The following is a 72,089-nucleotide window of genomic DNA, read 5'->3' as shown; positions in this document are numbered from 1 at the left end:
TGAGGTGACACAGAGAAGCGCTGACTTACAGCTGAAAATTTATTTCGGAAAACACACATATATAGGCACAGACACATAAGCAAAACTGCGCCATCTGCGAAAAAGAACAAGGCTTGCTTGCGCTGCCAGGAACTGGGCGAATTGACACAGAAAAAGACACACACAGGGTGAAGCGCGTTTCTGTTTCAATTCGTCCAGTTCCTGGCAGCGCGAACAGACCATGCATTCGCACCAACTAGCCCCCATAGCAGCTTTACGTGAAAAAGAATAAATAATCGCGAAAAAAAAGACACCACACTGAAGATATCTGTGCAGAAAACAGGCAATCAAGTTCCTTGGTTCAGAGGCTGAGAGAAGGCACGCTAACACAGGCGTCACCTGTGAAAGTCAGATCGAGTCTGTGTCCCCACGTTTGTTCTTTGTTCATTTTTCGCGCTGTCCATATCTTCTGCAATAGAGTACTAATTAGCCCAAACCTTCACTTTACTCGTTTTCATGGCGATAAATAACGTTGAACGATTTTACATGAGAGAAAATCTTTATAAAAATGCAGGGAAAACGTTTCACAGCGTAAATTGAATCCGCTGCTGTTTTTTAATATTACATGGAGGTTGACCCAGATGCAACGGATGAGCAATTCATGCATACATCCTTTGATCGCGCGCACGTGTTGGTACATTTAAGAACGCTGCCTAGACGTTGCGCAAACGTCTCTGTTCGCGTGGACAGAGAAGGGGACGGAAAGGGAATAAGAAAATCTTCGACAAGCAAAAAGAGAAATGAGTAATACGTGGGGTACGTAAAAATATGAGCGAATGGTTTCAGATTTTGTTACCGAGGGCACTTAAAATTCTTTTGAAAAAATCGGCAGGCCTACTTCGAAACCTTACACATGCACAGACTGATCTTCCAGAGAACGTAGCACATCGCAGACAAACTGTATCCGGTTTCGCCGGAGGCTTTGTCTTTTTTTTTTTACCTTACATTCGAAATGTGTTGCGAAATTTACGAAATACATTGCAAGATAGACGTGGTGGCGGGCTTTTCCAAAGCGAAACGCAATGTCCTCTGTCATACATTTCATTTCAGTAGATGTAACGACTGTCGGGTAATATGAAACACCATCTGACGCAAGCCCTCACATGCTTGAAACGACAGAAGGCCGAGCTGGTTCGTCGCGATCTAAAGCATGCCATTGCTCCAACAAGAACGGAGACACGGATACCTTAGACGATTGCGCGTGCGTCGCGTACCTTCTCTTGTGCGTTCATGGGCATGCAAACACTTTCACAACTGTCGAGGACCAAACAGCGCAAACGTCTCTATTCGTGTGGATATGGAAGGGGGCGGAAAGGGAATAAGAAAAAAGTAGGAAATAGAGGGTGGGTGAAACGCGCACGTACACCAAAGTGTCCATCGCTCATGCACACGAGAAGAATATGCTACTGTCCCACGATTTGCATCTACATCCATACGTGTCATTTTCTTTTTTAAACATCCGCGCCCCGTTTCAACATGCGCATATTATATCATTTGATTCTTATTTTACTCCTCTGTTTGCCATCGAGAAGAGGGCGTCGTTGGAAAATTCCGTAATCGATATACTGTTGAAAGAGTGAAGTTTGTGGAGCATCATTATAGAAAGGATGGCATTGATGAAAAGAAAATTAGAGTAAATGACCTACCTAGGCCGAACGAAAGAAAGTGGCGCGACTGAAGACAGGAAAAATGGCGTAATGCGCCAGAGACCTTGAGAGCTCCTAAGGATGACGTTGCTTCGCCGTAATCTTTTGCTGATGAACGACTTCCGCGAGAGAGGCCTGACCAAGTACTGTGTGAGTGGATCGATTTAGCCATTTAGTCTTCTTCGACAGTAACTAATATATAGCACTGTGAGAAGACGCAGCCTAAACAACACTCTTGTCGCCCAGCCTCAACAAAAAGCCGACTGCTATAGCTCTTTGATCGAGCCATGCACTTAAACAAACGCTTCTGATAAGCTTACCATCCTACTCTTTACTTGCATGCCATATTTTATGTACCATTATGAATCGTAAGTTTTCAACATAATGTGCGACAAAGATTTCAGGGAGACTGACGAGCACGAATGAAGAAACATAACGATGGGCAGCATCTTCATTTCGTGCCAGTAATAGAATATGTATAACAGCACACCGTCGTTTTTTTTATCTGAGAGCCGAGACAAAGAGGCGATAATTAGAGTTATAAGTCTATGTAGCATTTTCATTCTGGAGGTCTTAATCGGTTACTGATGCCTCGTTCGAACGGATTTTATTTAACGTTTCAATTTAGTGTCCTCTGTGTAGGCATATAGGCTTTTGTTACAGTGTTTCATCAAGCTTTCGACTTTGTCTGATTCACTTCGTACCTAGACCGAAAGCAAAAAATTTGCAGTGGCTTAGCTCGGCTATGCCAGGATATATGTAGCGTTAGCAAAGGTTCAGCTGATTATTCTGAGCTTTCCAGATTTCCGCAGCACGTTTAGCGTTCCTCTGTTCATTCTTCTTACGCTGAAGCGCTAATTGCCAGGCAACTACTTCGGGATCCGATGACATAAGCTTCTCGGCTCTTCTGCGCCGTTGAGCAGCATTTGCGCTCTCCTTCTCCATGGCGTTACCCACCTGCAAACGCCAGTCAGAGGCGCTATCAAGCGGCACCAGCGCACTGTCAGACGGCGACTGTACAGCGAAGGCGAATACACCATCTCCCGCTAAAGGGGACCATGAGTAGATGCGAAGCCGGATCACTTGCACGATCGCGTTCCGTTGGCGTTCGTTGGGCATGCTACCGAGCTCGCGTCGTGGAACGCGAAGAGCGACGCTACGCGCGTCGTATCTTCCATGTAGCCTGGTCGTTAATTCTCACAGGGCGAGCGGGGAACGTGGTCGACAGGCGGGCGAGAGGGGGCAGCGTAGGAGAGGAGAGAGAAGGGGAGGGGACGCGCATGCGCTCGAGTTCATCGCGGCGTTGCGCAGGAGAGAATTTCGGCATGTCTAGCCCGCGTTTCAGAGGAAGAGTGGGAATGGGGAGAGGATAGGGGAAGTGGAGAGGGTAATGGAATATGGGAAGGGAGAGGCAAAGTGGAGAGGGGATGGGGAGAGGGTGAGTGGAGACAGGAAATGGGAGAGAGTAGTTGACAGGGGGAATGGTGAGGGGGAGTGGAGAGGTGTGTGGAGAGGGTATGCGCATGCGCAGTAAGGGTGGTCATGCCGCACACCAGCACCGGATTGAGCTCCGCCTTAAGATACTTCGCATCTAATAGCTGCGCGCCGCCATGGCTACGACGTCACCCCTCTCGAATGCGCAGAGCAGCAGCGGCGAGTCTCGCGCGCATGCGCAGCACGGCTCATGATGACCACCGCGAAACCTGCTCTGGCTAGGCAAGTGTAGCTAACGCTACAAAAGTGCAGCAATAACGCGAAAGAACACCGCAGGATAAATATATTCGCTGCCGTTGTTTCTTTACTATCAGGTGAAATCCTTTGCAAACTTAAGAAGACTTCTTAGGATTTCTTAAATTTGCAGTAATATTGTCCTAATTCCATCTCCCCTCAAACTTCGTGAGTAGTCTGGCCTTCACCCGAGTCACGTTATCATAGCGATCGCTTCACCGCGAATGGTCGATGATGACGAAGGAATAGTGTCGAGTGTCGAGTGAAATGAATGTTTTTATTTTAGCTATTTCGCTTTATATAAAGTTATACCCCTGCCACATGCATATAATTTCCATCAGTGAATCTAATGCTTTCATTCTGTACTTGCTCTCACAGGGTGAAAACAAATCACAAACGGCACTTGAATGTGTTGACTATGACTATAGCCTCCTGGGCGATAATTTTGACAGGGGGGGGGGGGGGGGAGAGGTAGATGTCGGAATCTTCGTTTGACATGTGTACAATTATGTATGGTAAGCAGACGTCACACTAAAAGAATACCCTTTACCGCTTTACAGTATATGTCACAGCCACACGACATAAGCCAAGTCAAGCTAAGAGCCAGATAAAAAACAGCATCGCAGACGACAAGACGAATTATGGGGACAGTGCTATTGTTCTTCCTTTGTAATTAATCTATTTTAATTTGTAGACAAGAAAAATGTGACTCATTAACGAGTTTTTGCGTAAGTCCCTGGCGTTGAGACTAGAAGTGATCGGTTTGAAAACAAATGCGAATGAGCTCTCTAAACTCATTATACGAGGGGTAAAAAGTAATAGTAACAGTAATAGTAAAATAAAAAGTAATAGTAAAAGTAATAGTAGTTCGGGCTAGTTGGTTCATAATTAGAACAAATAAAGTAACAGCGCGAATGAAACAAGGACGACAAAGGAACGAAGACCACGGGACAAGCGCTTGTCCCGTGGTCTTCGTTTCTTTGTCGTCCTTGTTTCATTCGCGCTGTTACTTTCTTTGTTCTAAGTAAAAAGTAAGTGCCGATTCTTAATAATTTAACATTTACACGTCACAATAAAGATTTATTTGCGCCGCGCCAACTGTTAATTCTTCGCGAAGGTACTGAAGTAATTGTTCTGACTCAGTAGTCGTCTACTTTTCGGGGAATGCAAATGACAATGTTTGCGAAAATCGTTGCTCCCGCCTATATTGAAGTGCGACCTGTAATTCAATTTTTGCAGGTAAAACGATCATCAGCTTTCCGATTTGTAGGGAGTTATGCCTAGTTTATCTACCTGAATATGAGTGTAGTAAAGGTCAGAAACTTGTGTCTAGACTTCACAAAAGACCGCACAAATGTGCACGTCGAAGAGCGAAGTGGCGTGGCCCAGAATCCAGACCAATGAAACTTTTCAACAAGTGGACTGGGAATAGCGATTATATCGACGACTGCCAGTCTGTGGTCTGTCGGATAAATTTACTCTTGTCGGCCGCACTACAATTTGCACGATTGCAAATGAAGAGCTCAGATATCCCAAAGTGTGTGCAAGGTGGGTACCAGAAATGCTTACCGGCCAACTCAAACACCAAATAATTCCCAGGCGGCGAACTTCTATGCAGAGGGACAAAAGAAACTGGTGCAGTGGTACGGAAAGTGCTTAGAAATTAGCGGTGATTTTGTACAAAAGTGAAGCAGGCATGATTTGTTGTAAATTATATTACCTGCCATCTGAAGAGGCGCATATGAGACACCTTATGTGCTCACGATACAGAAAACAAAGAAAGACACCGTGACATTTATCAAGACTAAAGCCTTAGATGCTTCATCAAACACGAAAATTGGCACGCGTCCCGCGTTGGCATGTCAACACGAGTGAAGCAAAAAAAACCATCATGACGTCACATATCGTCAAAATTTGTGACGTCATTATGATGTCACCGTGGCGTAACGTAACGTCACATGATGACGTCATCACTTGTCATCGTAGCTTTGTCAAAGGTGGGCCGATCGCGGAGGCAGTGCAAGACCAGGAGACGTGCATCCGACCCTTGAGGCACTGGAAAAGCACGTTAGGTGCAGAAAGTTTTCGGAGGGGGCCGGGGCAGGATTAATACACCGACTTAGAAGAAGAAAAAGATGGATTTCGCCGTCCAGTCGTCTTAGGTGAATGCATACGGAACCCTGTGAGTTTAACTATTTTTTGAGCTGCATGAAATATGCAGCTCAACCGTGGTAGCTCTACCATTGTAGTTTAGCGGCTTATGTATTCAGCTGCTAAGCTCGAGGACTCGGGTTCAATACGCGGTCACGGCTGCAGCACCTCAATGTGGCCGTACTGCAAGAACACCCGCATACTTAGAATGAGGTGCACGTTAAAAATTCCCAGGCGGTAAAAATTAACTCGCAGTCCCACACTATGGCGAGCTTCATATTCATACCCTGCTTTTGGACCTTGGGGCCCCAGAATGGAAGTGAATTCGATTTTGTATCAAGTACAGCTTTTACCGCAGCTTGCACGCGATGGTTGGTCGGGATAGTGCTGCTAATAGAGGTAGTGTTTACGGTGGTGTCAACGAAATCACCGAAGTTTTAAGCCCCATGAATTGATTCGCTGCTATCATGAGTGGGAATAGTGTTCTCATCAAACGCATGCAACAAAAAGAATTATACAATACAAAGAGTTCGCTACAAAAAAAAAACAAGAAAACAACAAGAAAGAAAACGCTTTTTGTATTTTTTTAGTGACAGAAAAAAAAAATAAGTTCATCATGTTTAGTCAAGTTTCCCAAAGTGAAATCACAGCGATGCCTTGCCGTATGTCTCTTGTATTTAAATCAATAACATATGACACGTTTTGCAATGATCCCTAATTTACGCGCAATAAAAGGCCGATTTCTTTGTTATTACCGGCAAAACGAAAACGATCACTAGGAGATGTCATCGACTTACAACGCGACGAGCATGCTAACTTTTCATTTTAATGAATGAATTAGCATTAATAAACAATATTTCATTATCCCTCTTGAAAGGCGTGTTTTAAAATAAATTACTTACTGCGAAGCGCTACTGAACGCTCACGAAAGCAACGAGAAAACTAAAAAACTTTTGATAAGTGCGCATGAATTATTATTAAAGGAGAAACTAACTTCAAACTTTTCATTTGTTTTTTTCGGATAAGATTCTTCGTGAAAATGGAATTCATTTCACACGGGACACCCCCCCCCCCCTCGAGAATGTTTGCCCAGTGCTGAATACGGAATTATTTATGACCTGCACATACAGCGTGGGGTTTGTTTATATTGCCCAAGAAGCAATACTTCAAACCTCATAAACGCAAAAGTGGGAATGTTCATTTCTTGGATCTGCATTATAAGTAAACAACTCCGCTGCTCTAGCTCGCACAACTCGCAATTCTCACTGAAGCTTGTTGGTACGGGGAACGCACATGCGCACACATGCACTTCGTGTGATGAGGGATTTCGATTGCGGTTTTGTGTTTATTTTTTACGAGCTGAAAGTTCATGTTATTTTGCGCAATGCGTGACGAACGCAGTAGTTGCTGGTAACTTTAGTTGGATTCCAAATGAATAAAGGCTATCAAAAAGAAAATTTGCCTCACCAATATTTTCGTAAGATATCGAGTCTGATGAAAAAAGTCTAGACTCAGAAAGTCGCTTCCTTACTTCTAACTGCGCCATGTCTTCTCCAAGAAAGGAAGGTATTTTATGGCGTTTTTAAGGTTCAGATATTTTTAAAATTCATGCTTCAGCAAGCTCCTATGTATAATAAGCAGCCACGCATAGAAACATAAAGAGTAAAGAAATGCGAATCGAAGCGGTGAACTCAATAAAAATTAGTGGAATTAACTATGCACACTTAAGCGCTTGTTTACTTTCTCTTTGTTTACTTACAATTTTTCTATACGGTCTTTAACTCAACAGCTGAAATATCATATCCGCAGTCCTAAATATGTCCCGCAATTCACACTGTTTTGATAACTCATTTTATTTCAGACTCGTCAATTCTGGAGCTTTGTGCCTGAAAGTACCTTAGTCGTTCGTGTTCGAAAAAGTACTAAAAAAGTCACAGTTACGCCACGAGGTCGAAGCAATGAATGCGATAGCAAGAAAATGGAATGTCACAGGAAGAGCAGCAAGCAGCTAGAAGCTTGCTGCGCACTGCTCAAGCACAAAGGACGCAGGAAAAGAAAACACACAAGGCGAGTGCAAACTAACAATTGTCACAGCTCGACACTTGCAGCGCGCTCCTCAAATACAAGAAAGCACGCACGAAAAGAACGCACAGGTATACATTGGGCGAGCGCGAACTATCACATTTTTACTTCAACTAAGCCCAACTTTGCCTCTTCTAGCAAGCAGATCACCCCTTTAGCAAACGTGGTCGCTGCAGCGAGCGAAGTGACCTTCGTGTGGTCTAAAGCTTCAAGGGAAACTTTGCGGTGAAAACACAAGACGTTCGAAACTCCCCTCAAGAGATAATTACGCGAACACGGTCGACCACGCCATGTATGTCAAAGTACAAGTCGAAGGCGCACATTCCAACTCCGGCGAAACATTAGACAGTTTTTTAAATTAGGGACCCAAGAAATATGCGAGCCGCCAGGACGCATGCGCAGAACGCAAGCCACTCTCTGACTCTTGCGCTCGCATTGTCCCAAGACCCTGCAGCGCCTCCCTCAAGAGAAGAAAATAAAGACGGCGCTTGGCAGTGGCGCGTGAAGCCACGGCTCGTGTTCCCTGCGGGTGTCGATTCTAGTCACTAAGATAAAACTTTATTAGATGTGAAGCATCTTATGGCGAGTGCAAACCGGTGGTGGTGGTGGTGGTGGTGGTGTGTGGCGTGCCCACCCTTACTGCGCATGCTCCGCTCCTCTCTCCCCCTTTCCTTTCCCCCTCTGAAACGCGCTTTCGACATGCCGAAACGCTGCTTCGCATCGCCGCATGGTCCCCTTTAGCGGGAGATGGTGTGACGTTTGGCTCTAGTTGGTACATATTCATAAGGCTAAAATTACAGCGCAGACGGACTTCTTTGTCCTTCTTACTTCTTCTTTACTTCTTTCTCCTTGCATCCATCTGAATATATTTTCATGTCTTCGCCTATCTAATACGCTAGCATCCTTGCTACACGTTTTGGTTTAGAGCTGTTGTTGTGTGCGCATGTGCGTTAAGGTTGCCTTGGGCTTATATATGCATTGGCGTATGAAAGAATCGAGTTGTTAGTAAGCGCTTGTGTCGTGCGTTTCTTTTATTCGAGGGTGTCTTGTGCGTTTCCGCTGTAATTTTAGCCTCAGGATTCTGGTCACAATGTAACATACATACTGTGATTCTGGTTCAGCCGTCTCGTTTCTTCCCTCCTTTGGCATAAGCTTACAAGAGTGAAAGCGTTCCCACTAGCTCTCGCCACCACAAGCCATGCGACGCACTTGATTTTCCCTGGCCGACTGGCCACGAGTGGCGTGGCGCTACAACCCCAAAATGGAAAACTAGCACGAGTCGCCAGCGATACGACGAAAACGCAGCGCGGGCGACGATGCACCATTGCGCGTGTCTCGCATAATGTTCATTTCGCCACATGTGGCGTCCCCTGCGTTTCACCGGGCACCGCATGCGTTTGTATTCTGCCATTAGGATCCTGAAGAACGAATGAGGCATGGCGTAATTGACAGTGGAGGCCGGTTAACATTAGTGAGTCTAACGGCGATCCATTATCATTATCTATTGGGAGAAATCTGATACCATATAGATCTGCCGGGAATTCCTTCTTGATTGTACTCTGTAGTAGGCTACATCCCAAAAGTGCAAGCCCTCCCAGCAATGCAAGAAAACATGGGCAATAGTTTCTGGCTTATTACAGATAAGGCAGTCTGAGCCCCATGGTAAGAAAAAACCACGCTCCTTAAGAAATACCTTTACATGCAATTTGCCTGTATGAAGCTTAAAAAGAAGGACTTCGTGGAAGGAGCCACTTGCATTCTTTTAACCCTTTTTAGCACGTCCTGCCCTTGGCCTCTACTGTGCATGACCCTCTACACAGGGACAGGTAAAATTGTATCACACACTCCTTTGTACAGCTTTTTGCGTGCCACGGAGAACAGGTACTCATTAGAAAATCTAACAGACAAAAAGCGAATACTTAGAATCACCTCCTTGAGATACCCGCAGACAGCGCCATTCATGTGATCTGTACCAACTACATATCCAGGTAAAACCCTTATCGGCCTCAGTTGGCACACCGTGCGCAGGAAAGGGTCACTCACATTACGGAAAAAGAACCTGTTTATGATTTGCCGTATCAAAAGATGTGGCAGTTCCAGACCTCCTTTCTTGCCCGTATGGCGGGATTTCACCGCGATCCAGACGCAAGGCCCCCAAGAATGTTCTCTAGATAGTGCATGTCGAAATTTGTTGAATTACAGAAAACGCAGGAGTTTGTACCTGAGTGGTTATCGAGGGTGGAACCCTTGACAGTGCTCAAGGAATTGATGTCCGTCCAGTAGGACTGACTCCATTTGTTGTTATTTCCTCTATGTGCTTCATGATGTATTTCATGTCTGGAAACAGGCAATAAAGCAAAAAAAGGGCGTGACTTAATTGTCTAAGGCAGCGCGCTGCGGAGAGAGGGGTCGCAGGTTCGAAACCACGGTCGAGCGCATCGGAATGTTTTCCGATGCGCTCATTTACATACATATACATATACATACATATAAATATCCGTGGCATCGCGGTGACGGCAAAAATCCACCGAGAGTGTTCATATAATTGCTATCGCAATAAAAGAAAACCCTCATCCCTAAGATAGTAAATGACCGAGTATTACGTTCTTGAAATACCGCTGCCTCTGTTCTCATCGCGCTCCACGCTGTGAAGTGATTTCAGTGGCTCTTGCGAGATGACATATCAGCAGCGTTTTTCTCAATTGTTCTTGTAAAATCTTCAATTTCTGAAATTGAAAACCAGTTCTTCTAAATTCTTCGTAATTTCGCCACATCGCATCTGAAATTAGCACTGTCCGTTTCTTAATTTTTTTTTCTTTATAACATTTCTCGTTAATCTTTCTTTCTCTAAAAGCTTCGATACCAAAAGTCTTGCTAGAGACAAAATGAGCAAGGCTGCGAAAATAGCTTGATCGCTGTCACCGATCTGTACCGACTATCAAGGCTGCATCCACAAAAACCGCGGTTCCATCAGCTTTCTTGGTGAGGCGAGCCTGAAAGCTGCCACAAAACGAAATAGCCTCCTAGTAAATGTGAGGCTAACTTCGTTCCCACTAGAAAGCAAGAAAATGAATCGAGAGTACAGTACAGTTTTGATGTAGCAACCGAAAGACGTCATCAGGGAAAAACGTCGTCAGCTGCAGGCACAAATGACCCCGCTTCCCGACTGTCATCGCTGGGACAATGTTGACTAGAAGGGGTGCGTAGGAGGACACAGAAGCTGCATTTGTACGGAAGGTGACCTTCAAAATGGGCGTTCGTGGGTGAAGATCGAAAGGAATGACTGGACGGTGAGGAAGTGAAATGAACAAATTGGATTACAGTAATCTTACCTCTGATCGCCGTTGCCAGTTACTCCTGCCCCGATGTCTTTATTTATACAAGAACGAATGAGTCAACCGAGAGCCGCTAATGAATCATCAGACAGCTTTCAAGTCCGTCGGGGTCTGTGGACCTCTGGTCCTTTAGTCATAGCAGATATAAAAAAGGAAGTCCTCGCAAAATACTAAAGAGGACAAGGGATCGACGAGAAAAAAATAATTTAAAGCGTTTTTATGTTCATGGAAACAGCCGAGGCTACGGAAATTTTCTTTCTTTCGTATCTTTTTCAGAATCTGTTTCCAGTCAATTAAACAACCTTGCCGCTAAAAACAAATAGTCATTTTAAAGACGTATCAACTGCAATAGCGTTCATTAGAGCACGAAGCTAGAGCTTATGAACGGGGACCAAGCATATTTCATGCTGAAACGATGGTCTCGATACAGCCCGCTAAAATGTCGAGAGAAGATCGTCACACAAGCAAAACTGCAAAAATATGTGCTCATCAAAAACACAATTCTAGCTGTCTTTCCTGTGGCAGATTCGTCGATGCATAAAGCTCGTAACAAGTGAGATGTTTTGCCCGAATTGGCAGGCTGTCAAGTTTATTCGACAGCATCACCAAACTCCGCATAAAATTACGAGCTGATTTCGTAATGTGTGGCAGAACTACAGAGGACGTGTTAGCTTCTAATACATTAGCTACCAGCGCTCTTTAATGCATCGCAGCTGCATAAATTTGAAAATGGGCATTTTTGCTGACAATATGCCTGTTTAGAAAAAAAGCATCAACTGGCGGACTGCAAGATGAAAAATTGTGAGTTCTCACGAATTCGAACCTTTCTGTTTACGTTGAGAAGAATGGAATTTATTTCTCCAACACTATCAAGACTGCATTAGGAGCGAAAAAAGGTGACGCAAGGGAGAGAGCAGGAGGAATCTTAATATTTGAAATCTGGGCATTTCTTTACCCGTAATATAGAGCAGGAGTTCTAGATTCTTAGTAGTGCTCATTGGACGAGATGTTTCTATTTTTTAATTCCCCGCCAAGTTAAGCCCTGAAAATGTCAAGAACGCGTTCAACTTCCTCTCCCAATAGTGATTAATGATTTGAATGGCGAAATAATATTACAATCAATGCGTATGCATAAGACGCACGCGAGCTTCAGAAAACCATATATCTGTAGATTTCATCTGAGAAGCAGATGGAGATCGATTGTCGGTCGTTCTTTGGCTGCGCCGAAATAGTATGGGCGACGACGCGGGCTAATATTTAAATGAAGTTTTGAGCCTGAGGTGCCGCAATATTGGTTTTTGCGCCAGCACGCTCCCAGTCCGCATTATATAAAATAATTTAGTTTCCTTTAGATTGCCCATGCTGGGCCGCCGTTATGACACTCGAGAAATTAATAAAGAGCAATATTCAACAATGCGATCACTTACCATGTTTCTGATGTTTCCGTTTTCTATGAACGCTTTGTTGCAAGCTTTTCAATATCACGATGAATGTAATCCTTTGCTATAAAGACACGCCCTCGCGGCTTCAGGTGCAAAGAAATATCAATGCCAACGTCCAATACTGAATGAACCACAGTCACATAGATTTCTAAAGTCCTCGCAAAATGTCGAGTTGGACCAAATGATTAACGAAGATAGAGCCGACTAACTTGATGAACTAAACGATAACAGCAGCTGGATGAAACGGGCAAGTATGACTTAATAGGTAGAACACTGCAAAGCTCTTTGTTACATATATTACAAACAGAGCACAGAAGTGCGTCTACGCATTGTTTTCTTCAATTATCTGCTCCTTAGCGTGGTCGTCTACACCGCAAGAAAGTTATCAGGAGGAAAATTAGGGTACTTTTGTACTTCTCTCTTTTAGAGTACGCGATATTTTTTTAACTGAAATATGTTTGTGCGCAATGTGTTCAATAGGCAGCGCGGGTGGCGCTACACAGGGTGTTTTATAGTGAGTAAACGAAAATTATTTGACTTCTCTTTCATGTTGCTCAGCAAGTTAGAAGTTGAGACAATGAAAAGTATACAACACACAAGCGCCCCCACTAAAAAAGTCGGTATTGTAATTCAAAGTAGCAAGACCTTTCACATTATCATGGTGTTGCTTAAATTATCTATTTGTATGTCGAACGCATCCTTTATGCTTTTTATGTTACTGCGAGAAGTTTTTTGTGTAAGCGTGTACGTGCGTGCCAGTTTGTATGCGTGTGTGCGTGTGCGCGCGTGTGTGTGTTCCCCTTTTTCTTTTTCATGCGGTGTTTTACTGTCACTGCGCTGTTTGACAGTTTTTAATCGCCCTGCTCTGTTTGCTACTTGCGTTACTGTGAGAAATTTCTGTGTTATATATTCGACCCCTTCAATAGCCGGCGCCTCGTTTGTGTGCCAGCATCTCATCACAATAAAAGAAAAAGGCCTTTCTTGCCATTGGAGAGCCTATCCAATGACAGCCTGACACAACGGCGTTCGGCGTTCAAACGTATTCACGTTTCTTTCGTTGAACAAGCTAAGGCACTCGAGGCTTGACAGAGGCATTCTCATGCTAAATACAACCCGCATCCGTGTTTTTCTTCGGCGCCCTTACAATTCCTGTGCGCAGTCTTTGTGTGTAAAGGAATTTTAGTGTGAGCAATTTTCGACGCCTGCATGAATGCACTCGCGAAACGCATAGACTTCCATTCGAGTTCAGGACAATGGATAGCTTTAGAGCGCCTCGTGAAACAGCTTAACTTTGCTTAAGCGCAAGTGAATGCTCTATTTTGTAAATTAAGCCGAACTCGTTCGTGTTTTCTTATCCGAAGTTAATTGATTTGCTGCAACTCTGTCGCTTGTACGGAAGCGCAGGGTTGTTTCTGTACAGCTGCGTGTTTTGGAAACTCTCAAAACTCGGCAACTCTTTCACGTAGCAAAACAACAATAATTTAACTGCTTGTAGCGTTTATGAATGCTCCTTCGGTGTGAATGAAAGCATAACAAAGAGGTATCAGGCACTGTTTGCGCCTTAAGCGTAGTATGACCAATCGCTGTGAACTGTATGCGCATTGCATGTGGAATGCAAGGCCTTGGGGTTGCCTTAAGCTTTTAAATTTGTGGGTAGCTTTCTTTCTATGAAGTTATCTAGCTTTATTAGCACTGGACTGCCCATCAGACCTAGAATTGCCGTAGACGTTCTGGTCTATGACGTGCTGCTGCAGTTCAAATGAAAATACAATACGGCGCGTGTGGGGGGGGGGGGGGTGCGATGTTCAATTCGGTCAAGTAGCCTGCGGCAATGACCACTTCACGCGAAAAAAAAAAGTTAATAGGCTCCGATGACCACAGCTAACGAATTACCTGTAAGGGAATACGCGACATCGCTGTTTTTCTCTAATTTTGCGCGTGAAAGACATTGTCATCTGGTGGAGTTCGACATAAAGAATGGCTGGACATGTGTGGCTGCGGAGGCTCAACGCGTCCAGTCAGAAGCGGCGCATAGCAGGGGTGCTATCCTGGACACTGTCAAATTCCGCCATCTTGTCAAATTTCGTAATGGCGGCATTTTACGCCAATTGAAGGGGGCGTAGCAGCCTTCGGGCCAATCAGACTTGACCAATGGCAGAATTTGACAATGTCCAGAGATAGCACCCCACGTTCGATAACCAAGACAGACTGCGCTAAAACACAGCTAAATTGTCCAAAAGTAGCCACTCGCTCCAACAATATCAATTCCGAGCAACGAGTTCAGAAATGAAGAGTTTAGAGAAGTTGTGTTAAATCGAGAACATGCACCAAACTTGATTCAGCGAACAATATTACAGGGCTGTAGTAAACGTATAGGCTGTAAATCTTGGACGTGACTTTTGTTTCCTGCCACTTAACGCAAAAGATGACGTAACTTCAGTTACGGCTTCACTCTTAACCAGATCCCGCTTAAAGTGCTAGTTATAGCGAAGAAAGCGGTATTTTTTCGTCTGGTTTCCTGAATTCAGCCAGCATTTAACCAGAACCTGAATTAGAGTAGGCTATACACTTGCAGATTATGGATTTAAAATGTAATAGTGCAAGTTGGTCGTAATTTACCTCCCAAAACCACGATACGATTATGAGGGACGCCGTAGTGTATGGCAACGAAAATTTCGACTACCATGAGTTCTTTAACATGCGCCTAAATCTAGGTACAGGGGCCCCTAGCATTTCGCCTCCATCGAAATGCTTCCGCCGCGGCCGGGATTCGATCCCGCGACCATAAGGTGGTTATGGTGGAGGTAGCGGTTATGGTGGAGCACCATAACCGCTGAAACACTGTGGTGTGTAGTTCAAAATATATTAGAAATCAATTGAATGTAAAATTATTATTTATACAAGAAGCAAGCCTTCCTCTTTCGTTCCTCAGGTGGCCTTTGGTAGATAACTGTACAAAAAATCACAGATTTTTATTGCAATCTTTTCCTTTTATTTTGAGTTGCAAAAGGCTGCGTCTCAAAGTAAGAGAGAAAGAAAGAAAGACGTAGTGCCCCATTTCCGGAATCCAATTTGCTACGGCTGCTGCGCGCAATCGCTGCGAAGACGCAGCGCCGACCGGCGTTTCGATGTCGAGAGCGGCGATTAAATTTTCTCCAGGACTAAACGCGCCGACACAGAGAAAACGCGTCAGCTGTGGCAAAGCAAAGAGAACAGTACGAGATCCGCAAAATGGCAGGTCCTTTATTTCTATCGTCTGATCCAATATACTCACGGCCGCTTTTCACGACTAAACACTTTTTTACGTGCCCACGGGCGGCACCTCCAGAGTTTGGACAAATGTGTTATTGCAGTGGCTGGCGCCAGTTCTAATATCGCTTGCGTTGTGGCTATACTTTTCCTCTCTCTCTCTTTTTTTGACAATTCGTAGCAATGGGGCAGTTGTAAAATAACGGAAAACGCTTTGCAGGAAGAAAGTTTTGTAAGTTTTGCTAGCAAAGGCCGGAGGAGGGCCGCAGCAGTATCTTCTTCCGCTGTGCATTTACTTCGTGTCTTTTTATATCTTTGTGTGTGGCTTCTTTCCCAGTTCAGTCATCCCCGAAGTGCAATAAACCGTCCTCTTGATCCGGTTGGCCGAGGATGTGACGGGAAGGCGAATAAGCTCGCGCGAAAAAAACACGAGAGGCAAACTTTTGGAGAACAGCAGCTCAAGGAAGCGCTTCTTCAAACAAACGCACCCGGGAACCACGCGTACGGAATCGCATTCTCGCATAATGCGGGCCTCCTTCACTCTACACGGTTACGACCCCCCTGGGCGACGACCACTTCTGTGCAGCCAGCTATTGTTGCCAGACGGATCCCGTTGTTCCCTTAAGCGCTTCTTTTGAATGCGCCTTTGCATGGTTTATTTGTTCTTATTTCTTGCAGCTCCAGTACCACGTCTAAACCCATTTTGGAATGACGAGACGTGGGCAAGAAAACAGATAGGGAAAGAAAACAAATGTGCGAAAGAAAAGGAGATACGATTTGCTAAATTTTACTTCAAGGACCCTACGAGTGCAAATATAAAAAAAAAACATTACGGCAAAAATTAACATCGTAAAAATACCGCGGATAAAGGCGCATTGTGCGCTTTAGTGCTTTAAATATTTTAGATGATTCGTAAAGACCAATAGCATAACATTTGTTCCCAATACGTTGAGTTAAAAAATTAATAATTGCGAAAGATGAAGTAGTGAGGCATAAGCAACCTCACGCTTCGCGAACTGCTCCCCGCCGTTTCCTTTTCTGTGCATACCAGCCGCTAAAGGTGGTGTATGGCTAAAGTACCCGCTGGGCGACAAAGGCGCGAGTTTTCAATGGTAGTGAGCAGTATTCTATTGTGTTGTTGGCATACAAAGTCATGTCCACGAAGGTCAATGCAGGTAGCAATGAGGCTATATATATATATATATATATATTGTGATGAAACTCAATGGAATTGTCTAGCGTATTTCACACACAGCGACTTAACCGGACTATGTAATTGCAGAAGTTGGATGAAGGGGATCAAATAACTTACGCAGCATTGATATCCAGGCGTGGAATTTCGCAAACGGCCGAATCTCCCCGGGAGCACTACGAATCGTGATGGCAGGTAGCAAAACGTACGAAAAACATGCTTACTTAAAAATGCACACCCGCTCACACGTCCACCTCGCCAGGAGAAAGAAATAATAATAGCAGGGCACACGACGTGGCTCGAGGGTTCGCGGACCGAGTGACGACCGATAGTACGTCTGGCACATTAGTGTCTCCCACGAACGAGGTTGGAGACAAATAAGAATGGGAGGATCGTATCGCGAGATTTAATGATATCACACAACCCTACAAATTCGAAACGTGCGTTTTTCCCACCACCTCACAAAAAGCTAAGCAAAAAGCAGTATATCGACTGGCGGTGATTACAGACCAGGACTTATCCTAACCTGGTGATCTCACGCCTCATTCACCTTGACTTATGCAAGACAGATAAAAACAAGAACTGTGGTTCTAGAACCATTCTGGAGTACATACCTTGGGAATGTCGAGGGATAACGTATAATACTGGGGTTGCAGCCTCTAGCGATGGCCTCCGCGCGCGCTGCGTGACTTTGTTGAACAGCTCTGCCCTTGAAGATCAACTTTGGGCTTTTCAGCGGGCCGAGCACGCAGTCAGGACTCAAGAACTCCTGGCCGTCACCTAGGCGGGACTTTATGTCAGTCCCACAGACTAGCAGGACTTTTCATAAAGTTCTTTGTACGTATGTATAATTCAATATTCCTATAAAGGTTAGCCGATCTGTAGAAACATTCATAACCGTCGTTCATATCCTCTCCATATAGCCTAACCTCTCCAGTTATTCATAACCTCTCCTTATATACATTTAATAAAAAGGATTAATTTACATTTCAGGCACTAGCCCATACATTTATACAGTTGCTTCATTTATTTGTGCGATCGCCTGAAGATTTCAGACAGTTGAACTACCGCCACAACAGCATTGCGGCCCTTGCACGCTCTGCTACGGTACGTTGCGGGTCAAGGGCCCCAAAAGTACCTGAGACGTCTAGGTCTGTTTGCTCAGTCTTCCGAAGTAACAGGTTAAATCACGCTGTCCATGGCTACGTCCAAGAATGATGTAATTGTTCACTTGAACTCAGTAAAGTACGTAACGAGACATTTATATTACACCTTTAATATGTGTGGGTCACATGGTGATATCTAAAATTCCTCTAGCTGAGCTATGACGTAGTCACTAATCACTATAGACCAGCTCCCTCTCGGAGAAAACAATATATTTATCTTGTTTTATGGTTGGCCACTGGGCTGCAGGGTAGCGAAGGACATATTATTGAATGAGATGAAAGAATAATTCGCAGTTTCATTCGGACTACCCAGCAGCGATGGGGGAAGCATGAGTTACCTGATACCTAACAGAAGCGGAGCAGTTCAACCTTTTCCACTCCTGTTTTCTTTATGCTATGTATTTACGTCTTTCGCGCCTTACGTCGTTAAGCTGGGTCGCAGTGTGTCTTGGAACGCTGTGCTAGATGTTCCGTAGCGCATGCTGAAATTCGCTGTTTCTTAGCTTGAGCTCTCTGCAACACTTTTTCAGCACGATCCGAAAACGCTGCCGATCGGTAGTCGATGCTCCTGAGGACACGCGAGCCAAACATTACAGCGCAGCACGCGGCCTGGAATTTACAGTTAATTTTAAGGTCACCTAGGAATTATTCCCTCTTCTTTCTACAAATGATGTCATATACCCAAATGACCGTGCCATATACCCAAATTGACGGCCATTCACTGATTTGTGCGTCGTGGGCAGAATAGTCACCGAGGCCGTCGTGGGAGGCCGCCACCTGCTCCCGCGCGCGCTTGAGATCACACTTAAAGTAAGACGCGTGTTCGAAGTAAACAAAAAGATAAAGTACTCCAGGTCATGGCACGAGCGTGGCTTAGCTTCTTTCCCCCGTGCCATCCCTCCCTGCTTAGCTTCCAGCGCACTCGTCGGGACGAGAGAAGAGAGAAATCGATTACAACTTGCGACATATATCTTTAACTTGGCTCGTACTTGACGAATTTTAAACATTTTTGCGGCGGTCGATTCGCGAGGTAATAAGCTTCTTTAACACAACCGTTCGATGATTAATTGGAAAAGTGTTGCAGGGCCCCTTTAAGAATGGGCGTGTCCGTCTGCGTGGAAACCAAAGTTCGTGCTGCATTTCGCAGCAATAACGTCTTTACTTCTGCAGAACTGCTTAATGTGTGAAGCGAACAGAAGAGAAAGCGTTTTTGCTCCTCTGGCCAATCTTACTTTAAGACACGAAATAGGATTATTTTTAGGCAGCCATAAAACGCTTTACTTTAACTCTGAATTTCCTGCAGCAACAAAGAAATACGACAAAGCAAGTCACTGAATTTCGAATGTATGAGATGCGTAGGCCTTATTGAATCTTCGCAGCATCATGGTAGTACTACCTATATAAGTGCAATATATGCCCATTGACCTTCATAAATATGTGGGCAAAGATGCCTGTAAAATATTGAACTACACGCGTAGTTTCTGCAAGTACAGTCTGACTACTGCGATGTTTTGTTTCTCATCAGTATTCCCGAATTTATGAATCCATGATTTGCAATTGGCGCTCCACAGAGCACACGGACACGATTGAACATAAATATCGGCGACACAAATTTTGCTGACTCGGCTGCTGCCATGATGCGACGCGTAAACACGTGACAAGAAAAGAAAGCTTCAATTCGTTCACGTGGAGCACGCTGCCAGAACGACGGCGCGTAATTCAAAAGCAGCTGCCGGGATTGGGTGCTCTACCAACCTGCGCGATACAGGCGCCCGATGCTCACTTACTAAGCAGCAGACAACCGCAAATCGTGTTGCTTTGCCCTTTGGTGGGTGCCGAGGAAGCCACACGCATGATTTGTATTTGCTGTCGTTCGTTGATCTTTTTTATGCGGCGACAGAAGAGAGGCTTACCTTCGGTCGTGCATTGAAGCTGCAACAGATGTCGGCTACACGATAGTCTCATTGCAAATCGCTGACAACGATGTGCTCCCCCGAATTCATTTTTTTTTTCGTTGTTGTATTCATCCGTTGCATATTACTCCTTTCTTCTTTCTTCTTTACAGTGTTTCTGTGTTCGTAACGATGTTTTGTGCAACCTAAACAGGAAATACTTTCCTGTAAACAGTTTGGTTGGGTCTAGGCTCAGTCTAGGGTCTTTTCTGTCCCCTATGTTCTTGACCATGCCGAGTAGCGTCTACGCACTTATATATGTGCGGGGTAGGCTTGTCTGAATCCCATTAGAAAGCCTTCACTTTCTCTTGTTAAATACATGCCAACTTAAATTGTGACAGCAATGAATAGCAACTTGGCTGCGCGACGAAGGTGCTGTAGAATAACCAAGTCTAAGGCTCTTGTCATGTCATTCGTGTAATACGCTCTTAATAAGGCCCTGGTTAAAGGCTGTGTATATCCAAGAAACCAGACGAAAAATTTCCGGTTTCTTGGCTATACCTAGCACTTTTATGGGGTCTGATTAAGAGTGTACTCGACAAGTCGTCGTCTTCATAACCTAGCTGTTGGTGCCGAGCACTATCATTGTTTCGTTGGGCATTGTGTCAAAGATGCCAAGCACCTCCCGTAAAAATCGGTATGCCCTCGACCCACTCCAGTGAAACTCACTCTGTCAGTGCTTGCGGAAATAGGGGCAGTATGTCTGTATTTCCGTCCGCATTGCCCAGGAAGCTTAGGCGCTCTACTCGGCGAGCTCTCTAGCATGGCGGAAGCACCCGTTAGTAGAAGCGGTCGCGCCTGCGCATTTGACGCATGCTCACTGGAGCACCTGTTTGCTGACTGAGCGGTACGAAGAGCAGGAAGCGCTCTAATAGGACTGTCAATTAGGCATCTCCTCGACTTCTTGAGCTATCAGTTTGATCTAAAGCCCGGCAGAGCGAAAAGAGAGAGAAGCAAGAAAAGGCAGGGAGGTTAACCAGATGCACTTCCGATCTGCTACCCTACTCTAGGGGAAGGGATAAAGGGGCGCAAAGAGGCAGAAGAAAACAGAGATATCGGCAGAATCACGCGCGCGAACTTGTGGGAGCACAAGTATGCAGGCGGTTGCACATACCTACTGACTTCGTGTGCGTCAGTAACGCTTTCGTTGCATTCTGCACCTTCAAAACACATGTCCACGGTCCTAGAATGTTGGCTACAGAAAGTGACCTTGAGTCCAGTTGGTTCAGAAGCACCCAGAGTGGGCATCGCTGTCTGTCATAACGAGCGCGGCTGGCGGATTGGCGTCTCTGTTATTCTCGGAAAGTAATGCTATAATAAAGGTAAAAGATTTTGTTTATTTAGTGGTTGTCTTTTTCTTGTGGAAGCGCTTACCGAGGCGCTGTCAACTGTATAGCTGCCACGCGCAAGGCGCATCACACGCGCGTGATCTATTCGCACAGCCATGGCATCGCACTCGAATTCGGCTTTGTCGGCCGGCTCTCCCTCGAGCGGGTCGATGGGCTCGCCTCGCCTAGCGGGCACTTCGGGAACCGAGCGCGGGTCCTAGCCCGGCGCGGCGTCCCTCGGTCTTTCATTTCGGCAGGCGGCGGTGGTCGCGACTGCTCCTCGCGGCCCCGCGTTTCACACGCGTGCGCCCGCCGAGTATGCGGCTTTCCGGGATTGCCTGCTCCTTGCCGGGCGATTCCGGCGTCGCTCGCCTTCGTTGATTTCGCCGTACAACCGTGGTCGACAACGCTGAAGACAAAGGATAGGGCCTCGTTACTGCCCAGAAAACATTGAAACTGCACAGCTAGTTCGTCCTCTCTCTGCACACACGTCTGTGTTGTTTATAATTGGAGCCATGCGACTGGGATACTGTGGCATCGTGAAGTCAGCTTCCGCCGTTGTGGCTGTTTGGATGCTCTTGTGCATCGTCGGTGAGTGTCGTTATGGATAATATTTTGCACAGCCGATTGTAGAGGAAAAAATTCCGTCTTCTACTTAAGCTTAAAATAGAATTCATTAAAACAAGACTTACGCAGGATGCGTGTTGATTAGAAAGTACGAAGAAACACACTCAAAAGTGATGACTACTCATCGTTAGACGCTACCACGCCGGATGCTCAGTGGCTGTGGGTTTCTGTATGCTAGGCATGAGGTTCTGTGTTCGTTACCCAGTCGCGTTTGCTATGTTTCAGTAGTAGGCGCCTTGAACAGATTAAGGCTCGCATGCGCGTGCTTCTCACGCATCGTATTTCAGGCACGAGTGATCAACGAACAGGGGATGATAACGAACCTTATAACTATAAGCTAGTAGCACTATTATACTATACTATAAGCATGTAGCACGGTTCATGGCCAATGTTTCCTTTTTGAACATCACGCTGAATCAATTTGTGTATCGGTACTAAACGAATGCGATATATCTTGCTGAAGCAGTTTCAGTAGTAATATTCGCCGCGTAAAAATACACAAATATATTATTTATCGCAATTTGTGTAAGCGTAGAGCAAGATGGCCAGATTCACTCACTAGTCAGAGAACCTTTTCTGAAAAAAAAAAAACTCTCAAAATGAATCGCATGCAGTAGCACTTCTCAGAGACGTCCTAACGTAACTGTTACAATGATGTCCAAAGGAAATGGACTCTGAAGTTATTGTTATGAAATAGCGCTTGGGGGTGCTCATTCTCAGTAGAGCCGCCAAGAGTAACCCACATTCTTATTTTCATGAATGTAAGAAAAGACAAGACCAGAAGCTCTTAATATGTTGACGTGCACTACAAATTGAATATCTGGCAGGGCCAAATAGGGACCCTGCGAACTACTATCCTCAGTCAAATTAATGTGCCTCTATTAAGCTACAAGTATTGATTTACAGTGAGTATTTCGTCACTCTTTCTGGGCTGATAATGAAAGTACAAGCTGTTTTGAAGCTCCCAGTGTGACACAGAAAGTCTCATTGGGCTTGCGCAAAATGACAGCTGGGAACATTGGTTGAAAGCTAACACTCTCAATCAGCGCTATTGATTTAGCAAAATTATTTTGCTATACATATTCCAGAAGCTATGGCTATGCGCTGCTTAGTTTGAGGTTGTGGGTCCATGTTGGCTGTGGCGGCCACATTTTGATTGCGTGGAAGTGAAAAAAAAAAAAAGAAGACATCTAAGTTGATTTAGGAGCACGTAAGAAAAACATTAAGAAGTCACAATTAATCCGCAGTAACCCACTACGGCGTGCTTCATAAACGAACGGTTCTGAATAGCCATGCGCTAAACGTTTCTTCTTTTTTCTTTTATGAGGGACAGAGCCGTTTACTTCTGCGGAAGAGCAAGGAGGTCGTCATGTTTGTTCGTGTAAAATGTGCACTTAGGTCTGAATCCAAAAAATAATATTTGAAGCATGTTATTGTTAATATTGACTTACTGCTCCGTTTTTCAAAGAATGTCTGCTACGGCGCCCGCTCTCTCTGAAAACCCTATGTTCACGCTATTTCCTGCAGCTATTTGCTGAGAAAGAATGCGATGATTGAACGGAAATAGGGCAGTTCTGCACTCTGCACTCCGCCCTCCGTGAGAGAAGCCTGTAGAGAGTTGCAACAGTAACTTACTGGCACTGCAGTTGATGATATATTAGGCTAGAAGCGCATTTTTCTTGCGTGGCTCATTCTTCGCTACCCTTCTAACGCACACCATGGCAAGGCGCTACGCAACGCGGAAACTGACAAAATGTAACAAACAAAAAAGGATACAGACGTAGTTTTTCATAGGCTGGTGGTAGCGAAACATAAATTACGACGCTTTATCAAAAATACTCGAGGCTGGCACCGTGCCCCAAAGGAGCTATCAAAAGTGTTGAGCTGCCGCGAGAGGACAGTAGATTTTTTTTTGCGTATTTTTGTGTAGATGAGTATAAGCACCTGAAAAGGTTAATGCCTAAGCGAACCACTTATTGTACTCATGATTTATTTCTAGCGCCCAGTAAGTAGCCACGGAAAGCTGGCGGAAATAATTGAACAGCCCGCTTCCGAACACACACTCCTTATCCTGCCTGTGTGTTACTCGGAGTTTACTAACCGCCCTCTTGAAGTTCTTATTTAAGGTTTACGCTGAGCATCAGCTGAACACTTCCACCACTCTTTCTCGGCTATTTCTTAGATGTACATCCGATCAAGGAATTTAGACGTAGATCCCATTAAATTAGGTTGCTTTTTTAGCGTCTTCTGTTTTGCGGCTGTCATGAATTTGAGAAAGTAAAAGTTAATCTTTTCATAACAAACTCTTCATACGGCTGTTGCTTTATTTTCAGCTTTATTTTATACGGTGGTGGAGCTCGCTAGCTATGTCGCCTTAAAAGCGGCCTGTATTCCAGAAAAGCTATTGCGCTTGTGTTGTTTCTAGCAGCCGATTGCAGCCAACCCTGACGTTAGACGTAATTGATTGCGAGGTTTGACGGTCAATGGTAAAAGGTACTAACAAGCAAAACGTTTCTAGAATTCGTCCCCGCATTTTTTGGTAGTTTGCAAGTGAACATTTTTTTTAGCGGCGAAGCAGTTTAGGGTCTCGGCTTGTCGGCGTGTCATGCAGTAGTCATGGTCCATCAGAAACGGGTATGCACCACAAAAATTGGGTAAATCCCTCTACTCGCCCCAGGTCCTGAAACTTTAACTTAGCAGCGGTGTCAGAATGCCCGACGACATTTACCAAGGCGCTCAAGTTTCTTATCTAAAACCACAGACTCAAACGTGGATCTCGACGGTGAAGTCACCTATTTGAAACACCACATCTTTAAACATATCTGCAAAGTAATGGTGCTTAACTCGCCACCAGTTCACTAAAAATGACGAAGGCAACAAACATTCAGACCAGCAAATAGCCGACTATGTTAGTGAAGCTGAAACACCCTTCCCTACATGCCGTAGGGAACTGAAACCGGGCATGTAGAGAAGAAGAAGAAGAAGCACCTTGGGATTAGCTGCATTCCGGCGCAGTTCTCCGACGACGTTAGTGGAGCTGAAACACCCTTCCTACATGCCCGGTTTCAGGCTTGGCATCACCAGTTCCTCATAAAAAAAATCTCTCTCAAAGCAATGTGGCGAATTACCTCGGTCGGGCTGTTCTTCCTTTGCTTCTGTCTCTCATTGCCCGTTAGCAGCGATTTTGTTGTGGGAAACACCGGCGGACACTGCATGCTTCGCCCCTCCCCAATTTCTTGCATTTTTTTGTTCAACGTAACCAGTGATCACATAGTTTTAGCTGTCTGTGGACTCATTGCCGTTTGCATGGTTATGAGTACCGGATAAGTATACGTGATGGGCCACACCCGGTTGCGGCACATGACGACGCAGGACCTAATCACAGAAACAGAAAACTAGCGTTTCCATGAGTTACACATGTTATTCAACTGTTGGTGTAAAGGACTGCCAGTTACATATTAATCAAATAAGATACTTACATTATTTTGCTTTGACGGGAAAGCTCATGAAACAAACATAAAGCATAGAACGTTTTTGAAATCGTGAATTTAAGGGTAATTGCTCACCTGAACCCGCTCACACCGCTTGCTTTTTCTGTCAATTTTTGTACGCTTTTTGCTGTAACTTTCAGTACCGCTGAGGGCGGAGCGCCTAAAAACTTCCTATTCCGAGTGTGAGAAAAGCAGCCGTCGCCTACGGATAGTGCTAAGACAAGAAGCACGAGAAATGAATAGGTTTCTTTGCTTGTTTAAAAACATGCCGCATAGTTGAAGGCATGTGTGTCACTTAAGTTTTATACACTAAACACTCATGGATTTATATGAAGAATTTATCATCGACTGACATAGATGTGCTCATGCGTGTATCGTGACAGCTTCACGGTACTGTTTTTTGCGTCCTTAGCTTTAATGTTTTTTTTTTCTATGTGTAGAAAAGAAGTTAAAGAACAAATAACTTTCAAAATGCCCTTTATCAAAGACATCTCATAGGATGTGTTTTAATTTTGTTTCCTCCATTTTCAACTTGATTGAAATTATCAAGCAAAGCATAGATAAGTCGTTGAGAATTGGTATAACCGGCTCTGAAGAAAATCGACGATACAGAATGGTTATTGCAAGAATGAAGAAGAAAAGCGCAGCACCTCAGATTTGAGCGCGTACACACACACACACACACAAATAACACTGCGGAAACCGTAATACCTTCTCTTTGAGAATGCCGCCTCCGGCGCAGGATTCAAAAAGCCCCGAATGTCGAAAAGGGGCTCGTTAAGGTTTTTCGCTTTCCGGGATCGCATTAGCCGGAGCAGCGACCCGAAATTGAATTCTGAGCAGATCGTTTGTTTCTCGGTGAGTCGGCGCGGTGCCTCCTTCGAGGGAACCGAACGCCGACACAGTGCTTTTTTTTCTTTTCCTTTCCAACTACGAGGCTATTTCATTAGTAAAGCTTATTAAGGTATAGCTGATACGTCCTTGCTCCGTAGTTTTCCTACGAAACTTGTGTCGTCTAGCGACTATCCACTTCTTTTTCCGATGAGATCACGATCTATATTTATTCCGTTTCGGGCTTAGTATAGCAAAAATGGGAGCGAGAAGTAATAGATAGCCTGAGAGGTGCACGCGCTGGTATCGATTGAATTATTCAGAGTAGTGGTTATGAAAGCGCCGGTGTTATATTTAATGCTGTAAAGTATATTCGTGCAGCTCGATACCGAAATGAGGTACCCAGTAATGAAGCGACTGCACGAAGTGGCTTATAAGGAGTCTATCGACATCGCTCATCTTTTGGCTGGTGAAACTATTTTTAATATTTACGCCGCATAGTTAGAAGTAGGTTGTGCCGGTCGAGCACTTCGGTTAACATTAATGACGCGGGGCTCTTTCATAAGCAGTTGCTTTTGAAATGAATCCCACGTTGTTCTGGTATGGCGGCAGACTTTGTCTACATATGAAATGAGTTTAGCGAAAGCATGTCATAAGAACGTATCGATGACAAATTTTAGACTTTCTTCCTGCTATTTAGTTTAACGTCGAAGTGCAGAGTAAACATATACAAATAATGCTATCGATGTGGTTCCAATAGTAACGAATACGGAATGAAGATGGCGTGATGTCGAAGTTGAGCGACAGCGCGCTTTCACGCCTCCTGATCTTGTCATGTGTAATAACGGCCAGCACGAGGACAAGAAGCTAATCTAGAAGCCTAACACCTACTTGATAAACGCGTATGACGCCGGTTGTGTGGTGTTTGTTTAATTGCAAACTTAAATACCGCACAACTTCTCTATGCCAGTAAATGCCCAGTCGTTAAATGATCAGTAAATGCCCAGCTTTTATTATTTAATTTATTGCTTACCGTACGTAGTTACCTGCAAGCCATTTCCCCTCAATGTTGTTTCGCACAAAATTGATGTGAAGCACCTACTGCACAAATTGAACGGTGCGTTCGGGTGTTCAGTAACAGTTGTTTCATGTTCGTGGTCGTATGAACATGTCGCCAGCTCGTGTCACAAGAAAATCAACAGCAGCCTGAGCTGGACAAAAGCCTTATCAGCACAAAAAATTGAAAATTAGAGAAACAGTCGTAAATGAGACGCATGTTAGGAGCCTACAGTCAAATGAAATAATTTCTTGCAGAAATGAGATTTACAAGCCGGGTGTCTATACTGTCGCATGCTGTGCATAGTCGTATCGGTTGTTACAAGTCAGTTGGCTTGAACTCCGCAAGGTCGAGTTCAGCAAAGTGAAATTAGTTATAGACAGCCTATATTAGCGCCATCAAAATGCATATTTCTGAGCTTATAATAGCCAAAATTAAAAGGGAAGCAACTCTGCTAGTGGTGCAGTAAATGACGCGAGCTGTATGCAAAACAGAACAACCGCAGCGGGTTCTTTGAACAAAGAATCCCACAGCGAAAAGACGAAAGACGCATATAAAAACCATTGTGACAGAGATGCAGAGAGAAGTCTTCGTAATGGTCTTTGCGACAGAGAAAAACTGAGTTGAGATAAGACTGCGTAGTGGAAGTTTCTGTTACCAACACATTGAGTAGACAGAGACTGATCAATAAGACCACGAAACAAAAAACGCTTGAAAAGCAGTACATCAAAAAGCACATAAACAGGTAAACACAAAAAAATTGCAGAATATTAACCGGCCATCATTCCTTCTTAGACATCAAAGATGTCCCCGAAAACACGTTAGCGTTCTGATTATTTGTATCTTGTTGACTTTAATGAACTAAAGTCGATCGTAACACAACAGAAGATGCAAGCTCGGATATACGGCCACCCGGGCCTTTTGCGGTTCTGTTCCCTTATTCTTTTGCGACGTGGACTCCGGGACCCGTTACGCCTGGGTGATAATGCGCTGATAAATATAAATGTGCGTGTGCTGCTACGAGAGAGATTAATGACAGCAAAGAGCCTAACGACCCTGAACAAGCTGGAAAGCATTAACCGTCTCTCCTTACTTCGGGTGTTTTGACGTAAGAGTTGTTCTGTTACTTTGCTGCATTGTTGCCACGCTGTCGCTACGACGCCTGTAACATGGCAGCTTTCGCGAGCAGAAAACAGAGGCGGGAGGCGTCAAGCGAACGTGTGAGAACAACACACGCCTTGTTTTGTTTGCTTCGTTCTATATTACTAGTATATTGTACGCATGACTTCTCGCGTGCTAAAATAATGGTTATCTACCATAGTTAAACAGTGTGGCTAACATACATAACAGCTGTTATTTCTTTTGAAGCGTTGCCGTTGGTAGTGTAGACCATCGGCTGCTATTGCAACTGCTCCTTGTACATATTACGTTGTCACCACTTTTTTTTAGAAGCTCCTCGCGGAATATCGTTCTCAAGCTTCAACAGCATGCATGGTTCATTCGGCGTTTGAACTTTCTTGGTGACAATAAAGGTTGTTATATACCTAGTGTACAATGAAAGTTGCATAAACAGAGGTGTGGGGCCGCAGACAGGCTAGCCAACATTTCGAAACGTGGACCTATTTTTGTGGAAAGGCTGGTGTCATTCTTGGCGGGTTAGCTTTTTAGGTTTAGTGGTTGACGTCACGTGGTGTCGCTACCGGTACCTATCATCCACAAAAGAAGAAACTGACGCCAATGCGCCTTTTGACTAAGATAGGGCCGCCTATAGAAACTTCATCCAGCCTGTATAAGACATCTTACCTGCGTTTATGCAAGTTTTATTGTAGACATTGTGTTCCCATCTGTCAGTTGCCATCTTTACATTGGTTATATACCTGATGCCACGCGGACAAGTAATCGTCTCTGGTCATTGCTCAGATGTCTGCTAAGGTATGTTCATTACCGCGGGTTTCTTTGGCCGCGTAAAAAAAGCAAACAATTAGATTGAAAGCACAGAGCTATATACATTAGGCTAAACTATATTAAACAAAGAAACCAAAAAAGGCTAACACATGCATTACGCAACAACGTGTAGTAGACAACGGATGTGTCTGCTACACGCTGAAAATCCTACATTCACGTTCGTACTGATTCATATATCCTCAAAAGGGTGTGGCTCCAGCCAAACCTTGACAGCGTAATCTAAGCGTACAGTAAGATTGCTGAAAGAAAACCTACACACCAAACAAATGCGCTACAGAGAACACTGTTGTAATATATCTCGTGTAACTTCAGTTAACGATTGAAGAATTCCTTTGTCCTTTTGTGTTTCGAGCATAATTACTTCGACGACCGCCCACGAAGCCAGTCACCTCAATGAGGAGAAAAATAAAACGAAAAGAAAATACTGCAGCGAAATCAACCAATTAAACAGGCCACTTTGTTAACGGCCGGAGCGGTGCGGTGCGAACAAAGAGGCGCTCATCGGTCCCAGAAGCTCCAGTGGCTGAAGCAATCACCACGGTTCCTTCGCGGCAGCGCCGCAGATACTGCTGTTCCTAACGGCTCCTTCGAACTATTAAGACCCCGCTGATCCTTTGTGACCGGGCGGTCGGCGCCGAATAGCTCCACGGACTACTCTGTTGGCGGCGCCATCCGCTTCGCCACACGCCGTCGTTTTCGCCTCATCGCTCGGATCTAGGGGGAGACCGAGAAAAAAAGAAGGGGTTGCCAAAGGGGATCAGAAAGCGCGTTTCTAGGGAATCGTACGTCCTCTGGCAACCTAGATGAGAATGTCTAGCTGGCCCACTGAGCGGCGCAGTTTCCGAGCTCACGGTTACTGTCTTATCCGATTGATTCACAAGATAAAGCGAGTAATTTGGAAGGTCATTATCATCGCAAGAACTTAGTGAGCACGAACTAATTTGGACTCGCTTCAATTGTGTTCCTTAATGAGGAGTTGTGTAAATGCCCTTTCCTTCATTGCCGTTTTTTTTTCTCTGTTCTAATCCTCTTCTGAACGAAAGATGGTTGATCCCTCCGTCATAGGAATCGGAATAACACGAAAGTAAAGCGTGCCCTTACAGAAGTAACTGAATGTTTACTGTACATTGATATAAGAGAGTTTGTACAATGTATATTGATGTCTGGCAGCTATAGCACCGTTTAGATGAATCCCCTTTGATGATTGGTGGGACATCTCCATGCCGACGACTAACGTCCATGTTAAATTATTAAGCAAACCGTTGTGGTAGCTGTAGTAGTTAACGGTGAAAGCGTAATCAGAGAACAAGGTGTAATAGCCAGAAGAGCGTTGCTGATTGGACGCAGAATTTCGTCGCCATCCCGCCGCATGTTAAAATGTGTTTGAACACGACGGCCAGACTAGACGGAAACGCAAAGCGCGTCGCGCCGCCCCCGTTGCCTGGCCGCAATTTTTCTCGGAGCGAGCGCGTGAGCGGGGAACGCGCTGTTACAGCCAGGTAAGGCAGGCGCGCGTCGCAGAGCTATTTTCGGTTTGGATTAGCGTGATGCTATGAGCGACGCTGACGCCTTTACGACGCTTGGACTAATATCGCCGCCTCGCGGTGTGTTAAGGCATTGACAAAATTGAACTTGTATTGAAAACGCGCTGAATGGGACGGACGTGTAACACGTTGCAGGTGCGCGGAGTAATGCGCGTCACAGTAATGCGCGTCACAGGTGCGCGTCACAGTAATGACGAATTACTTCACCGCTCCCAGAGGGCAACACCACCCCGTCGACCGGGAGAGTGGTAGATATAAAAGGCGCGTTGGTAAAGCCTCTAGAGGCTGTGACCGTGGCGCAGTGGATAGCGTGCCCGGCATCTGTTGTTGCGGACCGAGCGGTCGTGAGTTCGATGCCCGTTGACGGAACAATTTTTCTTTGCCATCTGATCGCGTAAATTTTTCGACGTCATTTCCGTGACGGAAATACGTCACTGATGTCTTGGTGGACCCCGGCATAAAACACTTTCGTGTTAATGCTCTCATTCCTGCCGGCACTCTATGAATCGTTCTCACTCGACTCCCCCTCATCCAGCTGCAGCCAGTGTTTCTCTCCTAAGGACTTTCGTTGGGCTCGCCTTTTGACGCGACTCTACCCTCGCCAAGCTACCGTTAGCTCCCATTATCCGGTTCTCTTGCCGTTTAAGTTTTCGAATTTTTGTTTATTTGTTTTTTGCCTACTTCGGAACTCCCATGTGACGTGGCCGAAATTCCGTGGACGTGCTTCGAGGGTCGAAGTATTGCCCCACCCCTGCCATCTTCGAGTTTGCTTCGACTGCCGTGCGCGGTCCCCGTCGATTTCCAATAGTGGAGCGGGCGGACGTCGTCGTTGAACTTGCCGCCGCTGTTCACCGGTTTCCCCCTCCCACCTAACTTTTTCTTGCTTTCTCTTTTTTTTATCTGTCTCTTTCCCGTTCTTCAGATTTGCTCGTTTTGAAAAATCTAGCCACCGTTCGCGCGATCGAAGTATCAAAGTTCAACGCCCACCCTACACTCAAGGCTAATGCGGAGGATACTTGACGTCACCGTTTGGGTCCCGTCGATATCCATGAGAGCAAGCGGAAACGGGCCGTCGAAAATAAAGTGGCAAGACAGTAACAAGTTCCCTAAATATCTTCTCAGTCTTCATTTTTCTTTTCACTCTTGTAGAAGGCCTGAAAAAAGTCGATGTGCCAAAGTATACTTGGATTTAACTGAAGGATAGTATCGTGTTGAGTCCATATCCACTTATACTCATATGCGCGTATATTCCCTCAACATATTTAAAAAAAAAACAGCGCATAAACCGACACGGACACAGAAATTGGAAGGAACACACCATAGCGCTTCTTCCACTACTTGTGGCCGTATTGGCTTTTGCGTTGTTCGTTAAAATATGTTTCGAGAAATTTCCCCCACAGCCTGAACTTTCAATTCTTCGGCGTACATACCTATAACTCCATCAAAAACGAAACAGAAAATGTCGTTCTTCTGTAGCGATTGCTGTAGTTCTAAATTCTGCGCTAAATGCCGCTCCACTATACTGCAAAACTTGATGAAGTGCTTTGCACGGACAGCCTGCGCTTGCCGTTCATAAAGTTGCCACTGTTCCGTTTACCAAACCGTCGATATCGTCATTGTTTGACGCAACCAGGTAAGGTTTCCCCGGCACGAGAAGAATCTTGTTATCGAGATGCTTAAAGTCGGTATGCGACATGCGCGCTACCTTCTGCTGCGCTTTATCGACTTCCTGCTTGTTACGGCAAATTGAGATACGTGTCTTTTGCAGCGAGTTCCTCCAGGTTGTTTTCCCTGTAGAGTTGTAGCGACGAATGCGCTGGAGAACGCCGCAGGAAGGAGCAATCGGGCTTTTGGCGAGGCGGTGGCGTCACCTCTTGCGCGGCACGGAAATCAGGCACATGTTTTCGAAGCGTTTTTAGCGATTTTTTAAAAATTATTGCAATTAGATCTGGGATATTTAGGTCATTTATATTCGTTTAGCAATCGTTAGTTTCTTTTAACCCAGTTTTGAGCATTTATAGCCTTGGTTAAGGCCTGTATTGACCAGTTGATTGTGAACATGATGACGCCACATGAGATCTGTGGAGGGACGACAGGTGGGGCTCCTGAAGTACTGCGCACTTAAAAAAATGCAGAGCTTGTAACTCTTAACAGAAACTGAGATGAGCACCATTACATAATTTTGGACGTCATAACAACGCACATGAGCGCATACAGATGGCCTAGCCCTTTGTAACAATGGCAAAGCAGATATTAGAGTGCTACTTATTCGAAGTACCGAAAGTACTATACTTGCGCGTTCCATAATTCGGTATAAAGTCTAACTGAAAACGCACTTGCACATTCCACTTTTGGAAAATAAAAAGAAACTTGCAGAAGTGTCTAAGACTTGAGAGTCAATAATTCTGCACCACCAAAGAGCCAGAATCTTTCTAGGCCGCTCTCAGTGTATTAATCGAATAAATACATGTTTAACGTGATGGTGGACCTTTGTACATGTATCCGATGAGCCGTAATGCGCACGTTAACCGCGTATAAAAATCGTCTCAAGCATTACATAAAGCATTTTTAACACTAGCACGCACAAATGGAACGACGTAATGCGTTTGTACATTGTAAAACGGATAATAATCTTGCCATGGAAGAGCAGTTCGGTCAGCATAATATGGAGCACATACGCAGTGAGAATTTGAACAGAATACCCATTTACACAAAATACGAATATTCATTAAAAAACCTCACAACAAAAGAAAGCCTCTCCAATTTGGCAACAATTGGCACACGTGTAGAATGGAATTCATTATGTATTCTCACCTTTACAAGACGCTGTTGTCACGGTTTGGCGTTTAGAGCATATCATGACAAAGGCAGGTAGAATGAGCTATGAGTCTCTTAAAACCACTTCCTTTTGCTCCTGGCATGTTTATCGACATCGCGTGCCGTCAGCCCTGGATACCTACCGGAGAAGGCTGTTTACTGAGGACGACACGACTCTGCACTCTCGTGCTGTGACAACAAACTGGACGATGTGGCATGCACTTCCCGTCGCCGGTATGATGTGGCGGATCTGAATGGCTATGTTTACCTGTTTTAGAGTTCGTCAGTTGCTAGTTGTGGCGATCGCAGAGCTGTTAAGGTGTACACATTTTTATATGTGCACATGGTCTACTTCAATTCGCCTCGTCAGCGCTTTCTTGATGCAGACCTCGCGCGTGAATGAGCTCTGGGCAAAGTACACCGCATTCAATAGAACTTGACAACGTTGTGGGTACTTCCTACAAGAAAGAATGGCCGCCAAACTTTCCTATTTCGAGTGTGTATTATTGACGGAGTTTGTGTTTATACACACACACTGTATCAAACGCACACCATGCCTACACCGTTAAACGCATACTCTCAGTATAAGTAAATAAATAAATAAGTATACACGTATGTATGTATGTATGTATGTATGTATGTATGTATGTATGTATGTATGTATGTATGTATGTATGTATGTATGTATGTATGTATGTATGTATGTATGTATGTATGTATGTATGTACGTACGTACGTACGTACGTATGTATGTATGTATGTATGTATGTATGTATGTATGTATGTATGTATGTATGTATGTACTTGCAATGGTATAACGTGATTGAGTAAGCACAGCGTTAGCTCTTCTTATAGGCTATCCCAGTTTCGCGCCAACCTTTATTCAGCATCGGTTTAACAGAGGGACAGCACTTCTGATGGCGGCACACGACAACAGAGTGCCGTCGTTCCCGACCAGCGATACGTTGATGGTCCGCACGCACGGTGGTTTCACTCTAAGCATGGTTGAGAGCGCTGCAATACTGTAGCGCGTGAGCGCAGTCACGTTGTTCTATTTCATATTCCGCGAGCTTTCGCTAACGCCGGAGAGAATGACCACACAGACGTTGCCACACTAAATTGGATAGGTAGTCTTAGGATGCCGTTTTGAAAGTAATGAAACTCACCGAGCCCTGATGGTTGATATGAAAAATTTTGCATACTGGGTCTTTGAGAATTAACTAAATAAGCATAATATGAAAAAAGTCTGGCAAATTCCACGCATTGTGGGAATCGATTTAATGAGAAGCAGCCAGCGAGTGGTTGCCTATGCTGCCTTAGATTATTTATTTATTTATTTATTTATTTATTTATTTATTTATTTATTTATTTATTTATTTATTTATTTATTTATTTACTCACTTTTGCTTTGAGCATAGCGTTGCGAGTTGGATCGATGTCTTAGTGTAAATTCAGTAGAGTGCAGATTGTTGTCTTACAGGCACGTTGACTACACTGGTGCAGCCGAAATGGTAGCTTATGGTCTGACGTAACGTTACCACTCATATTAGACCAAACAAGCCAGTTACGTCGAAATTAATTGCATGTTATGTTGTCATGGTGCGCATGTCATAACTAGCGATCGTTAACATATTCCTCAGGGGTTGAGCAATTCTCGACTTCAGCTTGCTGCCTCATAGGAGTACATGTGTATTTATTACATTTCATGAAAGCTGATAGTCAACATTGGAACCACAATTGTCTTTGCCGGGACATCATGCCTGTATAAGGTCTTTTGATGCGCAGTTTCAAGCTCTTGCGCGGCTCTGCGGTAAGAAATACTTCACCGCCACACAAAACGTTTGGGTTCGATAGCGGCTCGAATCATGATTCTTGTTATATGCGTGTATCGGAATTTTTCGCTCACCGACAACGCCGCCGACGCTGGTACCGGATTTTATTTGACACGGGCTCCTTACCGATATCGCATTACGATTTGCAATGCCTATTCTCGCCGTTCCTCGGTTGACATCAACTTTGAATCAATCACCTGTGGCGCATGCGCACATTCCACGGGCTGTGGTTTGCAGGTATGCGCCCCACGTGACTCTGAGAAAGGGTTTCAGGATGTACGCGACAGGCTTGCCATTTTATTCATGTCATGACATTTTAGTAAGGTTCGTCATACACTGATACCCTCCTATGGCAATTTTGATATATACCAAGCAAAGCAGGCGACCATGATAGCACCTGGACGTAAGCGGCTAGATAGATAGATCGGTAGATTGAAACGGACAAAGTGCCTTTGTTCTCTAAGGCATGCTTCGCATTTAATACTAATACGAACGCCAGATAACGGCGGAACGTACGTCCTTGGTTTCATTCACTTGCGGTTAACCACTTCTTTTTACATCATTGGTTCTTGTTACGTTGAACACTCTGTATATACTCAAAAAGTATTTCGTAATGTTTCGTTCAGGTGTACTGTCTTTAAGAACACCAGCACAGGTTGGGTGTTGCGTATAGCGCAGGCGCTACTGTGCCACGGGCCGAGAAGGGGTCGCCGCTCCAACCTCGAGCGGCGTTGCAAATGCAGCGCTGTTCTTAAAAGCCGTCACTCTGAGTAGTAATCTCAATTTAGAAGGCGAACCACTAATGACTGTGACACAGCATCGGTTTCTCGGAGTAATACTTCATAGGCAGCTATCATGGGCACCTCACATAAAAAAACTCGAAAACGAGGTGAATATGCTAGTGAATATACTCCGCAGAATTGCTGGGACATCATGGGGCGGATCTGTATCATCCATGCTCGCTGTTCACAATGCGTTAATACGACAAAAAGTTGCATATTCTGCAGCAGTCTTACACGGCCTTTCCCGCACTTCAGAGGAGCGACTTCAAAGACTATTAGCTAGGGGACTGCGCGTCTGCCTAGGTGTTCCACGAGCGACTTCCAGCAGCCTTGTCATAGCTGAGACTCGACATGCACCCTTTCCAGTCATGAGAACAATCGAAACATGCCGCCATTTTTTTCGCTTACAGACGCAACACAAGGACCGCCCATTGGCACTGGAGATTTTACGAAGGGATAAAAGCAATGCTCATGCAGAAATACAGGCCAACATCTCCTTATATATCATATCAATAAAAAAAAGGGGGGAACAATCACACAAGACGTGTTGCACATTGGATGTTGAGCACATCGCACAGACTGTCTAAGCTAATACTGGAGGTATCTTGTAGCTTTGATATGCTGCGAGGATTAAGCAGTCAAGCTGAAGCACGCATCAGACACGACGTTGGCTCCCCGAAACGTGTGCAATACAGCCGCAAACGAAGCAGAATCAAGCTCTTTCAAAGAGGTTCTGCTTAGTTTAGTTCTTCTTTTTGCTTCGCTTTGTTTTTGTTTGAATGGTCACTCCTGTCGTTCCCACCACTGATCCTGAGTGTTTTCCTTTCCCGAAAAACCTTTGCTCTTGTTTACCCGGGCAGCGTGCCGAAAAGCTTTTCCAAACTTTGTTGACCCAATATTTTTAAGGACATTTTCATTTTTTTCACTTCATTCCATTTCTTCACCACGTTTTCCCGTTTCGCTCTTTTTAATATTTAAGCCACAGCAGTCTTGTTCAAAGGAAGGAGCTCTTTCAATTCTGTACAAACAGGACATCCACGTTCCGGTTTTCCTTTTGTCCGCCATCGGGCGGCGTTGTTTCATTGGATTTCAAATGTGCGGCCAGATTTTTCAATTTATCGAAGCCCACATTGTTCTCCGATCGGCATTCTATTTTCGTTCGTTGTATTGTCCGCAGCTCCGAAATCCTTATACAAACACGACGAGTAGCGTCTCGCAGGTTATTGTGTTTATTCTGGACACATAGGTTGTACATCTTCTTCTTTTTTCTGTCCACACACCCGATCCCCTTTCCTGATCTCTAGAAAGCATTGCGCCGCTACTCATGCTGCTTTTATGTTACTCTTGCTGTCGCTAAGCATATATGTTGCAAGAAAATGCGGTGTCTGTGTGTTTTGTAACATGGGGTACATGTTAACTTCACAGCACCGCTGTTCAGTATCAGCGTCAAGGCAGCACACTAAATGCGGCAGTTTTTGGTGGTACACCTTCCAAGGAGGATGTGAATCTAGCAGCCCTCTATCATATCCGGAGCCATAATTGCTCCCCCACCCCCCCCCCCCCCCCCCAAAAAAAAAGAAGCGTGAGGTGAAGGAGTCAGTAGAATTTCAGGGCATATCTCATGTTCAACCCCCCTAACGACAATGATGGAATACAGAGAAGAGAAGAAATAGTAGAGAAGGAAAGGCAGGGAGGTTAACCAGTATAGGACAACCGGTTTGCTACCCTACACATGGGGACAGGGTGGGGGAGATTTAAAGATGGAGGAAAGAGAGAGAGATGGAATACAGAAAATAAACTATCAGCAATGAGGCCACCACTGTCTATGTCCACAATGGCTAATGGCGAATTCCACTGGTCGAGCCGGAGCAAGTTTTTATGCTCCGCGTTCGAGAATCTGCGTTCCACTGGTCGATTCGGAGCAAGTTCGCGCTTTCCACTGGCAGATGCGAAGCAACCCACTCCGCGATGGAGCATTCCGAGTTGCTCCGTCTTGCAGAGGTGGATTTCGCCGAAACTCCGGCAACGCGGTGACGTCATTTCCGGTACAGTCGGGCAACTCGGTTGTCTTCAGCGTGTTTAAGGCGTGGTCTGATACCCTGTGCACTTCTTTACATTTCTAAATTGGCGTTGTTTGACTCTGCTGGGCGAGCTTCTGGTTTGCTTCTTGCTCAGAGCGATAGCGAGAGCACGAGTTCTGACAGTAGTAGCAGCAGCGATGACGACGAACCGTACGTGCTCTACGAAATGGTGTTTAAAGAAATGTTCCCTGACCCACTGTGCGCACGCCCGAAGATCATCGGTTACATCGAAGAAGAGATTTACATGTGCTTGTCCATATTTGTCAGCGCAAAACAAGAAAATGGCACGCCTGCTTTACGCCACTGCGGGGTCGAAATGCGCGCTTTGCAGCCGCCACCCACGGAAACACACAGAGCGGAAGCAAAAATAGTTCCCGGAGCCAATTTACGTGACGTATGCATAAACAACTTCCGGAGCGACCTCATGCGGAGCATTCACGTGTTCCTCTGGCAGCCTTGGTACAATCCGAGTGCTCGCGGCAGGATTTCGGCGGTCGCTCCGGATCTCCCAGTGGAATTCGCCATAAGTTGTTGTGCCGTGCCGAGTAACGACAAAAAGCTGTGGTCAATACCAAGCTTCGCCCCCTAACCTGTTTTTACGGTTTCATCTCATCAATATTTTTGTTTTCCCATTAACTACTCTCCATACCGAACTACTCTGCCGGATCTCGACTCTCTCATGAAGAAGCATACCTGCGAATACTTCTTTGATAGACTTAGTTCGAGTCTCCGACTTACCCTCGTGACTTGGATACGTAGTGACCGCTGCTACGTTTACTCGCTGAACCCTTATTCACAACAGTTGGTCTTCCCATTAACTGAAGAGCTTGTAAATGATAACAAACACTGATTTAAATTACCTCGAGCTGCTTAGCAATGGCATTACGAAAATGTGTTCCTAGATTAATGTACAGCGACGTGTCTGCTTAAGGACAGAAAGGTGAACTTACAGCATTGCATCTCGTATTTAAAGGGGTCATGAACCACTTTTCCAAGTAATGATCTAATGACCTCAGTATCGGAGTGTACTGCCTCCCGAATCGATTGCCGCAAAAATGTCTCGAATCTGTCAAGAATCAGCGGAGTTACGGGGGTTTGGCGCACGCTCCCAGCGCTTTCTCTCTTTTCTCGTGCCGACGAGCGCACTGGAAGCTAGACAGGGAGGGATGGCATGGGGGAAAGAAGTTACGGTAGCGCGCGTTATGAAACGCGATCGCTCTCCCGTTGTGATTCGCTTGCGCGAGTGCGGCTACCGTGTACTGAGGAGTGCGGCGCCGGCAAGTGGCGGCACCCCGCGGCAAGAAGCGCATCTGATCCGAACGCCGCTCTCGATTTACGTCGGCTATCGGCCAATAAGCATGCTATGTCTCTTGCGACGTAAACGGACAGATCCGCGACGTAAACGGACAGACGCCCCGCCCACCGACGAGAGTGAGAATCGGCCTCTGTTTGAAAAGAGGGTGCCTGGGGAAACGGCAACTTCGCGCTCCGCTTGTGGCCATTACGCTGCGCGCACGACTGTAATATTTGGCAGAGCAGTTCATAGCCGTGTCAGCTTTCCGCAGGATGTGTTTTTTCAACAAGCCCAAGGGGTGCTTCATGACCCCTTTAAGAGATAAAAATGTGGTAGAAGTTGTGTATTAGCGAAACACCACGATTTCATATGTAGGCTACACGTGTAAAATGTTTTTATTGAATGACTAGAAATTTTTACAGCGGTAAAGTAAAGTACCTCTTGCGTTTGTTAATCAATCACTGTATTTTCGCAATAAAAGCAACTATGTATCTTGCAGAAAAGTGATTCAGAACATTCGCCCTTCCTCGGGACTGGAGTAAGTCTTCTTATACCTGATATCTGACATACATAAAGTACAAATATTTGAATAGTTCGAATGGCGCATTCTCGAGCTCAAAAGAAATAAACTTGGCTGGTTGTTTGGTTTATGTGTTTTAACGCCCGAAATCTACTCAGGCTATAATACGCCGCAGTGGAGAGCTTCCGATAATTTCGACCATCTGGGGTTCTTCAAAGTGCACTGGCATCGTGCTGTACTCGGCCACAAGAATTTCGCATCCATCGAAATGCGACCTCCGCGGCCGAGACCAAACCCGCGTTTTTCGGGTCAGCAGCCGACCATGGGCTAACGCGGCGGCAGAAATCAGCTAGGGAAGGCAAGTGAATTCGTACGAGAAATTTCTTACATTCGCCTCTCCCCGTATTTGCCCCATTTAAAATGCTTTTCGTAGCCATTTCCTTCGTCGTCCGTTGCACTGTGAGTAACGCATACGTAATATAGACCAAGAAATGACATGTTCTTTTCAGCTTGCTCAATCCATTGTTTCGTTTCCAGCAAAGCTTTCAAATCAGAAAGTCTCGGCGGCGTCTCATATAAAATCACGAACCTTTGTTCACTAAGACGCGAAACATAGTCATTACAGATATTTCAAGGCAAGGCCTCAAGTTATTGACATTTCGTGTATAGCATATGATGCAAGGATATTTCTTTGTTGACCTATATAATGGCGGCAAAGCGCCGACCAGCGCTGTTTTTTTAGAACACAACGAGAGAACGAAAAAGAAAACACAAAAAGAAAAGAAACATAAAAGAAAACGCGCAGAATGCGATGAAAGGACCGTTTTCGTAAGAGCACAGCAGCGTAATAACTGCGCACAAGAGGGCGTTCAGTATTGGAGAAACGAAGCAACCAGCGGGCGGTCTGCGTGGTGAAAAGGGAGGCCCGGAAATTCGATCGAGGTTCTCTTCCACGCCGTGCAAGTAGACTTCATAGGAGGCCACCGATGCTCCATCTAGTGCTTGCTCTCTGAATTCTTCTCTTATGCGGGCTCGGAGAGCAAACAATATCCAGCAGTGCCATGCCAGTTCATCTGAGTTTGTTGTGCAATGTACACAACTAATTTTTCTTTCGTTGAGTACTTCCATTCATGGCAATTCGTTTGATGTTCAACGATCGACTCTGCAGGCTCGTTGCTCGCTTTATGACTTTGCTGCAATGCAGCAAAACAGCGGGACCCACAGAATGCCTTTCTGATTACTGTAATTTATCTCTGCACAGAACTGATTGAAGAAAAAATGGTTCTCGGACTACTTGTGGATTCAGTACGGATTTGTTGCCGAGTAGATTGAGTAAACGTGCACCATGTCACATAATAGTAAAAGTATTAGGCTATAAAAATGTTTATCTGCTTCTTTTTGAAATATAACCACCAAAGATGTCCTCAGATGGCAATATTTCTAAATCTAGCCGTGCCGCTGATATGTTTAAGGTAATTCTGCGCCAACTAAAATAAATGCATTAATGCACTTAATATAGGCGCGAACCCTGACGCGTATTACGACGCTGTGAGGCTATAAATCTAGAATAAATCGCTACTGTAGCGGCTAAGCGTTATCAAATCCTTGCGTAACTTATGGCGCGATGAAGAACAGTCATTAGCGGCGCTTGCGCAAAGTGTAGCTGATAATACAACATCATTAGGTTAGAGATAAGGCAGACGGAAAGCCAGACCGCGTCACTGTGCCCGCCACCGCAATAACGAAATAGTCGAGCTGCATTATGGAAGATTGGGCGTCTAAATACGCTACGCGTAATTGAATTTTCACTATGAGATAAAGGTCAGAATTTTTAGAAATGCGCACAGTGTGCCTCTTTAAAGTAACGCGGCAAGAACATTAGCGACAACAAGAACTCAAAGCGACAGCACGTTAAAAGTTTGCGAGCGGCCGGGGTTGCCGGCAATAATCTAAGCGTCGATAATTCGTTTCCTTCATTTTGGCGACGGCTGTAATAGAATGCACGACGCGGCGTAGAAAAAAAAAATGACTGCGAAAGCTATACGAGCGCGGCTTTCATTCATTGATTTTCGCTCATGCAGTGGGGAAATTTCCTATCGTGCTTATTTGATGCTTTCTCGGCTTTCGTTCACCACGTGTAGAGCAGCTCACGAGTGCACAGCGCTTCCAGCTCGACGTCTATGTCAATTAGAAATCGAACTAATCAAAGTCTATGCACAGCGAGAAAACGTTTTGCAAAGCGTATATCAATATGCTTTACGTATATCAATACATTTTCTCCATCCTCACACATTGGAGTGTTTAGTTGTTGTTTTTTTTTTGTCTATGTGGAAAGAAGAGACACGATGTCTTGTTTTATAATGATATGCTTTTGTACTTCAAATATCGTTATTACTTTCTCTTGCTCCAATACATGCGCGCTGCATTTGCTGCTTTTTCCATGACATTCCGAGCGATCGGTCTTTCTATAGTCTGAGTATATAAAACAACATAAAAGCGCAGTGGCTTTTTTTTTTGTAATCACTGAAGTGGTTCTTTTTTCCTGCTTCTGGCGGAACCAGCTTCCATCGCTCATTTGTTGCCCACTTGACGTGATTAGTTTCGGCGCAGAAACGACGAGCTATCTTAATTAAGCCCAATGCATGACTGTATCGAGTGTGTCTAATTGATCTGCGCGCGAAAGGGAAGCGTATGCCGCCCTTTCTATTTTACTAATGGCACATCACTGTTTCAACAACGTTTTCCGCCCGGATAGCTCCCTAGCATTTGGGTCACGTACGTTTCCGCGCATCTTGGCTTTTATTTTTTAGTCATCTTCGTGTATTTCTTTCGGAGGAAATCGAATACTTTCAGTTTTCGTTTCGCTTCTGTCCGTTTATTTTCGTTATGCTGACACAATTGTAAGAGCCCGGCATTAAAAAAAAACGAACAAAGAAAAGACCGCAGGTCACTTTGTCTCGCAAAATGAAAGTTTGTTCTGCGCTTTCAGTGCTTTTTTCATGAAGAACAATGCCATCAGACGTGCACGTGAGCTTGACACGCAGATATAATAACACTGCGTGATTATACTCACGCCCACAAAAAAACGTTAACTAGTCAGAGAGAAACGGATGATATTTCTCGTGCTAATACAACGTTCATAATGACAGTGCCATAGGAAACATTAAGAAAAGGGGAAGGTACAATCTTGGCCATTGTTCTAATTTGTCGCTGCAATATATTTTTTTGTCAATTTACAGGCACTGCTTTTAGTGGCAATATTGACCGCAGCACGCATTTGTCGATATCACATAAGTATAAATAAACCGCGCACTGCACTAATGGCCCAAGCAAATTGAGGTGGAAATGCATTAAAGGAGCATACGCTAAATGCAAAAGTGACTTTATGTACATTTCTGTGCCTTACATCAATGTTTCCTTTCTGTACCATTCATCAAAATTCTGCGTCACCTATTTGCCGTGTGCTACGCAGCTTGGATGGACATTCGTCTTCGTAGACTGGAATGGCTGATAATCTTTTTCAACGTTCGTGTGGTGGATCCAACATAAGCCGCTATAAAACGCGTCAAGGAGAACATTGCACTTATTCGTGTTTTTTATTCCTTTGTTATTCAATATGGTGAAGATTTGCCGAACGATGTGGAACGTCATTAGAGAGATACATGCATGCTGCAAAATGGTTTTCACGAAAACTTTATTAGACGTAACTTCAATGCAGCATTTCTTCTGATTTCTTTCTCTACAATGGGCCATAGTTTCATAATGTACTGTGTGAAAATGTAACGCTGAATAGTACGCCTAATTCAAACGGTATATGTAATCGAACTGTATCTTCTTGTGTCCCTGTCACGGTCCTCTCTTCTCTTTCGTGGAAGACTATCTTCGTCACACTCTAGTTGTTACACTATTGACGTGAGTTGTACTACTGTGTCGTTCATTAGGCCTTCCTATTTCCTTACCTTAACCAAAACAAGCAAGAACTATGACACATCATTACATTAGGAAAGGGCATTGTGCCGAAACAGAAGTTTCCTTGTGACGGAAAAAAAACAAACTCTTATTCAGTTAATATTTTAGTTGCGGGAATGTATTCTCTGGAAAATAATTATTATCGGGGGATTCGGAAGAAATAATTACTGATCACTTCTTTGCCGGCTGGAACGCTGTCAGTAATCATATCCGTGCATTCCTGCACCTTCATTGTGGGTTCCAGTCACACCGGGCAAGTTCATGAAGGGAGTGCGGAACTCAGGTAACATGCCCAATTCTTTTTACGTATAGTTTAGAAGAACTTTCAAAAACTTGGTACCCATAAATGATTTTCCTTCATGATCTTAGGTGTCACCATTTCAGCTCATGGTTACGAATATAACACAAGTTATTGTGTCAGATTGTACAATAAAGCTTTGGAAGAAAAACAGTGCAGTACAAGACAGGGACCAAGAAGGGCAACAGACACACAGCGCCGACTAGCAGCAGACTTATTCATACGAAGGGCAGGATTAACTATATACATATGCCACTGACATGTGCGACATACGTATATAGGTATATATGCATGTAGTTCATTCTGCCTGTCCCATGAATAAAGTGTTGCAGGCCAGCGCTGTGTGCGCGTGTGTGTGTGTGTGTGCGTGCGTGTGTGTGTGTGCGCGCGCGCGCGCGCGCGTGTGTGTGTGTGTGTGTGTGTGTGTGTGTGTGTGTGTTGCCTTTTTCTGTCGCCGTCATTTATTGCGCTCTGTTCATTCCAATGCTTTTCGAATACGCCCAAGCTTCTACACCAGGACCAAGACGCTCTTTAACCAGTGTGTAGCTCAACGTAGTTCCAGAAAGCCCATTCGTGATTGCCTGCGTTTTTTGTTTGCAGCAATCCGGACGGCGAGTGGCGTGCAAATCGTGCGGTTATCAGTGCCCACGTGGGTGGAGAATGGCACCGAGGACTCAGTGCTTTTGGACTGCGAGTACGCGTACACGGAGCGAGACGACTCGCAGCTGGTGGTCAAGTGGTTCCTGAACGACGATCCGAAGCCCATCTACCAGTGGATACCCGAGCTGGAGACGCGCCACGTCTCGCAGAGGCTCAAGGGACGCCTCAACACAGACTTCACGGTCACCGCCAACCATTTCACAAAATTCCGCGCCCTCAACCTTTTGCGCCCGACCACCGAGCTGAGCGGCCGGTACTCGTGTCACGTCACCTCCCACAGTAGCCAGGACCAAAAGTCGCAACTCATGACCGTCTATGGTGAGTTGCGCGGCGCGTTGTTCATAAGCTGAACTGCTTATGACTTGCAGCTGACGCCAGCGTAGTTTAGGATGTTCTTTGTATAATCATGAATTATACTCAAGGATTCGACTAAACATTGTACGGCGAGGAGCGGACATTGCAGAAAAACAATACACTCGCCACAATCAGGACGGATGAAAAAAACGTTACTGATTGTTCGGCAGATTGATGACCTGGGCTCAGGTCTCCCATGTCAGGACGTCAAGAGCATCAAAAAACTATATAATACGACGTTTCGAATGACGTTACAACGTTTTCTTGTTCACAATAAAGGGAAAATACAAAAAGGCATCACTTAAGTATTGATTAGATTGCTGAAGAATCTTGCGTACTGTTCTGGCATGTTGCCATGTGTCCGGCTTAGTGTGTGATAAGTAGATTGAATGTACAGTGACTCCAATAGTAGGCGAGAAGATAATGACTCTTCCGTGGTAGCGATTTGTACTGACGTGCATTAGAATGTATGGCCCGTGTCGACGGCGTGTTAGGCCAATACATCGGAGACTACATGTCCCTTTAATTCCCGGATATGCCAATGTATGAAGCTTCACAGTCTCCGCATTCTATCTCGTAAACAAGACCCGGGAAATGTTTGCGATCTGAAACGTTCTCTGCGCGGTCGTTCTCGAGTTCCTTCACCCGATTTTAACGGTTGAGCTGTTTAAGCTATTTGTTCCGCCGTTTCGCGTGACCAGAAAACTAAGCTGCGCCCAGCACGTGCAACGCAATAACTCAGCCGGCGCGCGCTCTCTTCCTCCTGGTCTTCATCTTAGGATTGACTATAAATAAGGGCAGTTTGCTCGTGGCGACGTACACTCTAGAAATGAGGAAAGTTGTGCATTTTTCTCTATCGCATAGTCATTCGGCGGATAAGAAGGCATATGGCCAGCACACCTATTGAGGTTGGCACGATGGATGTGCCACGTAGGCGTTTCTTCAATGTGTCTGCCTTCTGAGGAAAACGAAAAAAAGCACAGAACTGATAAAAGGAAGGGAAAGGAGAGATAGAAATAGAGCGAAAGAGAAAGAAACTGTCAGGATCAGTGTGAGAGGTCTTTACTAATCAGGATCCTACTAAGTAGAATACAACTAATGAAGACCTTGCTAGTTAGGACCGTGCTAAATAAGATCTTGCTAATAATGTAGGCTGGCCACAAGCTCCGCTGTTAGCCCAGTCTTGCTCCACTTGTGAAAGCTGCCCACAATTTTTTTCACCTTCTCTAACAGCACGTCCAAAGCACTTCGTGTTCAACTACTCACGAGCCGCCGAGGAGTCGGCGACGACGTTTGTGTGCGAGGCCACGGGCGCATTTCCTCTGCCCACGCTGTCGCTGTACCAGCTGGACGAGGGATCGTCCTCGTCGCCGCCACGGCGCCACGCCCTCGCACCAACGCAGCGGGTGACGCCCAGGCAGGACGGATCCTACGTCACTCGCGTCTCCAGCCAGGTGCCCGACGAGCAATTCTCGCGTTCGGGCCGACACTTGTTCGTGTGCCTGCTCTCCATACCGGGCACGGACTTCAAGAAGCAGCGCCTCATCGAGTTCTACCCAGGTGAGCCCGCCACCATAGCCTGGTAAACTCGTGAGTCGACTCACTAATGTCGAGACCGAACCATGAGTCTTAGAGTGAGTTGACCGGAAGATCAGTGAGCCCAACTGGATAGAATTACTTCTAGTCCGAGTGAGCCCTGTTGAGTACGAGACCGAATAAACTTAGACAAGAGAAACTTTGACGAGTTTAGGTCTGAGTAAGATATATTAAATAAACTGTTTGAAATATTGAGGCCCATATACTTTAATATTTCCTCATCAAAACGTACTAAAAGTAAGTTTTATCAGCCCAATTTTTACACAGACTGCGACCTGTAGAAACGGATCTCAGTCGTTCTTTTGAGACGCCTTCTTTGTTCACGCAGCCTGAGTCCGGCAGCAAACCTAAAATGCTGTGTGTGCCAACTAGAACATGCCATTGCACGGAGAGCATTTTGCCTTTTATTTGGCACTTGAACGCCGCGATGAACACAAAGCGCGCTTTCATCACCGTGCTTTCGCAAAAGATGAGCATGAAAATGCTTCTCACAGAGGCACCCACGATGCTTCATTAACACCACCCATCCCGGGAAATGTGCCGCTGCTGCTCTTTCCACCGTGTACGGGAACGCTAGTGTGAAACAACACCTGCACCTCAACGGTGTACGCGCAAGACTCCACGCCATGTCCCTGTTCCTTTCCTTCCTAAGGGTTTCTCCCTCGGTTGCTGGAGACAAGGGGTGGTCGAAAAGAATGGAGGCTATGCGGTCGGTCGCCACAAAGGGGGTTGAGCTAAGCGCGTGGGTGCACTAGGGTGTAGGGACCGTTTCCGATATAACTCCTTTCAGCCACCTCGATTAATTACGAAGCCTGACGACAAGCCCCGCTGGAAGCGCCTTATCGTCCACCGACACGTTCGAGGAAACCCATGGTGACGATAGTGGAGGTGAAGGGGGGGGGTGGCGACATGGCAACCGAGCTGCGCAAGCGCAGCATTTCGGTGTACACGTACGCACTCACACAGAGACGCCTTGAGACGTAAACTTATGCGCAGCCTCGTTCACCGTGTACACCGACTCGGCGGAGGCCGTGCGCTCCCTTCGTCCCCTCCGCACTAACGGCTTTCAGGAGGAACGTGGGAGTGGCTGCGGCAAACACGATTAACAGGGAGATTCATGCGCCCTGTCGCGCGCGCTGCAGTCTAAGTCTGCAAATTCCTCGCGGAGCACGAGGGAAGGGCGGCACGCAGAACAGGCAGAGGAGGGGAGCCCTGAAGTGTTTGCAGAACATGGCGCTGCCCACAAGGAAAAAAAAAGAAGAAAACTTTGGAAAGGTCTAGAAATATAAGCTAGCGTGCAAGAAATTAGAACGAAGGGGTTGAAATGAAGTAGAAGCGCTGCGCTTCTTCCTTAATTTCAGGGGCGTGTTCAGCGCCTTTCTCGCTTGGGCGGCCCCGAAAAAGACCATTACTGACGCACCAAGGGAATGGGTTGAGGAGAGAGGGAGAGAGTTAGAGTGAGATGAAGACGGCAGAACATTTGGTTCCAGCGTGTCCGTCCCACGGACGAGCCCGGCCGGACAATGTGATTCGCGATTTACGTCCTCGCAGCGGCGACGTGCTGTTCTCAGCGCTACTAATTGCCGAGAGATTCGGCAATTGGGTGCTCAGGGAGCCATGCGCGGCAATGGGCCTGCCTCGCAAATGGTGGGCTCTTTCCTCCACACCCTTTTCTTTCCCTTCCCCACTCTGAACTGAAGCCACAATCCTTCCGCTGGCCAGGCGAGGAACGCACGAGAGAGAACAAGAATTAAGCAGGCACGCAAGAAATAATAAAAGAGCCATGCAGGAGACAAATGAGCCGGAATGCTCTGCCACGCGCCACTGTTGTGGACCTTAATCGGCGTTGTTACGGTCGCTGGTGCTCTGGCATGCCTCGCTAATGGTGCGCGGCGCATCGTCTTGCTAGAATGAAAAACCGCTCGTGGTTGAGAAGTGGGAACTTCTACATTGTATCGACCGTTAGGATCCCTTGTACTAATGATGCAATGGCGCAGCTCATTTCTTGTTTCTTTCGAAGAGCGGTAGCCGCTTTAAGTTATTTGCTTGCTACTCATATAGCAGAAAACGGCTTCACAAACTTGCATGATTGCTCACTTCAAATTGAATTTTTCTCTTTCGCAATAAGCTGTTGGCGTGTACATGGGCAGGCTGTAATGATTGCCAAGAACATATGATAACAAAAGCAGTGTATATGAGATTGCGGTGTCTCTGATGAGCTTTCTTCATTAATGATTAAACCATACCAAGCGGTAAGTTTTCGTAGTACACTCAAGTGTACTACGAAATATTAATAACAAGACAAGAGTAATTACTATGTGCTTTCCACCGTTACACCCCTTTTTAAATGGTAAGATTGGTACACGTGAAGCGTTTTATTGCGATGATGTCATGTGATGACGTCGTCATATGACATAATGATGACGCCAGAAATTTCCATGATTAATGGCTTGATGATTACATCTCAACACGGCGTCATTATGACGTTTACATTGTTTATATTATATTGTTTGCGACTTTTTGCCACTATTCATGTTGACATCGACTAAGCCGACTTGTTTTTATTCATGAGGAATATAAGGCTTTCTCCTTAACATATACGCCATTGATATGACATCCTGCTAGCTAAAGAGGATGGCAGTGTCATCGGTATGAAGCATTTGCTTAACAGACACACAAAAAAAGCTCTGAAAATATTCACATTCTCGGTAAAGATGCAGCGTAATTTTTTATCGAAATATTTTAGAGCTTTTAATGAAATGCTGGGTCTTCAATCTTTAAAAGAGGAAACCAGTGATTTGGACACACTTGGAAATTCCCGCGCACACGTTCCACAGGCTGAGAATGTGCAATGGAAAGTGAACGCGACTCTATGTTGTATCAATTTTGTAGCCGTCTTCCGACATATTTACCGCACTTCAGAAGAAAAAAAAAACTTATGGACCGAGACATAGCGTGCGCAGTGAAGTTGGTTGAACTGCCGTTCGCATTAAACGGGAACCAAGCGACGCTTAGCGGTGCACGGATCACCGAGGCCGAAGGAACTCACGAGGCAGCATTCTGGCGGAATAGCTTTTCAGTACATTACGGGTAATGACGGTGGCGAAGAGCGTGCGAGACGCAAGCGCTTGCCCCTGGGCCTTACGGCAAACGATCGTCGACGTCGAGCCGCTCTCGTTTCCGTGGGCGCGCCATGGTTCGGACCCAGTACTTTTAGGGCCTCACCGTAGAAGGCCGTAATTTCTGCTCATGAATTATGGATGAAGGGCCGCTGGCGCCAAACAAAAGACAGACGCCGGAATGGAGGTCGCCGGTGTCAATGAAAGGAACAGATGGATATATTTCATTATTGCAACTTTTCCAACTACTGCAAAACACTCGACGGTGCCATTTTCTTCGAGGATATTTGTTGTTGTTTATTGTTTCTCTATAGTGATTTGTGATGTTATAATGAGTGCGACGGCCAGAATGCACCTTTGATGCGGGGATTTTATTATTTTTGAGCCGAATCGAAGAACTCTTGCTTTTGGTTTCTTAATTTCTGTATTTTTTCAATTTTTATCCTGACAACAAAGTGGAAATGCGTAGCCGTTGCCAAGAAATGGCCCCCGACAACAACTGCCTCGTTTATTTATTATTTAAACAAAATAACTGTTGCTTAAATATTCGTTATATTTTTTCCAGCTACGTTAGCTGCGTCCATGTGCACGAGAAGATTATAAACTTTTGTAGAAATGTGAGCCAAGCATTCGTTTGCGCTTGAAGTATCAAAAATTATTTCTTGTTATTTGCTGCACTGATGCAAACCACTGCTTTGTTTTTGAGCTACAAAAAAATGGTTAGTGCTTCTATATTCTTTCATTTCTTCTTTTCTTTACTCCTCGGTCTACTCTGTTTCCCGTGTGGCACTGTCTGAAAAAAAAAATTGTTTGCATTACTAGGAGGTAAAGAAACCTTGTTACACGTACGTTTATTCCGTTTCAAAAAGCGTTGATTCTTGAACTCCTAGCAAAACTGTGTACGTTATAAGCCGAGGTAATTCACGAGCGTTATTTTCGTATGTGCTGCTTTTCATACGACGGCTGCTTGCTTGGTGCGCTGCATTCGCTAAGAAACATCAGGACTTTATTTGTCACATGAATGCGTTCGCTGCCGGTACAGTTCGCGCATTTTCATACGATCTCTCCTGGTGAACATATCATTGCACAAAAGAGTGCACAAAATTATGTTAACAATATAGAGCTTCACTTTGCGTCACTAGGGACCGCCGAAACAGACTCGTAAAGTGTGATAACGCATTACCAGGTGCTTAAATATATTTATAACATAACAATCCCCTTTGCTCCGCTTCTTCGTGAAATACTAATGACTCTATTTTTGTAGCATTTAGAAATGAACATTTCTAGAAGCAAGGCCCTATTTTGCTTTTTTAAATGCAGCACCATAAAGAAACTGCTTTAAAGCCACGCTACTTGCGTTCAGACAACCTTATATAACTCATACGATAAACTGACGATTCTTGAGCGACGTCTGTTGAAACGTACCAGTTTATACGTATGAAGCGCATAGTTTGTGTAATAATAATAATAATAATTAAAAACTTCCTTTGACTCCTGGAAGCAATGTCTCATGGGTATTACGTTTCACCTCTCGCAGAATACTACATGGACAGCGCCACCTGCCGAGGGATGAGTTGGCCTGTCGCCCTCGCTATGTTTTCAATTATCTGGGCCTTACGATAATGTCCACCAGGGTCCAGCCACGAGGTGAGCAGGCTGTTGCCAGTCACCGTACGGTGAATTAAAAGCACTGATATCCGATAAACAATGAACAAGCGTCCACAAGATGACAAAAAATTGAATGTTAAGATTAACTAAATTCAGTTTTGTTTTGGAACGCTTCCTTTTCGATCACAGTGTTTTATTTATTTTTATTTTTTCTTAGCATTTTTCTGAAGTTCGTTTGTTTATATCAATCGTTAGTTCGTGCTAGACTATTTATTTCTAAATATATTAATTCATCAAGCTCATTTTTTGTCCTAAACAACACATTTTCTACTTCATGGCCGATCCCCTGGTGTGGGTTGCGCGAAGTATCTGAGGAAAATCCGACCAACCAACTTGTATTCCACAAACCCCAAGCATTTAACAAAGTCGTGGTCTATCGTTTGTACCCTGTACAAAAACAAGTCTATCTTTATCCTGTTCACAAGACAAAACAAAATAGAGATTAGGGAAAGACTCTCATTCAGTGGAGAGGAGCTTGTATTATCTTAATGCGGCCCGCCACAATCATTCTTGCGCACCAAGTTTATTGCGTTTATTCTTCGAATGTGTTTTGTTTCAACGCCGAAACAGTGTTCAATTGGTGTAGTATGTGACTTCTTTTTTTTTAATTTATGATTTGCAGCTTCCGGTGATCTACTATTGAGACCAAGTCATCTGCGTTCGGGAAAAGTTATGTGCCCAGATCAAATGAAGAGAATCGTTGTACATTCCTATCGCACCAAACCGAACGGTAGCAAGAGGGCGACAGAGAAGAACCGAAATGGCGTTGGAGGCACCGCTACCTGCGCGGTTGACTGCTGACAGAGACGACAGCCAATAATGCTGCATGAGGCGAGGAACGGAGGAGAGAGACGGTTTTCAAATGAAGAAAGAGAGAACAACGCACTCCCTGTTATTTGTGTTCACCTTCTCGCCCCCTTCTTCTACGAAATGTTTTCGCAGAATGTAAGCTCAGAGTATAACAATGTGGCTCTGTAAATAATATAGCGCCTTGTTGAAATGATAAAAAAAATGGTAAGTTATGCGCAGGTGAAAATAAAAATATCCTATTTATTAATGAGTTGTTTCTTTTCTTTCCCACTGTTTGTTTGTCGAACGGTGACGGGGATGCTTCCCAGAAATCAAAAGACGGTTTTCGTAATTCTTTAACAGAGCAACACATCCGCTGAAAGAAGAAAACAGCGCAGGAGAACATTTTTTGTATAGAGAAAGGAATATATTTATCATGTCCTAATTATAGCCGTCGTTTTGTAATACTACAAGGAAGATTGTACGTACAACTGTGAACAATTCAGTATATCATCTTTTATACCCCTTACCCTTTCTCCCAGCAGAGGGTAGCCAGCCGGTCTAAGAACTGGCTAACCTCCCTGTCTTTACGCTTGTTTCTTCCTACCTTCCTTCAGGCTGAGAATAAAGGCAAGTCTAACGAAAGATGAAGACTAAATCGAGCCCACTCTCCTCCACCCGCCTCACTTCATTTTTGTTAGAAACAACCTACGCCAGCAAAGGTTGTTGGTTCGGTATCAGCCTGCGGGGAGTTGTGTTCCCGCCCAATTTTATTAGTTTTTTTTCATGCCATAATTAAAACGGTTCAATTAAAAAACAACAAATCAAGCCCCCTATGTTCTCCTTGGATTCATTATCTATTGATTTCATAAACATAAACGAGTTAAATGCGAAAGCCATTAAAATGACTAAAAACGGCCTTCAGGTTATAACTTGAATCACAGACTGCTTTCTGCTATTGGCATGATAGACATAAATGTCTCTTTTTTTCGCAGCAAAGGAAGAACAAATGTGCGAAATAAAGTTGTGTTTGCCTTATTGCTGGAATAACGATGAATGACATTGAAGAGGAATGCGAAGTATGGCCGTACGTCCACAATGATTGGTCATTCAACGCATTCGCACGTACCCAATATGTTTTGGAAAGTTGAATGAAGAGGAGCTCAAGAAATAGACGGAAATACAGGGAGTTTAGAAGGTGAATGGCTCCTGCGACAAACCTGGAGACATGAAAAGGAAGAGAGAGAGAGAGAAAGAACAGAGGAAGGCAGGGAGGTTAACCAGAACATTGTATCCGGTATGCTACCCTGCACTGGGGTTGGGGAAGGAGGCTTTAGAAGCACTACTAGCCTTTCTGCGATCCACTGGCCTGTCAGAGCGCCTCTGAGCGGAACGCTCTCGTGTGTGTGTGTGGTTGGGATTCTTTTTTTTTCCTTATTATTTATTTTCTCTCTCTCGCTGGAGACATGAAAAAAATATGAAATGCATGTACACATCACGAGACAAGTAGGCACGTTTTCGTGTTATTAAATAGCTCCCTCTAAAAGGTTAACTCAACCTTTAGTTTCAAAGCAAGTTGATACCTCATTGCTTTATTCCACGGTATTTGTAGTAATAGTGGTAAAAAATGTAGTACTTGGAGTAGGAGGAGTAGTACTAGTAGCAGAACTTAGCACAAGTAGTACAGTGGGGCGCCATTACATATACCCACTGGGTATTCATGGTCGGGATTTTATATGAAAGAGCGATTACGTTATTGTGATTCATATAGACATTTAAACTCCTCCCAAACACACAGAGAAAAAAGAGGAGACTAGCAATTTTCACCTGGAAGTAATGACGCCACCCTGTTTAAAGATATGGAACAAAAGTCACGGTTATCCCAAGGCCGAAACAATGTATGCGATAGCATCAAAGTAGAATGTCACGCGAACAGGGGCGTAGGCAGAAATTTTTTTTCGGGGGGGGCACCTCCTTGATCTGTAGTGGGGACGAGCAGGCAGATGTGGTCGAGTGTCATTTTCTGCACTGTATGCTATGGCAAAAAAAAAATTTCGGGGGGGGGCACCGGCCCGGTGTGCCCTAACGTGGCTACGCCCCTGCACGCGAAGAACGGCAAGGAGCTCGAAACTTGCAGCGCGCTGCACAATCACAAAAGACGCACGAAAACAACACATGCAGGGTGAGCGCGAACTAACAACTGTCACAGCTCGACACTTAAAGCGCGCTGCTAGAACACAAAGAAATACACACAAAAGAGCGCACAGGTACACACGGGACGAGCGTGAACTAATAACTGTCACATTTGTTACTCTTTTGTGTTTGAGCAGCGCGCTCCTTCGCAAACGCGGCCGCTACAGCGAGCGAAGTGACCTCCGTGCACTCTGTAACTTCAACGCAAGCTTTCCGGTGGAAGCACAAGAAGAACAAACCGCTCCCATCACGAGATAAGCGCGCGCGCGCGGGCGACTACCTCCTGTATAGGGCAAAGCATAAGCGGAGCGCGCGCATAGCAACGAGCAAGGCGACAACCTTTAAAACGCGCGCGCGGCGTTCGGGCCATCTCTCTGGTAATACAGATAACACGCTGAAGTGCCCTCGAGATCTGTACAGCGCCAGCGGTAAGTGGAGTATATAAATAGCTCGCCGTTAACGTGCTGAGGAATGAACGTTTCATGGCCTAGCCTCCTAAAGTCGCGCGCTGCCGGGCGAGGGATCATCCGTTCGAATCCGCGCGTCAGGAAGTACATTCTAAATTATCTTTCTTCGTGGCTTTACATATATAGATACATATACATATACGAGACATGACGGCGACGCCGACAGCGAAAACCAGCTGAGAGTGTCCATATAATTGCCATCTCAATAAAAGGAAAATGTAGAGCATAGCCCACTACCAATAAAAACAATATTTGATATTATTACATCAACTGAAAGTATGTACAGAGTAACTACGCGAAACGAACATTTCTATAAATGACATGTAGTCGGCCACTACTGAGCGATTGTCACTAAATATTCCTGCAACTAAATATGTTGATTACGTAAAGCAGTCATCTTCGCACACTGCTTTATTTATTCCTTTATCAAGCTTTTCGTTTCATCGCGCAAAGATCTCTTCCATGTTACTTTCGTTTCAGGTGGAGGAACGTGAGCCTTCCGTGAGAAAGGATCATTTAGTCTCCTCCATAACTGCGTCGTTGCCGGTGTCTGTAATACAGGGCACGAAGTTACGTTCTATCCCCGAGGTCCATTTGGCATAGTTTAGTGGCAAAAAGGTTAAGGGAAGAGCCACTTTCGTATTTTACACATGTGCGACGTACGTCTACACCGTTTAGTGAGTCGGTCTGGAACGAGTATACAAAACACTCGGTCCATTACACATTGTGGTTACTACGGCTACACTGTAACGAAGTACGTACGAGCGCTTGCATGAGATTTCTCTCAAAATAGGATATTACGCACACCTGTAGAGACAAAGAGAGGGACGAAAGAGGAGGCAAGGAGTTTAGCCCAACCCTGGCTCAAGTGGCCATCCGGCACACTGCACCCCACGTGTAGGGAGACGTGAGGTGAGGGAAAACTCGGCTTCTAGAACAGGTCCTTGACTTTGGCAGGACAGCCAGTGGCACAGAATGTGCTCAGTAATCTCCTCACAGGCGCATAAGTTGCAGCCCCGCTACTGATCATTCCATGGAGACAGAAATATGCATTCAAAAATGCCCCACCGACGTGATCGCAAGGTAAGAAAATGTCACCTGAAAACCATCACACTTAGCCCAGAACAGATAATGAAACAAAGATATCAAAAGGCTGTGCTGAGCAGAAAACAGTTTTCTTAGAGTGCCGTAAGGCAATGGCTCGTTATTTTTGCTGTAATATTTCTCCAAAAATAGAACCACATAAAGACGTGGTAATGTAAGCTGTCGGGGCAATTAGGTGCGCAAACACGCAACAATATGCGACTACCGACGACAGCTGATGTTCAAAGCTGTAGCAGCACACTGCTGTAGAGCACAAAGCTCTCGTTTAATATAGTCTCCGCAAATATCCTTTGGAAAGGCGGTGCTAGTCCGCATACATTGTGATATTTATTTCATTGTTTTGTTTCGTATCCCTGACCGGCGCTATAGCACAAATACCCTGTTTACAAGTACTTGCTCCATTGATGATGCATGTGACAGCCACTCTCAGAGTTGGTGGCTAAAGAAGACAGGGCTTCGCTTTTGCCCTTAGCTTTACATTATTTCTAGCAACACACGAAGCTGAGACCGTCCACTCGCCGAAATCTCACAGCCTTCGCAAGTGAATAATAAATTTGCTTTAGAGAACAGCAGCCTGCTTCATCGCTCCTGTTGGCCGATGCCTCGCAAGAATGCCCTGTCTACGCTAACGCGTATCACACTAGGCATAAAACGCTAGCATATTACGCACCTAAACAAAACAGCGCAGCCGAGATAAATTTTCGACTCGCAGCGCAATTTCCTTGATCCCCGATGCCATTAAGACGTCTTCCATCGCATCCCATAACGGCGTTGATATCGCACGGGAGATGAGGTCCCAGGTCTTTCTTTTTTCATCTATGCTCCCGTTCTTCCGTATATCGTGTAACGAGCTGGAGTAAGTCATTTCTCGCCGCGCGCCATTGTTTCTTGCCTTATGACGGGGTCGATAGGAACCATCCTATAGAGGCGCATAGGCAGCGACCCATGAGTCTGTGAAGGCAGCCTATCCTTCGGAATATTCCTTCCTCTTTCCATCGTCCGCGAAAGGGCCCTTCCGCTGTCAGCGCTGCCGCCTGGGTGGGAAATGGGCCGGTCTCCCTGGTGAATGACCTAATCCCAGAGCGTGCCATAACCGGCAGTTATTCTCTCAGCTGACTCAATTAGGTTGTTGAATAAGGTGCATGCTTCAGGGAGATAGTAGAAGTTCAAAAATGGGCAAAAAGCCATTGACAATAATTGCAAATGTAAGCAGATAGTCTATTGCTTATAAAGTGCTATTCTCTTTTTGAACTGAATGATTCGTTCGAAGGGGCATATCTATTCGACTCCGATATTTAGGAAGCGCTCCTGGTTTCGATGCTTAAGTCTGTAAAAAACATGAATGTTTCTGCAGAACATACATAGCTGTGGAATGGATGGCTCTACATGTAACCTGATCTGGACGCGTGTGCGGTTATCCCAGCAATGCGAGTGCTGGTGTGGAACGTGGCGTCCAGTACAATCACCACGGTATTTTTGCGGGAAAAATGTAGCCCTTCCAAGCTCGAGGACAAGGGTTTGATTCCAGGCAATGGCGGCCTGATTTTGGTGGTGGCGAAACACGAAAAAAGTTGGACAGATACGAACTAGTGGTGCAATGACTGAGGAATCAATGAATCAGGTGGTGTTCCCCTCATCGTTTTCCCGGCTCCTCCCGCTCAATTCCCTTTCCCACCTCTTTCTATAGTACACTACGCATAGCTATGCTATGCTTCAAATTCTCCCTTCCTCTGTCCCCTTCTCCTCACTCTCACCTCTTTCCCTATAAGAGGCTATATTATGATTTACTCTCTCCCCTCCTCCTTTCCCTCCTCCTCATCCTCACATCTCTCCTCATCGCCCTCACTTCCTATTGCCACCTCCTTGCTGTACTATACTATACAAGGCAATGCTATGTTCTGCTTGCCTGCCTGGATAGCCGAGTTACGATGCTCGCCTTCGGATCGCGCGTAAGCGATCTTTTTGTCTCTGTCTTTTTCTCTTTCTCTCTATCTCTATGTTTCTTTTTCTTTCTCGGTCTTTGTATCTTTCTTTCTCTTTATTCCCTTTTTTCTTCTCTCTCTATATTTCTCGCTCCCTCTTTCTTTCTATCTCTTCATCTCTCTTTCTTTGATTCTCTCTTTCTTTCCTTCTTTGTATTTCCGCCTTTCATTCTTTGTATTTCTCGCTTTCTATTTCTTTGTATGTTATGCTTTACTCTTGCCCCTCCTCCTTTCTCTCCTCCCCCTTACATCGGTCATCCACACCCTTCCTTCCTTTTCCTACCTCATCGCTATACTATACCATACTATATTATGCAAGGCCATCCTAGGCTCGGCTTGCGTGCCAGGATAGCCCAGTGGTTGAGACACTGCCCTTCAGATCGTGGGTGCGCGGGTTCGAATCAAGCCTCGCGAGGAAATCCCCCCTCCCCCCGAGCTCCTCTCTTTCTCTTTCTTTATTTCTGTTTCTTTCTCGCTATTTCTCTTTTTCGGTTCTCGCTATCGCGCCCATCAGAGTTATTGCATCCCGGGCCGGAGAAGTCGGCGCACATGTACTGGGAGTGATGTCGGCGCTCGGTGAGGTTTTTCCAGTCCACGTATTACACCTCACGCCCGGCTTAAACAGCTCTGATGTTAAAAACAATGCAACATTGAAGATTTGATAGTCACTGACAATACTTAACATGAACTTAACTTGAAGCATGAAATAATAGTTGCTTCGGCAAACGGCACCAACTGATATCGGCGTGCTGGTTAATTTTGTACGGTTAGCGAAAAATCTGCAGCTCAAGAACGACACAAATAACAAGTCTTGCGACGGGCTTTCCGTCGCGCCATTCGCGACCGCCCAGAGAGACCGCCACGCTATATATTTTCGGCCGTAAATCACTGGGCTATCACAATGGTGGCACCCTCTGCCTTTCCGCTGTGGTCAGTGAGACACCACATTAAAAAAAATAAAACGAAAGCAACTGCTGCGCAACTACTCAGTGCACATACGTCGTGAATGTCAATCTCCTTCCCTGCTTCGCGCTGTCGTTGAACACGCCGGACACGTCGGCCTACCGCTCTATAAAAAAAAAACATTATTCTTCTCCGGTGACCACCACCGCCGCGATTATAGTGCGGTGCAGTACGAGCAGAATCGTGCGTGTGTGTCTGTTACAACGGCGCTGGAAAGTCCAGGGAAAAGAGGCACCCCGCACGACAATGACGCTCACCAGTCATGTACGCGAACGCCATTTGGAAGCCTACACAAACAAAAAAAGAAGAGAAGAAGAAGAGAAAAGCATCGACAAAAGAACGAAAAGCGTGCTAAGAGAAAGTGGCACTAGTACGGAGTGAACGAAGAAACAACCAAAACATCCGTCTACAGCATACGAGTGGACGAGGGGAATTGCAGTATGTGCGTATATCCGGGAGAGAAGACTCCTCTGAGACACGGTTTTGCAATGAGATCAGGACTGGCGCACCCCCACCAGCGCCGGCCACGAACGACGACACTGGGAAGCCAAGAACACCAGGCACCGTCTGAATAGCGAGCGCCTGCTGACCAATTTGTACGCATTTGTTTCGCGCCCACTGACACTGAACCTGCAGGAAGAAAAGAAAGGACTCAGCGTAAATTCCATCTAGCGCTGCGCAAGCGCCCCTTTTTTTTCGTATGCGAAGCACTTAGATTCATCCAATGCTGCTCTTCGAACATTTTCCTTTTTTCGTTTCTACAGCTACAGCTAGCTCCCTCCCACCTTCATGAATCCATTTTCTTAGAGGAGGCGCATGTAAGCGAGTGGGAGGGGCAGGAATGCGCAGCTTAGTAAACCCTTTATTTTACTATGATTCTGGTTGCGAAGGCAGGTCCTCCTTTGTTCTCATGTTTCTACATATATAATCCCTTCTTCGCAAGCAGGAGGTTTATGCACGACGCGTCTTCCCCCGGATAAAGGCGAACGTGCCGCCTGAGCGGCAAAAAATGATTCGAAGGGAAAGTAAAGTGCGGAGAACTAGAAAAATGGAATGGGGGAAAAACAGATTCTGCGCATTGGAAGGACGTTTTTCTTGTTACTAGTTAGATGGTTTATTCGTAGATTTTTTTTCTTCTTTTCAGCCCCAACTTATTTACGACGCAAACAAAGTACAGGACGTGGGATAGGTAGCCCTGCGTGCTGTCGTCTTAGTGTCTCTCCTGAAAGCATCGCATGAGTACTGTACACAAGCACCCCCTATCGCATCACCGAGCGGATATCCCGTATCTACACTCCAATTCCTTTTTTTTCCAAATCCCATAATCTCCTCCGGCGACTTTCCCATACCGTGCCATGCCTTGTTTTGTAGTCTGAAACACTGTTGCGACCGGGTATTTGGATCCATCCCACCGCTGCAACCAGTTGTTGCGACCGGCATTTAGATTCGTCCCTCCTCGGCAACCAGGTTGTTGCTACGATAGGGCAGCGTCGTACCCGGACTCCGTGTGGTAGCGTAGTCGAGTCTCCGGGTTGAGGAACTGATGCTAGCAAGATGGGAAAGCAATAACACGTTTACTGGCACTTTTCTTACCTCAATTACATCGTGACAAGGTCAGCGTTCAGCGACGAGCGAATTGGATGAGCCTGTTACCGAGGGCTCAGAGCCCCATTTCTCACTTAGCACCGTCGTTTTAACCCATCAGGCTGGCTCCTCCTTCTTGATGACCACCAATCACACACACGACCCCACCCACCATGGCACAGTCCGTTTCACTGTCGCTGAGGGGTCGTTGCACTCTTGAAACAGCAAGGGTCCGGCGGTTGACGGCACGCTTGCGGGGGAAGCAGGACAACAGGTTCCTCGGGCTTGCTCCTCGGACTCTTCCCCGAAGGCAGAAAAGGGTCTGCGGCGACTCCTGTCAAAACATACAGGTCAGGTCGTCTTGGCAGCACACCAATCCAAGTTCTGGTGGCCCATTGTTGAAACGTCTCCAACTTCGCCGTCCCTCTATTAGGTCGAGATTCTTCCCATTGTCGATCGCTTGCCGTCCCGGGGATTCCGTTTCTAGGAAGGATGCAGGTGTTCTAGCAGTGTGAGAACGCATCGCCCGTCCATTCTCATGGTCAGCGCGTCGCCACCGACTGCCAGTCATAACAACACGCAAAGGACGCTTTCTTTTTTTTGTACGAAAAGGTAGTTGAATTTTGTATGCAGCTAGTGCGAGGATGGGGCTTCGCGCATTTTCGTTTAACAAATGAAGGACGTCTGAATAGGCTGCGCCGTTGGCTCTAGCAGATTTATAAGGTTCACGGTGGCTGTTTATTACCGTTCCTCTTACTACGGCCGAGTTACGCTGCAGCGTATAAAGGAAAATGGTTAACTTGAACTTATAAACGGCTTGGTAATATAGCGCCAAACCTTGAGAGCAATTCAGTGTGTGAGCGGCAGTGTAAACATCCTTATCGCCGAACAAAAGTTGTTACAGCGCAAAAGAGCAAAGCCAGCTCGAAAAGAGCAGCCCTCATCGTCGGCGTGTTCACGCACTGAAATCTCTCAGCCCTCGAAGAAACAGAAAGAATGATATTTTTGATGCCACCTCGCCAAATTGTCAATCCTGCTGTATATCTGAGAGGCTCAGAGTTCAAGGATGTGTGCAATTGCACTCAACGTGAAAGCTGTAGAAAGCTGTGCAATTGCACTCAACGTGGTTCGTATGGGGCACGAGAAAGGCAATCGGTATGTGAATGTCGCTTCCCCGATCTGTGGACGATAGTCATGTCAAATTTCTGAAGCTTAAGTATCCAGTGCTCCACTCTTCCTGATGGGTCTTTCAAGTTCGTCAGCCAACAAAGGGAGTGGTGGTCGCTAACGACATTAAAAGGACGGCCATACAAATATGGGCGGAATTTGATAACCGCCCACATCACCGCAAGACACTCTTTTTCTGTGGTGGAATAATCTCTTCCGTGCGGGAAAGGGTTCTGCACGCATAAGTGACTACCCGTTCGGAGGTGGACAGGATATCCACAGCAGGAATGGGTCGCGGGACTGGCAGGGCCACTCCGTGAATGAGCATTGAACATCAGACGTTGAAGTCCAGCACCTCCACCAGTGTTGCGACGCAAGAAGAACAGGACACAAGCCCACGGTGGGACAAGGAAAGACAGTTTCTATTAACAGACCAAAATATCAGATGATCTAACGTCGTCTTCTTCACAGGAACGGTGGTTGCTGCTCATGCTCCTCACTTCGCTGTCATCTGTAATCCTGCCGGCTTACAGTCATGCCACTCTAACATGCTATAGATGGCTATATTAGAAATGGTTTTGTCTGCTGACACTATGCATGGCTATGAAATGCTCTATCCTTTCCCCTCCTCCTTTCTTTCCTCTTCACGCTCATTTCCGATTCCCGCACCATTACTATACCATATTATATATGGCTGTGCTATACATGGTATTGCCTGCATGACGCCATACATGGATATGCTATGCTTTACCCTCCTCCTTTGCCTCCTCCACACCCTCACTTTCCTTTCCCGTACCCTTACTATACCATACTATACACGGCTGCTCTTTACATGGTTCCGTCTGCGCGACGCCATACGTGTGCATGCTATCCTATACTCTCCCCCCTCCTCCTTTTCTTCTCCTAGCCTTCACTTTCCTTCTCCCCCCCCTTGCTACACATGGCTATGCTTTACATGGTTTTGCCTGCGCGACACCATACATGATCATCTTATGCTACACCCCCTCTCTTCCTCATTTCTTCCTCCTCACCTCACTTCTATTTCGAACAGCCTTGCTCTACATGGATATGCTATGCTACACCCTCTCCCATTCTCCTTTCCCTCCTGCTCACCCTCACTTCACTTTCCCACACTCTTACTATATCATGCTATACATGGCTATGTTATACATAGTTCTGCCTGCGTGACGCCATACATGGCTATGCCATCCCTCACCCTCTCCCTTCCTCCATTCCATCCTCCTCAGCCTGACATCACTACTCACCTTCACTTCCCTTTCCCGCCCCCTTGCTATGCAAGTGTAAACCTGCATCAGGTTCACACTTGTCCGCCCATTGCGCCGGAAATTTCGCGCACCTCCTGTTTGTACGCTAATCACGACACGAAAACTATGGATATTGCTGAAGCCTTTTCTTTCCAAAGAACACTGACAGTAGTGTCAGTTCACCCTGTGTATCACTTTTAGATTGTGAAATATAGTTTCTGGACGACACTTCATTTTGGTTGACCCTTCCCTCTTGCAGTTCCCATTCCTTGTGTTTTTTTTATATATTTCTTCAGAGAATGAATCCAAGTTTCAATCTGCGCTTGTGTGTGCCCCGCTCTTTCTGTGTCCAGTTTGTGTGCGCTGCCAAGTTCACATAAGGGATATATGGCTATGATATACATGGTTTTTCCCCGCGTGTCGTGAAGCAGCGACATAGGGTGGCAGCATGCTCCCTTCCTCCTCCCCCTGTTCTCCTCATTTCCCTCCCCCTCACCATCAAATCGCTGCTCAGCCTCAAATACCTTCCGCGTCCCCTTGCGGTTGCTACAGTTGGCTGTGATATACAAGGTTTTCCTTGCGTTACGCCAAGCGACATGAGACGACGATGACAGCATACGACAGCCCGAGCCCCCAAAATGCTCCGACCTTAAAAGATTTCAGAATGAAGAATAATTTTTCCCAGTAACTGTGTTGCCTGCTGTGTGGAATGCATGTGCGACAAGCTCGTTAGTAAGCTAGTAAGATTGTAACTAAAATAGTGAGTGAGTGAGTGAGTGAGTGAGTGAGTGAGTGAGTGAGTGAGTGAGTGAGTGAGTGAGTGAGTGAGTGAGTGAGTGAGTGAGTGAGTGAGTGAGTGAGTGAGTGAGTGAGTGAGTGAGTGAGTGAGTGAGTGAGTGAGTGAGTGAGTGAGTGAGTGAGTGAGTGAGAGAGCGCATACTTGCTTGCGTACTTGCCTGCTTGGTTACCCCATACTTTCTATCTTGCATATTTGCTTACTTACGCGCTAATGCTTACATACCTATTTCTCTATTTGCATAGAACAACGGCACGAGTGGGAACACTTTTTTCGATTTTCATAGCTCTAGAGTTGATACCCTAACCGTTAAATGCACGCGCAAGAAAGTTCTCATTTTCAGCATGATCACGTTGCATGCGGGGTATAGTGCGTCTGAACTTTCGTGACAGACTCGTATAGTGACCAGGAATACAATGGGCAGATACGTAATTAGGGGTGCTGGCGACGGTCATTACGGCACCCACGCCACGCATTAGCCGTCTGACCCATGCGTCGGCGGAGTTGGAGTCGAATAGGTGGCCTCGCCGGCTGAATGATGGATGACGTTATTGCGTGTCGAATCCGCACGCGCTCTCATCATACGCAGCTGCTTCTGATGGAATGACTCTTTCGTGATCATTTTTTTACCTTATCATTCTCTGTATATCCAGTTTCAATGCTACTGTACCGCCCCTTCGACCGACCGCGCTTATCAGCAGCACTGAACAGTTTCGTGACATGACGTTCGCAATGAATAAATTGGTGTGTTCGACAAATATTAAACACCAGAACAGACTTTCTAAACGCACCTGTTTTTGGGGCCAATACCGCAAGGGTTACGATTGTTGAACAGCAATTTTCGCTTGACCCTTTGAGTAACCTGTTTTTTATCGATTTTTCGTGCCGCACGTGCCCAGTGAATTTTTTTTTTGCCTTTGTTGGAGTGCATATCTCATGATGCCCTGCAAAGAAGACGATGATAATTTACTTCTTCGTGGTACCCACTTTGTATTTAGAAGGAAGAAAGAGTAAAGAAGGAAAGGCGGGGAGGTTAACCAGTTTAGGAAAACCGGTTTGCTACTTGACACATGGGAACAGGGTGGGGGAGATTTGCAGATGGAGACGAAAGATAGAGAGAAAGAAAATTTGGCAGATCCCACTTACCGTGGGAATCGATGTTATGCGAAGCATGCGTGGGATGGTGACTGTGGCGTAATTTTTCACATTGAGCGAAACGTTACGAAATGGCGCTACAGAAATATGGAAGTGGTATACGCACAGTCATATGTTGAAGAGTCGCCTATCTAATATATAACCAGTTGTTTACAGTTGCGTAATGATGGCAACAGCAACATGGGTGTTACCAACACCAGACGCGGTAAGCTGATATGTAGTGCTTATATTCTTCAATACTCGATAACGCGAATCCGAACAGGACAAAGAAGGAAGACAGATGCACAGGACAGGCCTTACTCCCAACTAAACATCATTCAGGAAAGTTTCCCTATATATATACACAGCCGAGCGGCACGCGCAGGCGCAATGCACGTATGTTACCGTCACAATTACAGTTGTTATGCTTATACTTGTCCGTTATGGCAGAGAACGCACGCGTTTCACGTACCCGTGTGTATATGTAGAAGGGGTTCTTGACAAACCTCAGCAGTGCCTTAGTCGGCTTCGGCTGCGATGTCTTCTGTTGACGACATGCGAGAATAGTTTCAACGGACATTTGTCTACTGTCAAGGCGCGCTAGAATGGACGCCAGTGACTGTCTCTGAACATTAAGTACCGGACAGTCGCACAGTATGTGGTGTAGCGTCTCCTCGCAAAGACAGGCATCGCAAAGAACGTTGTCGGCCATTTCAATGCGAAAGGAATAGAATTTCGTAAATGCCACCCCTAGCCATAAGCGATGTCCAGTTCGGCGGTGTCCAGTTGGCATACATAGATGCATCAAAGAGGACAGGTGGCGTTGGCGATCTGTCCGCTTGGTTTGGCTGCTTCGTGGGCACCATAGAGCGAGCGTGATCTCCTGTGCAAGCCCTCGAAGGCAGCATCAGACCTTGAAAGCGGTATGGTATCTTCCTGTGTGCTTTCAAGAGCTGCCCGAGCGGCATTATCGGTGTGTTCGTTCCCTATGTATTTAGCTGTCCGAATAGTCGATGCCACTACTTGAGACGTAATTATTCTAAGTCTAATTTCCATTGACAGCGGCGTTCGAGCATAAAGTAAATTACGATGCAATAACGATCACGAAGAATTGTCAGGCAATTTTCTACGTGCCAACCAAATTCTAAGCTGTCCATAAAATTGTTCAAAGATTGATCATACCATCACAATGAAGACCGTAATTCGCCTCACCAGTGCGATTGTTTCAATCAGGTAACAGTTTACGATAACGTGCATTAGAAAGGGCGGTCATATATACACACACACACACACACACACACACACATATATATATATATATATATATATATATATATATATATATATATATAGTATATATATATATATATATATATATATGTGTGTGTGTGTGTGTGTGTGTGTGTGTGTGTGTGTTTGTGTGAAGCGCACATTTCACTTATGTGCTCAAACATGACGAAGACCTGAAAGTTCTGACCATCTGCAGTTCGGTGTTACCCGCGCAGTCTTTGAGCCTTTGTTTGGCAAGAAGGGTGGTAGATGGGTGCTGCCAGTGGCCATAACTTCCGTCTGCGCCCCTTTGCGTTACGATCGCTGCCTCATAGCTTTTCTGTTTACTGCTGTCGCTTCCATCTCGGAACCGCATTCCCTAGTACTTTTTATTTAGTTTTTTTTTTACTTGGCGCTAACTTCGCCGTTTCCTGCTGCCATTTTTCCTCTTCTTGGCTTTTCAGAATTTTTGCACTCCCGGGTCGTTTCCTTTTGTTCCTAGTTTCCACTTGTCTTTCCTGCTTTAGCTAGTCGGGCACGTTTTTGTTTATCCACCCGAACTTATCGCGGTTTCCGGATGGCATCCCTCACTTTGTTTTCTCTGGGCCTCTACGACCCTTTTCACCCGCACAAACCTGTCCTTCCCGTGCCGTCTTTGTTTGAATTGCGTTTACTTTTTTCCAGCGGAGTCGCATATATATATGTATAGTGCACTTACTTGCGGTGTTTGGAATCGCACCAAATGTACGACAAGTAGACGCAGCCCCTGGGGGTATTTCAAAGTTTCATTTCGTGGTCTTCTATCCGGAAGCAATCCTTTGTGAAATTGCGATTTCTCTTTTTTTTTGTGGTTTCACCTTACTGTGCAGTTGTACGCAATCTTTAAAACGACTCATTTTCCTCTAGCTTTCAATGTACACACGCAGAGAGAAAACTGTTTTAATGTAAGATGGCTCAGCTTAGAATATAGTTTGTACTAACAGTCAGACTAGATGCTATTGATGTATACGTAGGTCACGCCGCGCTGCGTTTTTAATAATACGGCCTTCAGGTGAAAGAGTGAATTCCAATTTATGCGAAAAAATGTAGAAGTTAATCCTATAGGTTAAGTTGAAGCACGACGGAAAGGCGAGCTAGTTGGTACTGGTTCATGCTGATATATTAAATGCGCTAAGACGACAGAATCACTCGTGTTGTGGCCTTTCTTGTTCATGTAGTCTTAGCGCATTTAATATGTCAATACGAACGTATATGGTTAATTCTCGTTGTATTTCTACTACTGTATACACCGCACTTTGAATACGCATTTCAGATTACTTTAGGACGTTCGCAAAGCGTTTTGAAGGACAGAAATTGATTTCTCGCAATTTAGCACTGCATTCTGCATACATCAGCGCAAGTAAAAGCCGAATGCAAAATCATATGATTTTCGTATCTGTTTTTCAGCCTGCGCTAATATTTTTAATTAAATGTTATGGTTTTTTTTTTTGAAGTGGAAGAGAAAATATCGCGCGTATCGAAACTGTTGCGCTTTCGTGCAGACAACTGGGTCGCCCTGAACCCAGAATATGAGATGGTGTAAATGCGGTAGACAAATGAGCATCCAGAGCTGTCGCAGTTTTTAAAGGGCAAGCTTTCGCAATTAGAGAGGGAGGGTGTAATGAAGGGGAAAGGCCGGGAGGTCAACCAAGCACTGGCTCGTCTGGCTACCATATTCGTGTGACGGGGGAAAAGGGGAACAATAAATAAGATAGTGAAGAGAGAACGACAGCAAGAAAAAGAAGAAATGAACAGTTAGTGTAAACATACACAAAGTGAACAAACGCTCGTGAAGTCCGGTCGACTTCCAGCATCCCGCGAGGGCTTTCGTATACAGCCTTGCGCATGCACGAAACCATGGGTGAAGGTACTAATATCTCATTTTTTGAAAGAGGTCATGCATAAAGATGGAGCAGTGAGGTTTCTAGAAGAGGCTGTTGAGCTTCATTAGAGGGGAAGTAGCATAAAATGTGCTCAATCGTCTCTTCACAGCCGCATATAACTTCCATGCCGCACTGCTGGCCATTCCACTGAGACAAGGACATGTATTAGTAAATGCCACACCCAACCACATGCGACACAGCAGAGTATTGAGGCAATTACTGAGACCAGCACGCAGCAGGACGATATCTCCAGAAAGTGTACTTTTATGATTTATCTTTTGCAACCTGCTGAGTCCGCCCGATATGCCACTGAGCAATAAAGGAGGTAATGCGCGTGTTTACGTGAAGGAATTTAGAGTGCTACTATATAAAAAACACCCCAATCGCATGCATATAAACTAATATTGTAAAGGTAAAGTAGATCAAAAAGATTATTAACAAAAAAGTTAAGCCTATACTCCGCAATATCAGTATTATAAAATATTAACACACCGGTCAGCAATGCAATTGCTTCAATAAGATGTACGTGAGTCTGTTGCTCCTGCAGATGAGTAACATTAGTCCGTTGCATGTGTTTTTGTGTTCTTTTTTTATTAATGTACAAGATATTATGCGGTCAGTTGTGATTTCTAATCTTTATGTTATCCCAGTCTTGAGAAACAGAAGAGGAAAATTGGAATTTTCGCCATACACTATATGTGATAGCTATGACTTGAACAATTCTGGCGAAGAATTGTCTTAAATATCTTGAGCAAGCTTAACGACTTTAATAAAAGGCTTAACGTCATTGCAAAAGCTGGTTCAAAGAGGCTGCAGCATCCAGCGTGGAACGAACGAGTGTAGAGGATGTATTGTGCGTGCGTTGTGCACCCTACACATATTGCCTATGCCGACTTCATTTATCAGTCACTAGCTGTTAGCGTGTGCATTTTGCTGTAAATCATCCCAAACAATAGACTACTTGCGGGTAGGAGGCCACTTCCGCTGTGGATGGTTTGTCCCACCATGTTTTCTTCAATTTTACGCTGCTGTTCTCAAGTGAAGGTATGCGAAATATTATGCGAAAGATGCATTTAAAATTGCTTTGTTGCGATATATTGCTCTTTTACACCCTACCAGCATACGTAGAAGCACCTAGTTCGTAATAAGGGGTAATTTACGGACGAATGGAGTAAAAAGATAATCATCCATTATTTTAACGCGGCCCGATGGAGGTACACACCGGTGACGACACTTTAAGGAATGAGTGCGAGTGCTAGAGACGCCCTTAAAGCAATTACTCTAAAGCCGATGGCTATCGTGGTAGTACCAGGTCTACGCCTACTTCGTTTATTATTCCGGTGTTCTTTTTTCAGGGATACAGACGAATATGTGTGTGATGTAGTGTGCACCTAATAGCACGTCACGCAACTTACCAGTGTGGAGTACTTCTCCAGCGTTTCAGGGTCCGAAACTGCAGTGTTTCCAGAGGCTAAGATGCGAGCGTAACTTCAGAAAAGATCACACACCTGCTTGCGCTGCGCGTCCTTTTTTTATCATTTTGGCAGCTGGCGTGTGCCAGCGACCGTCGATGATCTCTTCAGCGGCACGATCGCGAATAACACCGGGGCTCCTTCTCTCGCGCCCGCAATGCGCCTCGGGCATGGAACACCTCGGCATCCAAAATAGATGCAGCGGCGCCAAGAGCGCCTGATGGATCGGCTCATATTAATATACATAATCTGAGAAGCTTCAAGGCGAGTGCTCTTACTACAGGCAGCGTCGGTGCTCCCTGAGGCTAAGAAGTACTTTGCAGGAGGTCGAAGGATCGATATATGATATGACGTTGAGTGAAGGAACGCCCAGGGAAAATGAAACAACGCTAAGTTTCCTGACCTGAAAGGAAATAAAAGGGAACACCGGAGTTTTCAGGAAAAACGGGAAATGAACCTATGATATATAGTGTATGCGATGCAGTAGACGAAAGAGCAAAATGCATAAAAAAAGCATATGAAAACGATGCATTCATCGCCCTAGTCATAAATGAAAGACGCGTTAATATCCACCGATCCTCGCTGTCTATACTGTCTATATTTACACTTGTTTTAAGGTACCTAGCGATTGGGTGGGAATTTGCGCCTATGAATAGCGTGCGCGCGTGACCCGCGTGATCGCTGTTTCGCATTCTGCGTGTATTGCCTTCTTTTTCTTTGTGAAATGTTGCTCGGCATCCGTAGTATGTCGTCGTCGCTATTTCCCGAAGACTTCAACGAAGATGGATCGAAGCGTTCGTCTCCTTCCGGTAGTATGTAAACATCCGTCGTCGCCACGCGTTCTACTTTCGCGTTTGTTATTTGGCATGTCAACCTAACGACAACGCTGTTCGCTGGTTCTTGTGCTTAAAAACTTTTCCTTTCATTCGCAATGAATTCGACAGCGAAACTGTCATGCTTTTTGTTATGCCGCCTGGCGTGACCTGAAAAGTATCATCATCATGAACATGGCACGCGTTCTCTTCGTCCTCTTCTTCGTCTGCTGCGTCGCTCGCAGAACACGTGCGCCGATTGGTCCGGCATTGGATGCAATAGCTTTGATGGACGAGAGAACGATTACGGAGAGAGAGAGAGAAAGAGAATGAGAGAAATAGAGTGAAAGAAAGGGAAGAAAGAGAGAAAAAGAGAAAAACAGAGAAATAAATAGCCAGAAAGAAAAAAGAAACAGACGCAACAAAAAAGAGAGAAAAAAAAGAGAGAACGAGCATAGCATGTATACTGTAGTATAGCAAGGTGTTGATAAGGTATGTGCGGGTGAGGAGAAAAAGGAGGAGGGCAATGCCACCAGCTCCACTGAGTCCTCAATCTTAGCACCGCTAGTGCATAGCTGCCCCAAGGTTTTGTTAACCAAACGTCCTAAACCTGGAAGACAAAGCGATGGCCCCGAAAATCATAGTTTATTATTCGACATGTTTTAATGTTCACTCCATACTCCTCAAGGAAAATGCAGTCAAGCATACCTATGCAAAATAAGCGCCAGCCAGTATTAAGAAAAGCGACATCACCTAAGCAGGTACGTGCCTGTGTGAAATGGGCCCCGATGAAATCATGACATCGATAATATATTCTGCCACACGCACTAGCGAATGCATCACCAACGCCTTTCTCACGCGATGCGCGCACTCGTGTCATTTCCGTGAAGCAGGATCACTGTGATTCATGTAAAAAGGACAATGCCGCGAACACCACTCCCTGTTTCATTAAATAAAATAAAATAAAAAATAGATCAGATACAATGCCACGGCAAAGCACGAAAATGCATAATACGTGAGTAAGGTCACAGCAGCTGCTGCGGCTATACATGATGACACCTTGGATGACACCAGGACGAATTTTTCGGCGACTAAGAGGCTTTATTTCTCCGAAATCCGTGTGGATTTCCTTGTTGCTTCGTGCTACAAACGGGTGGTTGTCTATTTTCTCTTTCTTGATCGTCTGTCCTATTCTCTTGCTTTTTGGGCGTGCGCTGGAACACTCGCTAGACACAGCCACTTGTTTGCACTACTTCGTAGGTGCGATGAAACTTGTTGCAGCACAGTTAACATTATTTCTTCGATTTTTTACCTTGATAATAAAAAATGAAGATCTTTCTTTTTTTTGCTCATTT

General features: G+C 45.3%; 1 protein-coding gene across 1 annotated transcript; it reads left to right on the top strand.

The window, feature by feature from the left end:
• Window positions 1–21,559: 21,559 nt before the first annotated feature.
• LOC119393710 (uncharacterized) lies at window positions 21,560–52,817 on the top strand. The gene is made up of 5 exons (XM_037660831.2): window positions 21,560–21,901; window positions 45,019–45,396; window positions 46,666–46,992; window positions 51,685–51,794; window positions 52,438–52,817. The coding sequence occupies exons 1-4, from the start codon at window positions 21,826–21,828 to the stop codon at window positions 51,768–51,770; spliced, it is 867 nt and encodes a 288-aa protein (XP_037516759.1). The 5' UTR covers window positions 21,560–21,825; the 3' UTR covers window positions 51,771–51,794; window positions 52,438–52,817.
• Window positions 52,818–72,089: the final 19,272 nt, after the last annotated feature.

The sequence above is a fragment of the Rhipicephalus sanguineus genome, chromosome 5 (assembly GCF_013339695.2).
Source record: "Rhipicephalus sanguineus isolate Rsan-2018 chromosome 5, BIME_Rsan_1.4, whole genome shotgun sequence".
NCBI classification, from domain to species: domain Eukaryota; kingdom Metazoa; phylum Arthropoda; class Arachnida; order Ixodida; family Ixodidae; genus Rhipicephalus; species Rhipicephalus sanguineus.
Note: the sequence above shows the minus strand (reverse complement) of the source record. Positions and strands in the feature narration are given on the sequence as shown.

Excerpts from the sequence above, each read along its gene's own strand:
- LOC119393710 (XM_037660831.2), top strand. The coding sequence starts at position 21,826 with ATGCGACTGGGATACTGTGGCATCGTGAAGTCAGCTTCCGCCGTTGTG. Across the intron at positions 21,902-45,018 it reads GATGCTCTTGTGCATCGTCG|CAATCCGGACGGCGAGTGGC; the intron begins GTGAGTGTCGTT and ends TTTTGTTTGCAG. Across the intron at positions 45,397-46,665 it reads GCAACTCATGACCGTCTATG|CACGTCCAAAGCACTTCGTG; the intron begins GTGAGTTGCGCG and ends CTTCTCTAACAG.